At 37.9% G+C, this 68,755-nt stretch overlaps 4 protein-coding genes across 4 annotated transcripts; all 4 read right to left on the reverse strand.

The window, feature by feature from the left end:
- Positions 1–795: 795 nt before the first annotated feature.
- LOC124174077 (SH3 domain-containing protein C23A1.17-like) lies at positions 796–2,198 on the reverse strand. Its single transcript, XM_046553212.1, has one exon. The coding sequence runs from the start codon at positions 2,097–2,099 to the stop codon at positions 927–929; it is 1,173 nt and encodes a 390-aa protein (XP_046409168.1). The 5' UTR covers positions 2,100–2,198; the 3' UTR covers positions 796–926.
- Positions 2,199–5,467: 3,269 nt separating this feature from the next.
- LOC124153815 (calphotin-like) lies at positions 5,468–11,585 on the reverse strand. Its single transcript, XM_046527187.1, has 2 exons — positions 11,415–11,585; positions 5,468–7,599 (listed from the first exon to the last, which is right to left on the reverse strand). Exons 1-2 carry the CDS (start codon positions 11,424–11,426, stop codon positions 6,277–6,279), a joined length of 1,335 nt encoding a protein of 444 aa, XP_046383143.1. The 5' UTR covers positions 11,427–11,585; the 3' UTR covers positions 5,468–6,276.
- A 19,744-nt stretch (positions 11,586–31,329) lies between these two features.
- Positions 31,330–33,884, reverse strand: LOC124153164 (mucin-4-like). The gene is made up of 3 exons (XM_046526265.1): positions 33,873–33,884; positions 32,698–33,238; positions 31,330–32,327 (listed from the first exon to the last, which is right to left on the reverse strand). Exons 1-3 carry the CDS (start codon positions 33,882–33,884, stop codon positions 31,330–31,332), a joined length of 1,551 nt encoding a protein of 516 aa, XP_046382221.1.
- Positions 33,885–55,016: 21,132 nt separating this feature from the next.
- On the reverse strand, positions 55,017–56,823 carry LOC124153816 (glycine-rich cell wall structural protein-like). The gene is made up of 2 exons (XM_046527188.1): positions 56,761–56,823; positions 55,017–56,029 (listed from the first exon to the last, which is right to left on the reverse strand). Exons 1-2 carry the CDS (start codon positions 56,770–56,772, stop codon positions 55,154–55,156), a joined length of 888 nt encoding a protein of 295 aa, XP_046383144.1. The 5' UTR covers positions 56,773–56,823; the 3' UTR covers positions 55,017–55,153.
- Between the last annotated feature and the right edge of the window lie 11,932 nt (positions 56,824–68,755).

A 68,755-nucleotide genomic window follows, 5' to 3' on the forward strand; every position in this document is an offset into this window, starting at 1 on the left:
TTTAACAGGATATTTTCATTGTTGTATTCATTATTATTTATTCGAATATTTTGAAAATATAGAAAAGTAGCCTTTACAATTACTGCTCTTTAATTCTATCAGTATTTTCTGCGTTCATTTTCTGCCTTGGCGGCGGTGGAGTAAAGTTCGCTGTTAACTGCTAGACGATGGGTCCGAATTCGGATTGGGTTTGTTAGATATTAGAGCTAATTGTATTGGAGGACTTCATTGACGCCATTTCGCCTATTGAATAAAGACATAAGCATCAGTATGCTTACTAATTTCATCATCTGGTGGTTGATTTTGGCAGGAAAAAATTTACACACTGTGCACCATTGAGGGAGGGAGACAGTTGGGGTATCTAGTTTATTTTTATGATCTAAAAATTCGGTAGGATCGGAGAGACCCTTATGTTAGGGAAGAAGAACTTAAAACTTTTCGAGAATAATCAGTTGGTATTATAAAAACATTTAATATTCATTAGAATGTTTTACAAAAAGGTTATTAGCATGTGATTTAGTTAAAAAGCCAAAGTAAATATTTATGCATAGTTTCATGGTATTTAGAATCACCCACGATGATTTCTTTCAAAAGCGCGTGCACAAAAATTACAATTTTCTTAACCAAAATTGTATTAAGCAGAATCGGAACGTACCCGAAGGTGAGGGAAGAAGAACGTCATATATTTTATGAGTAATCAGTTGATATTATAAAAAACATTTAATATTCATAAGAATCTTTTACAAAAATATGATTAACAAGTGATTTCCTTAAAAAACAGTCAAAGTAAATATTGAGACATGGTTTCATGATAATTAGAATCAATTACTTGATTTCTTACAAAAGCACAATCATCACAGAACCTGGTGCTTGGAGACAGTCTTTGGACTAGGCAGGCAATATACTACAACCGTGACGTGCAGGCATCACTCGTTACTTGTCGATGGAGGATGGTCATGTGGTTTCGCATTTGCATCCTCCTCATCCAATGCATTGCGGCCAAATCGGTGCCCTTCTATCTGATGGAAGTTCGGGTTTCCTTCGAAATGTCTGTCAGCATTTCTTCCAAAGTTTTGCTCTAAATTTCTGAACTGCCCTGGTGCTTGGAAGTCGTGATGAGAAAATGCGGGGACCTGCCCGTGGTATGGATGAGGTGGATGGAACGCAGGCGGTTGATGGACCGGAAAGGGATGCGGCACTGGCACTGGCACGGGGTGAAGAACTGGCGTTGGTACCGGCTTGGGGACTGGTACCCGCACCTCCACGGGGACCGGAACGTGGACAGGAGTGGGAATTGGCTTTGGCACTGGAACTCGAACTTCAATCGGGTGTGGAATCGGGTATGGCCTCGGTACCTGGACATGTACCGGCTTCTCAACGGGCACAGCGACCGTCTTCTCCACCGGCACGATATACGGTCTCTCTATTGTGGCTAGCTGCACTGGAGTCGGCACTGGGACGGGAAACGGTTTCTCCACCGGTATGGCCACTGGTCTGGGCACTGGGACCAACCTCTCGACCGGAATGAGAATCGGGTGTGGCACGGGGACGGGGACCTTCTGAAGCACTCTGATCGTCTTCGTGATCGGGCGGTGAACCTTCGTGGTGGTAGGCAAGTGTATCGGAGGCAGAGCGTACGCCCCTATTTCCTTCACGCTGGGTAGGGAATAGGACCCCAGTCCTTTGAGTCCGAGTTGGCTTATGCTGCTCAAGGTGTTGAATGCTCCGAGGGCGCTCAGACCGCCCAGGTGGCCGTGACCGCCGAGAGTTCCCAAGCCTCCCAGTGAACCCAGGCCCAGGCCGCCGTAGGTCAAGCCACGATAGGTGCCTTCAGACAAGCCACCCGTCAAACCCCCGTTCAAACCTACGGGAAAACCTCCGTACAATCCGCCAGGCAAACCACCGCTCAAACCCCTGGTAAAGCTCCCCTGAAAGGCTCCATGGAGACCACCTGGTAGACTCCCCTGAAAGGATCCTGCTCCTAGGGTGCCTAGAGAACTTAAGTTGACCACGTCAAGCTTAACTGCGGGAAATGGAGACTTCGTCTCAACAGAGGGTGGTGAGTTAGGTAGCTCTTGAATATCTACTTCTTTTGGCATTTCAACTGGTCCTCGGGACTTCTCCGGCGGTATTTCATCGACTTGTATCTCATCTCCGTCCGTTTTCTGCGCTAAGCTATGAGCGATGCAAAGCAAAACTCCAATCTACGAAAAAATAGGGAACTATTAGCAGGGAAGAATGTTTAGTTAGTATTTTTATGTGCATGCTGTCATTAATACATATATTTAAAGTAGAATATGGTTTTATAGTTTGCTTTTTGTTCAAAATTTAAATTATATTCGTCTTATCTTATAACTATAAATTTTAACTCCTGTACGAGAGTTAAATCTCATATAGCCGGCAAACGAGTTGATATAAATGGAACAAATGCTGTAAGTCTCATTGGTTTCCAATTATTTTAAAAGATATAACCCGGTATAGATATTCCGAGATATATCTTCCTCAATATATAGTAGATTCTCCTCTTGATGTTTGATTCACGAGAGGTTATTGAAGCTTTAGAAAAAATATATTGATTTATTAAATAAGTTATGCTGGTAGTAATGGGAGAAATAATTGCAACTTGGAAATTTGCGATCGAATTTGAGATGTAATCGATCAATTCTTTAGTTTATAGGGCACAACTGCCATTGCAATGAAGAATTGGTCGTGTATCATTTGGCAATTTTTCATAGATTCTCGCATTTTCATTTTTTATTTTAAGTAAACTTATTGGTGTTGGATAACAAATTGTTACCAATTTACTCCTAATAGAACTCCAAAGTTCAATAACAGCGTTAAATAATTCTAATCATCTGATTAATTAGGGTAATGAATCGTAAGTTCTATGAAGAAAGTGATGATTATAATAACCTCGTCTGAGATGAGACTTCGCGCAAAAGAGCGCATGTTATAGGTGGTTATTTAAGTATAATGACTGTTTTATGAGTTGGTAAATTTTAAGTTTAATTTTTGAATTTTATAGGCCTATTTATTTTTTGAATTATTTATGCTTGAATACAGCTTCTTTGAATGGATAGAAGAGATGAAGTGATTGCTTTTAAATTTTCCTGAAACAATGCGTTCATATATATATATGATATTTGTATTACAATTTTCTGGGTAGGACTGGGTGTCGAAGCAAATATGCGAGTGTGGAGTATTTTTGATTGAACTAATTCGACTAAGTCGAAAGTTTTCATGCATAATAATTACTTAACTAAAAATTTATTCTTCAAAGACCTTACCCGAGGTTACTTATATTTACCACAACAAATGCTCAATATGTCTGCGGAAGAACACGCAGCGGAAAGCAAGAAAATTTGGTAACAAAGACATTGATATCTCGAGTTTAGTGCCAATTTTAGTGGCATATACATTTGTGAAAACTCTTTGCAATATCTCTCTTCTTTTTATTTTACCTCTTAATGGCCTCTTTAATATGTACAATCTAAGGATGGAATCGATGCTCATTTATGCTTCGTGAACAATATTTCGACGATTTATGAAACATAGAGAAACTTAAAGACTTACTGTTTGCCACCTCATGGCTGCGGACTGTCCAATTTTTCTCCTGTGCTGGGATAAAGCCTCGTTCGCTCTGAGGAATAGACTGTCACTCTGTGACAATGACCTTCCAACTCATTGGGGATGAGGGTCTGCATCTTAATTTATATCCTTATGAGTTATGGTGTCTGTGTGGGGGAGGAATGACAAACTCCCATCAGAGGATAGGTTCTCTCCTTGTTGCTTTCACCTCATGGTCACGGTTAAGGGATTAAGTGAGCTGAAGGTGGGTGGTAGACGATCGTGTTTATTATTTTTTTGCATACCAATGCTGGGTACGATTATATCAAGTTACATGCCTCAAATGTTTTGGATCGTGACATCGTACGCTGGAGATGATCTGCTTGCGGCCGATGTGATTTCCCACCCACTCCAAAGTGGGAAAGGCGATATGCATTGCGTGTACCTTAATTTTTTCTCTTCCATCTTCTAGTGAGAGACAAGGCATTCCTTGAATGACTTCTGTCTCACGTTGGGTGCTATTAATGTACTATCTTGACCATTTAAAATGCAGGATTACGAAGATAGATTTTTATTTAGATTATTTAAAATTAGAAAAACGACTATGCGTTCAGCTTGTAGTTATCAAAAACTCTTCTGAAAATATTTTTTAATGCCTCAAATATTATTTGAAAATAGGTGGTGAAACGATCAAGGCTGTTAATTAGGGCACACATTGTGTTCAGTTCTTGGAAGGTACTTTCGGGTAGATGGTTTTTGGAATGTTTATTTTTAGTACTAATGATGCAATGTTTAAATCATAATCAAAATATATTTACTGAAAAGGATACTGGAAAAGGTCTTTGCGTCTTATTTACCTTCTTGGTGTGAGATGATACCAAATATCGATATTATTTTCATTTAAATTATCGTGTATTAATATCCAGTGACATAGCTTTTTATTTTCTTCAGATCTTGGTGAGAGAGGCAAAGTATCTAGGCTCTGCCAAATACTGATCTCAATCTTGTGTTCGTGCAAATTTGACCTTTGTGTTTCTGACTTTCAATATTTTTGTGAATGAATTATTGGATTTTGGAAATGATCTATTTAGGTTCGCAATAGCCACTTCAATAAATCGAAAATAATTCTCTCTGGAACGCGAGTTTAGGTGAAAATAGGCTGATATTTAACTAAAAATAGGAGCAAATCTTATTATCTCTCTGGAATTCTACATTTATTCTCCTACATTTTTTACCAGACATATCGCATTTCGTAATCTAAGTCCCTTTAATTCATTCTAGTGTTCGTTATCACGTTGGCGCTGCGTTAGCAACTTTATTTCCGCTAAGATCCAATTATTTTATAACGATATTGTTACTGATTTTACTATGCCACCAAGCTACATTGTTAGTCTGGGCGTTTATTCTAGTTCTTACATCGCTAATAGATAGTTGCTATTTACAATTGATAAAATTTGTTTGACATAAGAAGACTATTCAGAAATCGAGTCGAAAGTCGCTAATTTCTTCGGTTAATCGTGTTAGGTAGCGCTTATAATAACCATGACTCACGGTCTGGTAAAATTCTTCTTTTTGATAAGTTAAAAAAATACAATAATGACTGTTTGAGCACAAGATCAACATGAGGGTAGTTAATATATTTTATCGGCACGTACATCGTACACAAATACTGACGATCCTCTACATACCTATTGTAGTCAAACACTTCTATACCCTGTTTTATATCTTTCATCGCCTACTGACTGGCATTTTTCGTTAATCATGGAAATAAAAACATTATACTTACTTATTTTGTATCTTATCACTGATATGCCGCATTTTCCTTTTTCCAGATTTTCAACGTGCCGTGTGATCGCTCCTTATAATTTAAGGTTGACACTGCGAAATCAATACGAAACAATTTGGATGTGTAGAATTTTTATTTTGTCGTTTTAAATTATGCGTTACATTGCATGGCCACCAGAATTTAGGAAGAGATTGCGTTCAGCTTGGCTCTTCAATAATAATTATAATAAATATAATGTCTATTGAGATTAAAATTATATTACAAATCTCATCAGTTGCCACATGAATAACTGTTATTAATTATGAATTGACAATGAGTAAATATTGCGGCAAAGTGGCATATTTAAATGAAAATTGAAGGTTATTATAATACAATGAGCGGTAATGATTTAACCAAGAGAGCCCAATTTAAGGGGTCTACTCAGTCCCAGTGATGTTTTATGGAAGATGATAAATACGAAATGTGAGTGGTTGAGCACAAATGATTTGTCAAAGGCATCACTCTCCTTTTCCCTGTCGTTAATGTGATAGTGAGAACGGTTTCATTTTTAAAAGAGGATGATTCCGCGAAAATTGAATGACGTTGATGAATTTGTGCGTGCAGCACCTGCATGACTCGGGTGACTAATGACACTGATGAGTTTTCGATCGTCTTTTGGTTCTCTATCCCAATGACCACCAATGCACTTCCAGGCTGAAACCGCAAGTTGAACATGCGATTTATATGCTCCGTGGGTCATAACGCTTAATCTTGATCTCCCTTGTAGTCTGCGTGCATAATGTTTCTTCTTTTGTGAGGACGGCTTCTTTGGCATTCTCTTTTTCGATTAGCCTCCAATGTGTTCGAGGAGGCAAGAGAGCGGATGTCTTTTGTTTCTCGCAGCGAATCCCTCCGGATGCACCCTTTTTAATCTGGTCGAGACTTTAGTGAGCCTTAAGGGCGAGGGAACCATAGGAAAGTTGTGGGTGAGCGGCGAAGGTTGCGGGGAGGGCGAAGGACGTGGTCTTGTAGCTGCCCGCGTAGGACACGGCCGGCGCGTGGCTTATTCCGTAAGAAGCGATTCCGACGGCGGGTGCGGCTGCTACCCTGAAGGCCGGGGCGGCGGCCACTTTGAGGGCAGGTGCTCCCAGGGCGATTCCGCCACCGAGTCCATAACCGTAGGATCCTGCGTAGCCCAGTCCAAGGCCGACGGCTGGTCCGGCTGCGATACCGACCGCTGGTCCAGCAGCAATACCGACCGCTGGAGCGGCAGCAGCGAAGCCGAAGGCAGGAGCGGCAGCTACGCCGACAGCCGTGGCGGGGGCGGCGAAGCTAACGCCAGCTGGTGCCGGTGCCACGACGGGAGTGGCGGACACTGCGAATGGCTGGGGTACCGGGACGGCTACTGGCTGAGCGACTGGGACGGGTCTGGGGACGGCGACGGGGACCGGCTGGGGAACGGATACCGGGACGGGATGAGGGACAGCGACGGGGACGGGCCTGGGGACGGCCACGGGGACAGGTCGTGGGACGGCGACAGGGACTGGTTGGGGTACTGAAACAGGCACGGGTCTTGGGACAGCTACCGGCACGGCTTGGGGAACTGGCACGGGAACGGGCCTGTTGATCCTGACGGCCACCGGCTGGGGAACCCGGATGGGAACTGGCTGGGCGACGGTCTGCACGGTGACGGACGGCAGGGCAGCGGTGGCTACAGCGGGTGCGGCAGCGGCGAAGACAGCTGGTCCGGCAGCCACAGCGGGTGCGGCAGCCACCACTGCAGGAGCGGCGGCAACGGCGGTTCCGGCCAAAACGGCTCCTGCAGGGGCTGCGGCAAGTCCAAGACCACCTCCGCTGCCGTATGCGACACCACCTCCGTAAGACAGTCTTGATCCAAGGGCTAATCCAGATCCATAGGCTAATCCAGATCCATAGGCTAATCCAGATCCATAGGCTAATCCAGATCCAAGAGCCAATCCAGATCCGTAGGAGATTGTCTTACCAACCCCAACGGTGCTGACTACAGGGGCGGCTTGGCTAATCACTGCTCCGCCATACGAGAGTCCATGGCCTAGACCAACGGTGCTGACTAATGGAGCTCCATGTCCGTAGGCGATGCCGTGGCCGTAGCCGATGCCGTGGCCGTAGCCGATGCTGTGGCCGTAGCCGATGCCATGCCCGTAGCCCAGTCCAAGGATTCCTCTCTTATCTTGCTTTTTCTCAGTCTCGGCAGCTAATGTGCCGACAGCGAGGAGAACCAGAACCACCTTGATTTTAGAAATGCGATTAAATAAATTAGAAAAACATTGTTTTTAGGAGAAATACAGTCAGTATACGCGATAGGCGCCTACTGATGAAATAAAAAAATTATTGAGTATTTAGTCAGTTGATAGGATAGGTAGGTTATAAAAACTAACCAAAGTGCTTCATTTTCGATTTTCCTGGTAATTTATGGTAATACAAGATTTCCAGGGTTCTGTGTTTCAGTTGGGGAATATTTATTAAAAGTCAGTTTGAAGTGATTAGAATATTAAGGTTATTAGTGAAATAATTTGCCTAATTTTAATGGAAACCAGCCAGTGAGAATATATTGCCCGTAAAAATAGAAATGCAGCGAAATGTTATATTTTGTATTTATGCAACTCATATGAATATATTGTGTTTGGTAATAAGATACACATGGAAAATGCGTAATCTGTTTGTTAGGAGAGAGGAGGTGATGTAATAACAAAGGTAATTAATAATAAATATTCTCAAATAATTTTAAAGATTGGATTCAAGTGATTTTACATTAGTTAATTGGCACAATCGGAGTTGGGGTGTCGGGGGTAGGAAAAACATGAGATCAATGAATCAAATCATTGAAGTTGGTGGTGAAAACTATAAATAAATTAATGATTTATGGGATTTTTTATACATAGGTATTATGGAGTAGCTTGCTAAGCTTTATGTTACAATTACTAATGAATTTTATTGTTGTACAGAGTGTGAAGTTCCTCCATAAGGAAATCTTTGGGATATTTCATTATGCATTATGTTGGTGATTTACTTTCTAGATATTTTATGTTGACCAAGGCAGTAAGTGTAACTTATACCGCTTTTAATGCGGCTTGATTAAAGTATACTAAATTTGGCGTATCATTTATCTCCACTTGAAATCTATGGAAATCTTATCCTGAGGTCTCATAACTTATTTGTTTATCATAAAAATGTGGTTAGAAATTGATAAGTTACTTAGGAATTACTTGAGGAATCAAACAAATAAACGGCCGAAAAATTTCTTGATGGAAGATGGGACTTTCTAGTACATACAGACGTGTTATTATTATTATTAAATTTCTGATCTCCAATAATCATTTAACTCAAATGGAATAGGGGATCCTGAAAGTGTTAACTTCTTATTAAAATGTATGTGGTAGAAACCCCATCTCAGTGTTTATCTCTAAGTTCTGAGGACAACTTATGTCTGGCAGAAATGATAAGTAAGTGAAAAGAGTACTAATATATGAGACATTAGCGAGTATTCATGTATATTTAAATTATTATAGTAACAGCAGTAACAACGATTGAACAATGATCATTCTAAAGGCATTTTACAAATTTTATTTCATCTAGCTATTATTGGGCATATATTATTACTACCTATATAATGGGCAAAGCATTAGAAATTACGGATGTAAAACGTGGTATTGTAATTTTCATTTTTTTGCCTTTTCATTTACTATGTCTATTATAACTTGTTCAAAAGGCTTTCATAAATTATAACTTGCGTGACTTAGTGCATACGGTGCTTTTAATAAGATAACTACGGTAGATTTTAGGTATATATATCTACTCAAATCTAATGAAATTACTAGGTATTTGTGCAGTCATGCATCGTAATCCTTTTCGTTCTCTGTGCATGAATGGTATAATGTATTGGAACCGTATTATGGTATCAATTTATGATCTCAATAATCAACATGACTTCGTAAATACCTAGTAATATATATAGTGTGGATTCGTATTATTTGAATTATCGCGTGAATAATAGGGGAGAGTGATCGCTTCCTCGAGAATCGACAATTTTCTGGGCGATTTTCCCTGTAGAAGTCATGAGTAACCGAAGGATTAAATATTAGTTGCAGTACTTAAAAAATCATTAATTAAATTGGCTATTTAATCATTTGCTAAAGTTAATCGTCAGTATAGGTGGTAAAAGCACCATGGAAATAGTAATCTATATTCAATTTACATTCAGAATGGAATTAGAAAAACATATTCATTCATTATGGTAATAATGATCACAAAAAATGTGATCATCTGCCCTTGAATGTTTTTAAATGAACATGGTTTTATATTTTTGGGTGGTAAATTAACGAAACTTGATGAGTTATTAAAAATAATTGATATAATCTGTTGTATAGATTATCAATTAAATCAGTTGTTAAATTAGAAGGCTTGTTAAGGAAGGTTAAAGAGGTGAAAAAATTATACTCTCAATTTGTTCTGCGTTGTCAGAGCTTAAAAAAATATTTCATCGCATTTTAGTGACAAAGCATAGAAAAGTTATAGAACTAATTATGAGCTGTTTTGGCGTCCTTTCCTGCTGTAAACGTCTCGCAAATCTAGCTCAATTGTGAAGGTAATGACTGAAAACATTCGGTTTACAGTGGAATTGTGTACAGGTTTACTGCTAATTATGTAGAATATAGGTATTTCACCACAGGTGGTATAATTATCAGAAATCAATCCTTATACTATTTATTTAAAGCATACTAATTTTCTTGAAAACATGGGCTTAAACTTTTAGGTTCAGCATAAGAATTTTTATAAACAAACTACCAATAATTTAGTCATTTATTTGATACGAGATTAGCTGTTTTATCAAATTGCCATCGTTTTATGCCGTGCATTTTACATCTGGTGTGCGATGTTATTTGATTTATACCCTATTGTGATCCAGACTCCACGAGTTCGCTAATGCTACTGTCAACCATTTAGAAATATTTTTGTTGCTCGTATCATTGGGCCTGGAGTTCAAGTTTGGTAACTCTAATCAAAGGCTTTTATTCTAAAAGTTTAATTCCGAAGAGGCAATATTATTATCTGTTCATATCCGGTACGAAAATTTTGTAATAGTTGAAGATTTATTATACTTTGTGGGTAAATTAAATCGAAGTACAGATGTTAAATTTAAGAAATACTTGTTTTACGAATTTAATTCAAAGCATTTTTTCTAAACGCTATGTAACATGCCATTTTGGTGCTTACGATACCGACATTAAACACGTAATTTTTCTTATGCGAGTCCATAACTCTTTTACTGGCCATTCAAATCATTTTTAAAAGGGAATGCTGGTTCAGTGTGTGAATGGAAAGAGTGCCATAAATTTTGTCGAACTGGAATAACCAGGAAATTTCGCTGAGGTGACAAATAATCATCCCTAACTTAATAACAGGATTAGGTTTTGATAATCCTCTGCGACTTCCCCTTCTCGAAGTAATTCCCTTTGAATTCACCGAGTAAGTTGTTTTTTGTCACCTTAAAAACAGCGTCGTGCGATTAGGACTGGTCGCGAGTGAAAAGAAATGTCGAACCCCCAGCTTTCGCGAACTTTTCGCTGCGGGTTCTATGGTGTGGGAGGGGATAAGTTCCGGTGGAAGGATACATGCGGGGTGTGTCAGGGTAAGGAGGGAGGAGGAGGAGGCGAAACGTAAGATCCCCCGCCGAAATGCCGTAAGAAGAAAGTGAAGTTGGAAATTTCAGACAACCCTTTCTCTTTCGCTTCCCCCTGCCTCATCCATTGCCCATCCCAGGCGGCCATTGCCCGCCCTAATCCGCCCAAGACTCTCACCCCGTGCATCTCTCTTCCTTCCTGTCACTTTCCCCTTTTCTCAGCAACACAAATCCCCTCGTACGTACACACACGCGCCGTTTTCACACGCAAAGAAGAAAGGCTCCTCCCCGCGGGCGTGGAAGTAACCCGATCCTCGCATCATCTGTGTTCAAAAGCTCCACCTCTCTCTATAGATAACGCCTGCGCGAGTGTCTCGAAGTTTGTAGGAAAAAAATGGGGTACACATGTGTACTGCGACTCACCAGGGTCTTCATGATCCCAACTGTTGCGGATCGGCGTTGTGTCTTCGAGAGATGTTTGCTGGACGATTCTCTCTCCCTGCTTTGCCCCCTTCTTAATGGTCGTCCTCCCCTTTGACGTGATCTAGTCGGTCTCTTGGCACGACTGTGTATCGATGTGCGAGCCGTATTACGCCTTTTATACGCGCCTGCGTAGCTGGTCGGCTGACTATCCTTCCTACCCGCGGGTCCCATAGTCCACATTGGCCTATTCCATTGCGCACCGCGGCCTAGACCAACCTCTCCACCACCCCAACCCCTGCGCGAATCGTATCAACGAGGTTCCCCCCTCTCCCGGCTGACCCAACCGCCTCCCTCCGTGTCACTCCCTTCGTGCGTGTTGCCTATCCCTCCTGGAAGGCGATGCATTTACTTGGCCGCGTGACTCGAGTCGAGCAAGGATTGTCTCCCTCTCCTCCTTTCTGTGGCGGTCGGTCAGGCTCAGGGGACCCGGACCAAATCCCCCACACCTCCTTCAGGATCTCCCCATCCTCTTCCCGGTGGTGCGGTGACAGGGAGAGCGACAAGGGGTCCCGAAGGGATGTGACTCTCTCTGGAGTAGGCGGTTGAGGGGGGTGGGCTGTGGTCGGGGGTCACCCGACTCCCCATCGCAGTTGATCCCACTTTCACCCGTTGACTCGATTCGGACGCGTTTGAGGGCGATCCCTTGCGGCCCACGGCTGGTTTTGTCGTCCGCGAATATTCCACCTCCCTCACTCTCACCTTCTCTCGACGGCCCATTCTTGCCCCCCCCCCCCCCCCCCCCCCGCCACGTCTTTTTCTTTTTTTTCTCTTCGCTTTTTCTCTCGACCCCACCCCACCCGGATTCTCTCTCGCCTGCATCTTGCCGGGGCTGGGCGGCAGCACTAGTGGAACTGGTCTAAGCGGCAGCCATCGCTGACCTACAGAAGGGTTGGTGGGATGAAAACGGGAACGACACCTACGAAGCAGTTTTCGCTCGCGGAAAGAAGCGGTAGGAGGTGTATGGGAGGTGGAGTTGGGGGTTTTGGCGGGAGGGAGGAGTCGGGATTGGAAGAACCGTTATCGATGGGCAGAGCCGCTCTCGTACGGATCGAGGAGAGGCTGCTCAGCATTGCGCGAATCCTCTCACTCTCGGACGATTCCATGAAGGTCTCACATCCTCTCTCCCGCCTATTTATTCCTTCCCTTTAAAGGCTGCATCAGGATCCGTCCAGACTGTCCCATTGCAGGCACGTGTATGTGTGTGGTAGTATCGTGCCAATAATAACTCATTAGGCAAATGTACGAAGGTCCCGCCCTTGGTCGATATCTGCTCTTATTTTCTTTGGAATAAGAAAGGAACGCCAAGATTTAAATCTATGGGACAATAAATATGATGAAAATACCTCAAGCACGCCCTCTTTACGATATAGTAATTAGAATATATTGCCATTTTTCGGTTCTATAGCAAGATATTTTCGTGGACGACTGATATAAACGAAATAATCATCTTTTAGAATGATATAAAAATCCTTGAATGAGTATAACAAATAATATTTAATTTCATAGGTGTGAAATTATTTGAAACGTACTAGATAAGGGCTGATTTTTAACAGTACAATTCAGTATGATGTAAAACAAGGAAGAAATAGAAAATTTCCAGTCAAATACATCGACTCTTTGAGGGCCGATGGGACCATGTGAAATATTTGAAGAATTGAGTTAGAAGTTTAACGCAGCAGGTTTGAATTACAAAAAGATACCCGATGATAGGTTTAAGGAAAACATCAAATTGGCGTCATTTTGTTAGAATCATGATTTGATCGTGAAACTATGATAAGTAAAGTTGAAAAAAATGACTTATAAATGGAAAACTTGTGGAAAATTAATCTAAACTTATGGAGAGTTGAATGAATAATTGGGAATGATAAAATATTCAGAACAAGAGTTCCAAAGATGGTAATTAATCTGAGGAACACATGCGACCTAACAAAAGGTATGATTCTATCAATTATATATTTTGAACCCCCAAGATCATGAGAATTAATCATTTGAGATGGAACTTGTACGTAGGTTATCCTTAATATATACGTTATGATCTTATGTTTGGTGTTTATAGAGTGCATATTTTTTACATTTTCTTTATTATACCGAGATTGAAATATCCAATTCAAGATTCTAGCAAATGCTGGAAAAGTCCTGCTTATTATACCTAGATACTTCGAGATGATAGCGTTACTTATAAAATGGTAGTACGCAATGAAATTATACCGAACCTACGGTAGTATGGTGTAATAATAGTATGTGTCCCCTTAACTCAAAGGTATCCTAGTTTGGTGGATTTTTTGATGAGTAAGGAAGGATAAGAGTTCAATAGTATCCATCAAAGTTCGTGAGCATTACTCACCACGATGAGCTGCCCGTTAAGATACCTAATTAGTCGCCCGAAGTGGCAAGGAAGGAATGAAAGATGGATCGGAAAGCCATGCGGAGAAGCGCTCGGAAAAATTTCCTACGACACTGAATCGCTCACATAGGTACACTTGCTGTCTATTGAACCGATGCGGTAGGAAGTCAAATACGAGACGTTGTTTACATTGGCTGCTACAGGTGAGATTGTAAGCAATGTTGGGCGGGGAATGGAATTTAACTCTGCATTAACTTGACCTCGGTATGATTTGCGACAGTTTAGCTTCATTGCCTCAAGGATAGTCTGGGGAATTCGCTTAAGTTTATAGATCAACTGAGCGGAGGTGGGGTGAAAGGCGACCTCAATTCTAAGAAATGACTTCCAAGTTGGTAATGGAATGAATTACGGCGAGCAAATTTAGCTCGGTGTTCGTTCTTTGCAAACAGTGAAAATGCGATAGTTATCTAGAATGGGTCTGAAGAATGTTACATTTCATTCACTGCTGATGTATCCCTCAATATAAACATTTGTTGAGTGACCATAATCGAATAGGCACTCGAGAGGCCTTCTGCAACAATTAATAATAGTAATTATAAGCACGCGCGAAAAAAATATCCCTCAGCTTACTACCTATATTGTATGAAATATATGATTCATGTAAATTCACGATTTTTATGGGGTATAGATTTTTTTCTTTCTCAGTTATATGTCTTCAGGTGTATAAAATAATATTTTCTATATTATTTTCTATATGGTAACGCAAAATTCATATATTTTATCTTTTCCAGTTCAGGTAGTTTTTGTATTTAGTGTTGCTTTTTTGGTTTTTGATCCAATATCTCAGTAGCCGTAATGTCCCTTTTCTTTTAGAGACTGTGACCAGACGTAGTTTTCTATAATTTGTTGTCTTCTAAAGTGTTTAAAAGCGATAAATATTATAGATTTTTATTTTTTTCTTGAAATTTCTTCATTGTTTTTTTTGCGAAACTCCTTCGTCCAAATTTGTTGAGATTAGTATCGCGAACATGTCAAAATTTGATGACTTGCTTTTTATAAAAATATAGTTTTTAAAGGAAACGAAGTAGGTTTACTCGTATTTCTCGGTAGTAAATTTTATCGTGCATATAATTTCAGGCTTATCTGAGTGAATGATTATCTTATTCAGAATGCATAATCATTTGGTTTAAATGCACGCTTTAATTTATTTAAAACCGACCTGTATTTCAACACAGCAGCAGTACCATGCCATGGCTATGATCTGTCCTCCGTAATTTTAAATGTTTATGTTGAGAAATCATCCATGAAAATTAAGAGCAAGCGTAAGGAGTGTAAATCGTGGGATAGCATAACAGTAAAGGTATAGTTATTAGCTGAAAATCAGTGTAGATAAAACCAAATTTCAGATTTTCGGTGAAAAAGAAGTGGGTAAGATCAACCTTAAACCAGGAAACCGTAAGCATGAGGAATTCAAGAAGTTCTGCCTCCTGGGTGGCTGAGTGACTTGCAATGAACGAAGCATGCAGGAAATAGTTAGCTGAAAATCCCAAGCGAAGATGGAAGACCTCAAAATGAGGACTCTACGAACAGCTGGGGATATAAGTGTTGAATTAAGGAACCAGTTTATTAGGATTGCACTTTGGAGCATTGTTTACTGCAGCGGAGCATGTTCGGCAAGAGAAGCAAAGAAAACAAGTTTGGAAGCGTTATATGGTGTTACAGATTGGCGATGAAAATCAAATAGATCGTGTGAGTGATTTTTTTAGTTTTAAGAAGAGTAGCCGTGAAAGTAAGGTACACAGAGAGAACTTTGTGTTTTACTCCTCATGTCCCACATTCTCAAATTGAAGTTCTCTCTTCAATTTCCAGGAATGCTTATTATTTTCTTTCGTTCTATCGATGAATACTACTCTCTCCCTCCCACTCCTATGGTCACTTGGCATTTTTCAAACACAGTTTTTAACAGCCCCTTCCCGCTTAGAACTTAGTACTATGAATTACTTGAAAAACTGTCAATGCTCTTGCTATTGGTAATTTGTTTTCAGAAAATACGTGAAAATATTTGTGCCATTCAGGCTAATTGAGGAAAAATGTAAGGGATTGTATTTATTCTCGGTGTTCAAAAAGGAAAACTTGTCTTATAAAAAAAATTATAAGGATATTTTAACTTCACTTATCATGAAAATGAGATTAATTCATAGTTACGTTTTTGACCGATGAATAACCAGTTTGCCGAAAAAAGTAATACCTAAAGGTCACTCCTTTTTAAATCTTCGTCAGTACTTCTCCCTAAAATTTCTCCGTGGTCCATTAGAGTGACGCAATGGTTTCCTGTGAATCTGGAACGAAGTCTCCAAGAAAGACGCCCAAGATTTAAGTTGACAGGTTAGCGGAATGCCGCCTAAAAGCAAGCGTATATCCATTTAACCGTTCACGCCGTCCCATATGTCTTCCTTCCGCTGTCGCGATAACTTTGGGCAGACCTGCACTTTCACCTGCTCAAGTTATTTCCTCCGCTGGAAATAAAATAAATGTCTGGCGCATGCGTACGTGTACGAGTGGGGGGAGGTTCACAATAATCCTAAATATAGCGTCTCTCTTCGGGGATCGTGTAATTTCCTGCCGAGGTAATGAATTGAGAATATCTTGGAAAATATCTTTGCTAGTTATTCACTTATAATCTAATACCTTTGCCTATTTCACTGCTGAAGTAGTAGTAAATATTTGAGGCCACCAGCTTAAAGAATATATGGCGATATTTTTTTGAACTGTGTATCAGATAATATCACGAATTGAGGATTCTCAAGTCTAAATGTGTTATCATCCACCGCGCATATAAATGGGTTTACATGCGTCGCCACTGGCGTCGCTGACGGGCAAAGCGATCCGGATTTCACGGGGAAGTACGCTTCAATCACGGCTGTTAAACAAAGTATATATTCCTAATGATACGGCTATTTTTCGAAATTGCAAGTTCTTATCTGCAGAATTTTGGGAAAAGTGGATATCTCTTCCTTTATCATAGCGTTGCAGACACTTTTGAAAACCGAATAGAAAGCGATCAATGATGCAACAGAAATAAACCTCCTATGGATTGAAATGGATCCTCCTCTATGCACTCCCCTTGGGTAATATAATCACAGGCAAACATTTTAATGCTCCACAGATTTTTATTTACTGACCCAGTTTAACCTTGGAAATGGCATAGCTTTGTCAAACCTGGTTCGGTAAATAAAAATAATTGTTACCTTGCTGATCTAACACTGGGCTAAGACACGGGTATTTGAAATACACGCGCTCAAATTGTGGGGAGCAGTTCCTTTCATTGTGCCTCCTAGCCCTTGCAAGGATTTTTGTTTTGGGATATCTGAAGACCTCTTTCATCTAATATTGGAATTGGAAACTCTTCGAACAGCAGCCAGGCGCGATTAGAGTAAATTATTTTTATTTAATCAAGATGATTTGGCCTAATTTCGTGGCGATAATTGGGCTGAAAATTAACTTCGCTTCCTTGCATTTATCCGCTTTTGATTATTTATTAGCCATTGATGTTAGATGCAGGTAATTACCTTTTCATGTTGAGCCATGGAGATCTTGAATTCATGTTTAAAAGAAGATAAACCACTGTGAACTCTTCACTATAGCTAAAATTTCAGAATTGGTTGACAATATTCAACCAATGCCACTATGTTTATTATTTTATTCCTTAAAAGTTTTCAACGTAATTATATTTTTATGGTATATTGGTAGATACATTAAAATTAACTACAGTATCTACAATTAGTTTTAAATGCAAAGCATGCACAGCGATGGAAATCTAATGCATATGAGCCATGTGAGAAAAGGTATAGATTGTGGCGGAACGTAACATTACTTTCTCGGGAAAGCGTTCATGCTCCTGCATACTGATGCCCAAATTCTGAGTCTGGAAGGAGTGAGTGAATGTCTATTTCATCTTGCCAACTCATGCTCAGGGAGCGTGAACATTTTTATTTTGAAATGGAAACATATTTCGCAATATTCTCCTTGAATTAAAAAAAGAAAGGTACTTTCGTATTGTTCATTGTTTGTTTACCCTAACGCAGAAAACTGAGGAAGAGCTTATCTATCGGTAGTAAACAAACTGAAGAGTTTTATTCAACAACGGTTATGCTATTGTTATTCATTTGAAGTCATATTGATCTAATATGACCATTTAGATGTCTTTAATGTATGAGGTAATTGAATTTTGATGTAGTTAACGTAAAATAATAAAAAAATGTTAGTTACCTTAGCCCTTTACTATGAGTACCTTTGCTTTTGTTATTCATTTAAAGGAAACCCAATCTAAAATTCCCATTTTGGGGTCTTAAATGTGTGAGGTGATCGAGTTTTTATGTAGGTCATGTAAAATTAAAAAAAACATTGGCAGTTCTCATGGCCCTTAAACGATGATACCCTATTTTGACTTTCCTGGTTCGCTGACCTCCAACACGCATGTGTATGCTATCAATTTGCTTTTCATTTTTGGAAGATAGACCAAGAACTTGACCATTGCTTTAATGTATTTCGTTATCTGAATGCAAATGCTTATGTAATGTGGCAGTTATCATGGCAATAATTTGTTCTTTATTCTTAATATTGAAATCGGTTAATCTCAAGTCCATTTTAGGTGTTATATATTCGTAACATACCCTTTTGATTCGCCGAATATTAATCCCATTCCATCTGATCTATATTTGATATACTTTGTAATTTCACGCATCTGGTTCTGTGGGACTTGAAAGTTTTTATTCCCGTATTGAGTGAATTACGTGTGTGTGTTTGTCGCCTTTGATATCATCGTGGCGCACGTCCGTCACGGCTACTGGCTCCTTGCGGAACGGTCGCTCCAAAACTACTACCCACGGATGAAATCCCGAACCAGTACTAGCTATATTCCAAAAATGTAAAAGCAAAGTAATAGCATACACAGCATGTTGGAGGTCAGTGAACCAGGAAAGCGAAAATAATCGTGGAGAATGAGACCTCTATCGCTCAGTTTAGTTTTCGCTTGGGAACTCAATCCCTTCTAATAGCCTTCAAACAATGAGAATTCATTCTCACCTCACCTCTGAATTTCAAAATCGATATCTCGGGAATGAATGGAAACGTTTTTGGAAATATATGTTTAGCCTTAAAACCTTTTCGCCGCTTAATCAACCCTACCATTCATGCATATATGTCGCTGTTATCAGGGGAAAACTTTACACATCCTCTTACATATCTTGCCTGATCCTTCTGGAGAAAACCGTGGTAAGGAAGATTATTATCTCGGTGACATCGAAAATCATGTATCATTCTCTGGTTGGCCTACTCATTTCTATCGGATTATACTGCTTGCTGATTGGTGTGATAGCGAATGGAGATATGTGTTCTAAACGCTGCTATCAAGCTAATAAAAATATTATAGTCGTCATATTACGCTTACATGTCCATGATTAACTATGACTTAACTAATTACTAAATTTATTTTAAAGAATTTTAAAATTGTCGGGGTGCATGAAAAAAAACACATCGTATCATAAAATTGGCTTTTAAGTGATCCATTAGAAGCCCATCAATTTAGGATACATTTGGTTCCTGTAGCGTAACACAACTAGTGGACCGCCAATATTAATGACGTTTGATTGGGCCCGTATTATCATCCTCTGGTCCATCTTTTTCACAACTTCCTGCTGAATGAAACAATGCACAATGAGTGAAATTCCCGGTGAATTTTATTTTGGCACCAAAGTTCGTAATTTTCTTCAATTAGGGGCAATATCTTGGAAAGACTGCTTGCACAGTTGCTATTATCACGTCCTCCATAGCGGAAAAATATGGTACTAGACTGCACAGAGAGCATATGAGGTTTCCTTTTACTATCTACTGGAGTAAAAATTGAATAGCTTGGAAGTCTTGAATGTAGGTGAGATAGTTAAATGTAAGTGGCTCGATCCACCTATGATTTGGTGTCCGTTTAAGCAGCTTATTCTATTCTTCATAGGAGTTATGAAAGCCTTAAATTCAATTCCATTCCATACATTCAAGACTTCCAAGCTATTCAATTTTGACTCCAGCAGCTAGTAAAAGGAAACCTCATATGTTCTCTGTCTACTCTAATACCATATTTTTCCGCTATGGAGGACGTGATAATAGCAACTGTGCACGCAGTCTTACCAAGATATTGCCCCTAATTGAAGAAAATTACGAACTTTAGTGCCAAAATAAAATTCACCGGGAATTTCACTCATTGTGCATTGTTTCATTCAGCAGGAAGTTGTGAAAAAGATGGACCAGAGGATGATAATACGGGCCCAATCAAACGTCATTAATATTGGCGGTCCACTAGTTGTGTTACGCTACAGGAACCAAATGTAACCTAAATTGATGGGCTTCTAATGGATCACTTAAAAGCCAATTTTATGATATGGAAGAATTCACGCTCCTGATTTAGGAACGACAACTGGAGAGATTTAGATGTTTTCCCATGATTTGAAATGACGGTTTCGGTTTTTCAATAGTAAATGACGAGGAATTTTATAAAGTATTTCGTTTAACCCATTTCATTGCTGATATATCTGTCAATACTTACTAAAGAGGTAGAGAAACCTGATCGTTGAATTAATTGTACATCTTATGAAATGGGTCATCAAAGGTCAATTTGACGGTAAACCAGAAATGAGAAAAGTAATTGAGGGATCCCTTTCGGTGGCAGTATTCGCTATATTTCCGGGATTGTCGACATAGTGCCGGATCAGGCTATTGGCGATGGCGGTGATTCGTACGCAACTCTGGGGATCGAAAAATTGTTTTTTTTTTAGCGCTTTTAACTATCGTCCAATATTTCTTTTATACGAGAATTTGTATGAAGTTAGAAGCTAAGTTTCAATGCCCAACTTTCATATAATGTAATGACAGAATTTAATTAAACACTTTTCTTAGCAATTTGACTCGACTTTGGCGTCGATTTTATGGTTAACTAACTATCATCGATAGAAATAATTTGTTATTTATACGGAAAGAAATACGGTGATGTGCCTATATTCTATTTTTTAACCTTAGCTTTAATGTTATGGCACGTATTTTGTCTGCTTGTTTTGCTCAAAAACACTTTTAGTGGTCATTAATTTTTTTCTATGATTTAACAGTCCGCGGAACGTATTTGATATATAACTATTATTTTATGATTTAAAAATTGAATTGAATGAAATAAGAATTGAATTAAATTTTCTGAATTTAAAAGAGAAGATAAGTACTGAGAGTTTGAAATATTATAAAAGATTATATTAACGTCTTGAAAAAACTGGTATGACCTCCATGGCTATAGGCACTCATACAATGAGTGAATCTACTCATTTGCCAAACAGTTTTTATCACAGTATTTTGTATCACTCCTTTCAGAATCATTAGGTACCTGCTGAGTTTTTCATATCAGGGTAACGATAGCTACTTATATAGAGATGGATTAGTAGGCATTAGGTTAATGAAACCGTGAAATACCTTTGTTGGACTAGTACTTGTGGTGATGCATTAAGTAATGTAGCTAAATTCTTCCTCTCAAAGTTTGAATATGTTTCAATGACTGAAAATGATCACCCGTTGGATAGTGATTTAAAATAGGATTTACTATATGCCTGCCGTATTGAAGATTTTTGGTTTTGCATTCCTCTTGAAAAAATCAATTTAGTTTAGCAGTTTGGCTAATTTGATGATTACTCTTGTTCGCGATTTATCTGATTTCGTTAGAGCTGATTATTGCTTCCATGTAATTTTCGGAGGGAAATATTTTAAAGAAGGGAATTGTGAAAGTTTATACACTGGCCGAATATATTTTCAATTATCCGTCGCTCTCTGTTTCCAATCAGACAATATACAATTTCTATAGGTTTATTTTAGTTTTACAATGTAGACTATTTTACATAAATCATACAAAAACGTAATATTTTAAATGCCTTAAACATACATTGTTTGGTAGTAAAAATACTCAGTAAATGACATTATAACATTGCTCGAGAACAAGTCTATCATGGGAATTGAAATATTGGGTTTAGGATTTGAGTTTCTACCGGGAAAGCCTCGTGGAGGGAATGGGAGAATAATATATATAGAGAATCCTGCTGTACAACAATAAATATTTCTCACTGCCTTGCATATGAATATTACCATGTTGCATTTATGATGAAGCGAAATTACTATATTAAGCTTGTGTTTCATTGCTTTTATGATTTTTATGCTTGCTTATGTTACGGCGTTGGGTAAACTCATTTGGATTGTTTTAAGTTATATACGTATAATTAAAAATACTGGCAAATTTTAACCATCTTATCAAGACAACGCTTGTGTGACGAGGACTGCCAATGATCATTTCGCAAAGTTGGCAGCGTACTTGCAGCAACTTTAGATTTCCCCTTATAAAGAGCATGATGGGTGGGATTCCATTTCCGACCATCAAGGTGGTGTGGCAAAGCCACTTATTTAGCTTGAGACCATTTATGCGTTCAGTGGCATGAAAGTTGCATCACGCGTCTTTGCTAACTTGGAGCTGCCTAAAGCAGTGAGATGGTGAAGAATTTGATCATTCAGCCCCTTGGCAGCTTATTAAGGCTGGATTAAAAACAATATTTTTGTTTTAAGGTCTTAAATTTATGAAAAATATAGGTTTTATAGATACGATATATAATTTTTATTACGCGATGTGGTGTGATGCTATATTTTGCTATTTGTCGGTATCAACTTTATTGTATTATGTGTCTATTTTTGTGCAATTAGCTATAAGCACCACTTTATTGTGTAGTGTTGGTTCGTCTGCCATGGGATGGAATAGTGACCTTCACCCACTTCAATCATATACCTATTTAATTCAAATAATCTTTCATTATCCAAATAATATCCTGCTCCTGCAGAAAGATATGACCACAGAGCCGTCATATAGTAAACGAGTATTTTGGCGCTTGAATACTTAAGCGGGTTATAAATGGGAAGAGACATGTATGTGTCACGTGTAATGGCTCCATAAGTGGTTTAAATAGACGTATAATAATAAACGTAGAGAACGCTAATTCACCATTAACAAAGCTTTTCGTCACCTTCGTTACCACTTCAAAGACGATGATGAAAGCGTCAAGATATATTTTTAATTGAAGGATACACTTAATGGAGAGCAATATAATAGAATAGATCGATGAACACGTAGAATATAACTATGTGCTAGTATTTTAGTCCTAGTCCGAGGATTAGTTGATCCTTCACTTCTTAAAATGAGCATCTGAATTCAGCCCAGCACATACTTTTATTCATTTGAGGGAGCACTTTTATCTTGTTGTTCAGTGAATTGAAAGCGGTCTGGATCGATGTCAACCACATATTTATTTTGTTAAGTGGCAACAGAAAAGCCAAAGTGATAACCTGAAACTTATATGTTACGGCAAATAGAGTTAACATAAGGTTGGACTCGACAGTATTGTATCATTTGGTAGTTGATTTTCACCAAAAAGTAAACACAATGTGTGAAATATTAGATTTACGTAAAAAATTCTTCGTCCCAGCTTTATCAAAACCCGTATTTTGGGAAGAACTATGTGACAGAGATTAATTAACTCAATGTTCAGAATGAATAGGTATGTCTCGAATACTGAAGCTTCCGCATTTAAATGAGGTCTATGGTCTCGAAATGTTGTGACGTAGAAAGGTTAGACCCATACAAAATAAATTGATGAAAATAAATGCAGAAATACGGTTAAAAACATGGATTGGGGTAAAACTCGCGTACATTATTTAATATATACACGAAAAATCGGTGTTTAAAAATAATTAGCGAAATAAATTTTGTAAGTGTTTTAAAAATTAGCTGACCGGCCGTTTACATTTATTCCGCATCATGGTAGCAACAAACTGGAAGCGAATGAAATCGTATGCAGTAGGATTAGATCGTCATCCCCGTTTACTTTATAATTTTGAGTGACAAAAATTGTGTTCGTTATAAAATTAATATAATGGTGGATACGGAGGCATGCGTGGAATTATTAATGCTACATTATCGACCGTATAATATTAAAAACGTTTTGGACCCGTAACGTTGATCCCGTAACAGTAATTGCATACTATCGATATGATTTTAAATCGATATATCGGCAAAACAGTGTAGATCATAATAAATAATGGTCAAAAATTATATTTTGCATGCAAACTATGCACTTAAACTATTAGATACATAAAACAATTTTCAGTGTCATTCGTCATAATTCAACAATTGCGCATAAAATTAGTTACCAAGGCCATGGATTTATGGGGGAAAATTCGTCATTCAAACCTTACTATTTTCCAGTAATTACGTTGGAAATCAACATCAGTCATTAAAACCCATCATAGTGGAAGTTAGAGCGACTTCGAAGCATCAATATAACTTTTCGATACTGGTAAGACTGTGTGTGGACCCAGTGTGGAAGATGTCGAATCGTAAGATGCAGGTTAAATATAAAAATGGAATTCAATATAATAATTACAACAGTGTGGCTAAGAAAAATCATTACTGGTAACACACACCCGTCGTTGGATATATAAATGAAAAAAAATCGTACCTTTACGTTTAATAGCATAGGAAAAAATGAAATTAGTCGATCTACCTTTCTATTGATATACCTATATTCATTGCGTTAAGCATTAGCATGAATATGCCTCGAATATTGAATTGAACTTTTTGTCTTTTTATGACGCATAGTGTAGAGGAGTTTTGAAACGGCTATATCGAAGGAATTTTAAAACTGTTAAAAAAATCGATTATAATAAGTATAGAAATTCAGTGAAGTAACGCGAATTGGTGTAACGCGGGCGAACGTAATTGAAAGTAAAAATGGACGCCGATATTTACACGGAAATAATGAATTAGTTTCGTTTAAGTGATTTGAGTTGGCTTACCAGCCTTTAACGATCAATTCCATCGCGTTAGCAACCACTGAAAATTTGAATGAAATCGTACGTAAAAGGATTACAGCAACTTTACATTGAAAGTAGATATCGTTATTATATGAACACAAAAAGAGGCACACAACATTAGGGTCGACTATTTATGAAACATTGATAGTCTTATAATATATTGTTAGCGTGCCTTTAATACTAAAAGAGAAATTTGATGGGATCGTTAAAATTGTAAATCGATATATTTTCACATTGAAGCAATATAGATAATTGAAAGTAATATTATGTAGCATGAATCCATTGTTGTCCAAGTACACAAGTTAAATTTAATTTCCGTCGCAGCAATAATAACGCCAGCGACTGCTTATTTCGAATGAATAATTGAATTGATCATAGCTTCATTTATATTAACTGGATTATTTATATTTAAAATTTATATAATTAAGTACCCTTATATTAATTCTCCATGTGAGTTTCTTTTTCATAACTATTCAAATGAGAAAATAATAGCGAAAAGTCGAATTCAAGGTAAGTCGATTTGAAAATACTCCCAGAAAAATCGATCAAGTGGACTTTCGATCGTGATCACGTGTGACATTCTTGATAGAATTATAGCCTTGTAATTTTATTGATTTCCTTGAAACAGTATCGTATGAAAGGGATTAGAGTTCAATTTCACATTAATATACATTGAAAGTAGATATGGATATAAAATGAAAACCAAGGTTGGCGCGGAAGCATAGTATTACCAAATACTTATATTTCCAACCAGGTGATACTGTAAAAATATCAGGCAGCTACGTTCAATAGCGTAGGATAAAACTGAAATTATTGTTATGAATTCGTAAAAATATACCTTTTTAAGTGAGGATTACTTTCAATTATAATTTATGCGTGCATAAGGTATGCTACTGTCCTAATATTTCATATAGCTTTTATTTTCCCAAGTATAGTACTTTCGTTTCTAAAAGCATCTATCGAGCGCATAGTCATATCGATTTTAACTTAGAGTGCATTAGATTCGTTTGAGTTTGAGAGTTATCATTAGATTCGTTTGCTTTTACCTGATTTAATACCTTATTTCTAATTTCAAGCATGAGTTTCAGTTTCTCACATTACTAAATAGAAAAGTTATTTGCGAACAATCGAATCAAAGGAAAGTCGATTTGATTTTCCAGTAGGAAAATAAGTGACATGGAATGCCTATCATTGCCAAATATGACCTTCGTGATAAGGATTATATCCTTAAAATTTCGTTAATCTCGCTCAAACAGAATCATGTGGAGAAAGATTTGAGGTTTTCCCCCTTTTCTTTGCATTGATATTAAATATCGATATAAAATGAAATCAATGATTTGCATGGAGACTAAACGATAACCAAGATCTTATATTGCCATTTAGGTACTACGTAGAATATTTGGGACGTATATGGTCAATAACACAGGTGAAATATATACTTATCGATATAACTTCGTATCGATATATCTTCATTTAAGAATTATGACTAAATAATTTGTTTTCTTGTATAATGCATTTCTGTGTTAGCATCACGTTAAAATTCTAATCCCCGTATCTATAATAGTTAGCCAACAAAATGTATCTATCGAATGAACATTTGCATTCATCATAACGCCGAATCTTATTATTCGATTCGTTCGATTTAATTTTTATCGTATTAGAAAAAACAACTGTAATTTTGTCTATGACATTCAATATCGTACCTTATTCAACAAAATAGTTAATTGCGAATAAAGCGTATCCTAAGAGATTGGTATCGATATAACTCGCACATGAATCGATGAAGTGGAATGGCCATCATTGCAAATGTTTTAAAAATGGTTTTACCCCGAAAAATTTCATTCATATAGCTTGATCGGTTGATAAGTAATTGAAGATCGTATGCTCCACAAAAAATGGCGTCAATGTTTTTTTCGTGCGGGATATTTTTCGGAATTTAATTATAAATTAACCAATAGGGTTACGGGAAATGCAGGGGATAGCATGAGGGTACCATCAACGGTTTTTCTTGAAGATTCCAAATATTTATATGCCAAAGACTGCAGCCCGAAATCCGAAATTGAAAATTCGCCTATCTCGACAATGGAAAGTCGAGTTTCAAGGAATTTGTCCTCCGATTATTGCAAGTCGGTAAAAAAATTCCGAAACTAGGAGAATGGGAAAATAGGTAAGGATAACATTGAAAACTTTCAGATAATCATAAAAAGTACTAGCTATTAATATATCGCAATGTCAACCACATTAAAAAATCAACCAAAAACCTAGTTTTTGTCAAGGAAATTTCATGTTCCTGAGACATTACTTTATACCCGTTAATACGAAAACATTTTATTCCCAGAAGGCTCCCATGTTAATTCAAGTCGAAAACTAATCGAATTTTTCGAGTTTTCAGATTTTCCCCCCCGTTGATTTTTTTTTACTTTTACGTCCCATAATCCATATACCCACACCTATTACAGTTTGAGCTGCGAATTTGTATCAATCAATCAATGGTAAATGGTTAATCAATTCGTCGTTACATATAGCACCACGGAAAAAAATTGAATGTAAATTTTAGTTTGCTAGGTCTCCGTATTCACTGCAAACTAATTTCAACGGAGAAGTAGTTGAAAGTATGACAAAGAAATTAGTTCACCTCGGAAGATTAGAACTAGATTTTTCGTGATTTTTTTCTTGCCCAAGAAGTCGTGGGTCAAGAAAGTCAACATATAAAATTTTAAGCCCCGAGCAAGGTCCTTTTTAGTATGGATAGCCAGTTTGGCTCATGTAAAAATGAATGAGCAATTGGTCAGAGTTGTAGAGTTGCTTTGATGATCCGTTTTCTTTTACGTTTAACATGCTTTCGTTAAAATAATTATGTCATATGTTATATTTTTGGAGAATGCAAACCTAAGTAATTCATTCCTTTCGTGGTCGCACAAGTGATGCACATCTCCTCAGCTCCACGGCGTTCTTTTACGATCATGTTATCCGAATTATTGATTTTTTTGCCAGTTTATTCACATTTAACTGTTAACTGTAAGCAGTTAAACTGAATTTAGCTTTTAAAAAATAGCAGGAAGTAAATGAAATTCCGAATTTCCGAAAATGTCAGTCAACGGGTTATCATCATTTGAAATCGGCGCATTGACTGATTTTCAGGGAGGCATTGCATATAAAACATAAGTGTAGAATCATAAAATTTCAACATTGCCCTACATGACGCTGACAACGGCGCGGCGCGGTATATGCGTGTGACGCTAAGGTCTTGGAACGATTCCCGCCTGGGGAGGTTTTCCCTTCATCGAGTATGGTTTTGAGTTTTTGTTCTATACCTCAATGTGAAGGACTCACAAGAGTATGTTTATTATGGTATTTTTCTTTAAAAAGTTTCACATGGCCATAATAATTTATATGATTTTTTTTGGAATTCATGGGAAGATGTAGTATACGAAAACTGAGCTTAATAAATGCCATTTAATGACACCTAAGTGTGATAACAAAAGTAAAAGATAAAAATTGGGACACTTTGTCGTGGAATGAATTTAATCAGACCTTAAATATCCACACATTTTATAACATAGTTTGGTGCATTTTACCTTAGCACTGCTAATTTCTATGTATCATGTTACAATGTTATTTTATTTTAGTACATTTTTATTGGGGCATTTTAAGGTTTCCATGCAATGCTCCGCGGCGAAGGTGAACTTCCATATTTTATTTTTGAGAAACCTTTGAGTGGAAGGCTAACCTTTCCACTACCTACTTGCTTTATTTTGGAAGATATGCAGTTGAATTTACTGTAGAAATATGTATTCTTAAGACGTATATATAACCTCTTTTTGACATAATTTATTCAAAATTTAAAAATCGGCATGGGCTTCAGAATTCAGGGCTTGTTTCATGGAAATTATACATAACGTCAGACTGAATGCATTTTCTTCCGCTTATTGCAAACTCAAGTAGATCTTCGTCCGTTCAACAGCGATGTTTAGTCACAATAGGCTTAATGATACCAAAACTTAAGGATTTTAATTATTTTAAACTTATTGTATGTTCGGATGTGAATACATGCATGCAAGAAATAGATACTTCTCCAAGTGAGAGAGGGCTGGTGGTCATAGTTAGGCGGTTCTAGTTACATAAAGCGTTTGTAATCAGGCGGTTTTGTTTACACATCAACTCCTTTGGACACACGAATCCTATAACCAAGGCTCTCCAATGGCTCTAATAGAAGTGAAAGCAACTATATGTGCGCCAAAACATCTAATGTAAACTTTTTCTAAGCAATGAAATCAATAGGTGTACTTAATTAAGGTTACCATAGCATCTCCTGGGAAACAAATGTTGCAGTCATCTGAGGATTATGATCCAATTTTCCTCTTTTATGGTTTAAAACTTGTAGACTAACGCAGTAATGACATGCTATTATTAATAATGGTTACAGTGGCTCTAAAATGTAATTAAAATACCATTAATTAGGATCAATCCCGAACGAACTTTTAAAAGTACTTAGCTATTGGCCCTATTCAATCCTAGATATGAATTGTATCCATATCTGAGCGGAACTCATATGCGCCATGGTTAGAAATGCGTGAAAATCGCAAATGCGATAAATGCGATATATATGCGATGTGCGCAAATAAATGCGACATATATGCGATGACTGGACTTTTATGATATTTTTACGCAAATTTGCCTTTTCGACGGCAAAATTCGTACATTTTGTGTCGAGCGCAGTTTAAATGCTCCGCCGACACTCACCGCTTAATACATGTGAGCGACTGGCCAGGTGCTAGCTGGCTGGGACTCTACGAGGCCGCGAACTACAAGTGGGCGCGGGCAAGCTACACCTCCGCCACCAGGAGCACTTTCGCACGCTGTTGTCGCAGAACTTCGTAAAATGCGCGAAAATATTATTTACTATATGCCTTATTCCTTAACTTATTATTGTTCTACAACATAATTATTTAAAATATTCTGTATTTTTGCCATGTTATTGTATTTCACGACATTTTATCGTCATCTACCTCATTATGGAAATAAAAAAATAGACGCTACAAAATGCGATAAACTGTTATTGAAAGTGCGATAAAATGAAAATGAAAGTGCGATTTTCACGTATCTCTAGCCAAGGTTGATTAAAGGTAGTGGTTAACCTCTGTTTTCGAATGCATGTATGAGTAAAGAGATTACCGTAGCTATATTCTCAAGTTTTACGAGCCGCAGTGATGATTCCATTTTTATCCAAAATGATAATGTTATTATTGTAATGGTTACTATATACGAAATGTAAGAGAATATTCTCAAAATTTCAGTATGACCTTGGTTCCCGTTGTGAAAATAAATATTGTTGAATAGAACTATGCGTTATCGCGATTCACGAGAATACGGTTCCTCTAACGATAGCCTGATTTTAAACGTGAGAATAAAATAAACGGGCAACGAAAGCTTATGCTGGGTCGTCCTAGGTACCTAATAGTTTCAGGTTCGGCTCCACGTGACTGATCGGTAGCTCCGATTCTTGTTTATATACTACGGTTTCCACGGCCTACTAATGGGAGCTTGCATTTCCTTACTGGTCGATCCATGTGTAGCTTGCGGTAGGAGGGGCAGATGGCGGGAAAGCCGCTTGGGAAAGTTTGACAGGAGTGGGCGCGGCTCCTTGGATAGGATGACTGTGAGAAAAGAAAAAAAAAGAGTCCGGATGTTCCACGAGTTCCGTGGATGAGGGGAGATCATTGCCCGAACTAGGCCTTGAAGGTACGTTATTAGGTTTCTAGTCCTGAGGCATAGCCCTTTTTGGAAAATATTTTACTGGCAAAAATATAGGAAGAAAATGATGTGGCAAGATACTTAATTACAGATGAATTCTTTCGTCTTCCTCTTGACGACGTATCTTTATTTACGGATAATATATGGACCTAGAAAAAATTTGGGACTCATTTATTTGCATAATCGGGAAGGAAGAGGGAATTAAGGGCTTAGTACTTCAAATTTATAATAGAATACGATTTGACTCGGGAAAATATAATTACGAGTGGTTCGAGGAGTGATTCAGAACTACTAAAGGAATTTAGGAACTCAAAACGTGATTATTCGAGAGAATTAAAATAATAATATGCATTAAATAATTGATTATAAAGAAATTTACTTGAATTTAATTATTTTTTTAGGGTCACGGGATTTGGCGAATCAATCAACTGTATTCCTCTCGTCAAATGAAACTAGTTGCCCCAATGAAATTGCTTCGAGATACATAAAATTTAAATTTCTTATAATTTAGCATGGAAAGGTTTATGAATGGAGCGCATACGTAAAAAGTGAATAAATGCAATGTACCCAGGAGTACCTTATGCACTATGCACGTAGCCTTTAGGGAATGTGGTTACTATCAATATTTTAGACTAATCCATTAGAAATAATTGAAGTGCGTCCAATTTTCATATTTATATTTTTTACAAAAATACATGATGTATAACATTTTGTATCACAAGAAGCTTCTGTATTCAACAGTAAACATTGTAATAATTATATTTATAAAATATAAATGACTATTTGAGATGCCGTGCAACAATAAACTACACTTAAATCTCTTCATGGGTATGGGAAATAATCATCCCCCCCTTCAGCCTTGAAAGAATTGCTTTTGAATGTAGCGCCACCCGCGCCGGAGAAGCTTCCTGCCGTAATTAAAGAGCTGCCAACCAATTTGCTGGGCCGAAATCCCCCCGGTCGACTGCCTCCGAACCCTTGAAAGCGATTTGCCGTGCCCTTGTAGTCGTTCGTTAACAGTCCCGTCCACTTCTCCCCTGAGGGGCCCCCCCTTAGTTCTTTCAGAGGGGGCCCCTGCAAGTTTCCCGAAAATTTACCGGAGGAAAAATCAAATGAGGAGTCTCCAATGACGGAATGAGAGGAAGATGCGATTTCCACAGAGGGACTGATGTCGAGCGAGTAGCTTGCGGCACTCGGTGCAGAGTAGGAAGAACCGACGAGGTTGAGGCTGGATAATAAGGAGGCGTAATCTCCCAGTCCAGCCGAGTTCCAGGGACCACTACTATGCGATACTCCTTCAGTCGGCTTTGCAACCTCAAATGCTGGCTTTGAAATTTCAAATGCTGGCTTTGCGGCTACAAATGCTGGCTTCTGCACCACAGCTGCAGGGGCCGGCGAAACCACCGGCGTCGCGATGGGGACCTCGACTGGGTACGGAAGCCTGTAGGGTACCGGGTAAGAGAAGTGAACTGGGTAGGGCCTTGGTACCTCGACTGGGACCGGTTGAACAACTGGTACTGGGACCAACTTGGGTACTGTGACGGGGTACGGCTTGTTCACTGTCACCGGGTATGGCCTGGGGACGTTGACTGGGACGGGGTGTGGGACGGAAACGTGGACTGGGCTCGGCACCTCGACGGGATATGGCTGCAGCACGCGGTAAGGTGCTGGCCTCGGAATCGTTATCCCCACTGGTTGGTATACGGGCACAGGAACCGGCTGCTGAACAGTTATTTGGGAGGTAGTGGTGTGAGCGAGCTGCGCGGGAGCACCGTATTGGAATCCAGCGGCGTATTCCAGTCCGAGTCCACTTCCAAAGCCTAAGGAGAATTAGTCAGCATAAAAATTAGAAAAGATCTCACTATCTTGAAATTCCTAAAACATATGAAATCGTTTCAGGATTGACGTGGTGCAAGTGCGATATATCCATGATAAAATATAAACTAAAAATGATATTTTGCACACATAAATGTATTACTCCAATGCCGAACATGATTTAAACACTGTATGTCAATTTTTAGAGTGTCGAAACTATGGTTGATAGTGCATTAATATATTAAATTGTGGAAATGATCATTTGTAGTTTATATTTTATCATAGATATTCCGAATTTTAACTTTAACCGATAATTATGGCCATTGATATGGCTGTAATAAATGCTAAACTCAAGAGACTTAATACACTGCCTACCTGTAGATGGTGATGAGGCGGCGACACTGGATTGTATTCCGGAAGATACTATTCTATGCTCCTGTATTGATGAGCCTTTATTTGCTTGTGCTGCTGAAGTAGGAGTGTAGACAATAGAATATAGAGGGCCTTTATTTTCCTGTGATGCAGCTTGGGCTGGGAGCACTTCCTTTGGGGCCTCCGCAGGCAAATACCCTGAGGAAATGCCTGGAGAACTATGCTCTGCAGTGGAAATGGCTTCTTGGTAATGTCCACCTGCAACATGCCCAACTGATGCATCTCCAATGCTAACACTGGGAAGCGCATAGGCTACGTTTGAGTGAACGGGGGTTACTGCAGTAACGGTTGGTGTAGGTGTTACTGTCAGGAGAACATTGGCAGCTGGTCCATGGGTGTGCACTGATGAAGTCGCAACTCCTGTATTGCCACTCGAGATATGCGTTAAATGTATTGGGTCATATCCGAGGAAACGCTTTTGCTTGCTGTCAACCTTTGTTTCGGCCAAACAGGAAACGGCTGTTGCCAGAATCAAGAGGAAAATCTGCATAAAAAAACGAATACAGTAAAAATCAATTTCAGCATTTTGCTCACAATTGTACGAAAAGTATTATGGAAGAATATTTTAGATTTGGGATTAATTTCTGTCATTCATCGTTCAATTTTCATTTAAATAATCTAGAAAAAATGAAAAATCGTTTCAAAATGAAACTATGATATGTAAGAAAGTAATTCTTTCATTTTGCATTTGAATTCTAAATTTTTATTTTATTTATTTATATTTTTAAAAGAAGACTTAAAAGAGTGCCGCATAATTAGTTCTACGTAATTGGTCCTATAAAGTGTACGAATATAAATAATGTCAAATATTATAATCGGAAGAAAGGTATTGGAATTTGAAAATTATTTTGTAATTTCATCGGAATTAAGGATTCATTAGCTAAAAATGCAATGAAAATTTTTGGGATACGAGCCTTCTTCACGTAATGAGGTTATAGCATGGGCTTTGGCTTGTTAAAAATATGTGATAAGCACTCTTTGATTTGACGGAAATTACGAAATTTTGGATCTTTTTACCCACGATTTGGTACTGCGACATTTTCATGGTGAAGTCATGCTAGAAAATGATACAAAGAAGCACGAAATTGGAAACATTGAGGAGAAACTGTGGTGCTTACCTTGGCTTTCATGGTGTTCCCAGCTGCTGCGCCTCTTGTGAGGCGTTAAAACGATTTCAGAATGAGATAGGTGGAGTCCATTTCTTCTTTTATATACTCGAAATCCGGGCCGGAAACTGGGGACCTTGCCCGTCAACCAATAGTGAACTTTCACTGATGATACCTCAAACATGCCCGACTCTTCAATTCTGATCCGGTTATGCTTTCGGGCGAGGACGTTTTTGATGCGCTAAGAATCTCCCTACCCATCGGTCCGGGTGAAACCGTTAAATCTTGTATTCAGTGCCTTGAGGGAAGATCCTCTGCGTCGGCACAAAAAGAAATCGAGAGTGGACGGCTGCTTGTTAATTTAACCGCAAGGCTTGTTTCTCCGTTGAGAGTCTCCCTTAGAAGGGATGGTCAATCTTCGTCCTTCGCCAGCGAAAGGGCTCCGAAAAATCGTGTGGCAGAAAAAAATCGGTGTTAGAACTAGTTCGAGAGATATTAATCACTTATTTACTTTCTCTCTTGATCGCTTATGGTGAAATAGAAAGAGCCAAACGAATTTCAATGGCATCCTGAAATTAAAGATGTAGTAGCTGTTCTTGGTGAAAATGATGCTTAAGGATATTCGAATGGGATTGTGGTAGTGTGCCGGTAGCCCGTGCCATGGGCCGATTTTCATATCCTGGCGATGGCGGCGATTTTCGGAAGTCTTATCTCTTCTTATGTGTTATGCGAAGGGCACAGAAAAATATCGCTAGTAGAGTACTTTGTCCGTTGGATGAGCTGCTAAGCGACGAATAATTTGGCGCCATTCGCTAGGATCAGACTGATAACGACGCCGTTAATCTTCTTTCTTTCGTCCCCACCTTTAATCCTCCTTTACAAAAATGACATTGGCTATTGGTGTACACCTCCAAATAATTGTAAAATTATAATTCTTTATTATTTTTTCCTCTAACGATCGTTTGCTTCATAAAATGGAGACAATGAAATCATGTTATTTTCTATTAAAAATTCTCAGAGCGTGATGGGCAATACTATCTGCTCTGGGTAGCAAGTGTAAATTAACAATGTCCTTTTAAATAGTAGTTGATTTTTTAAATGATTTGTCATGTCATTATGTAAAAGGTAATGAATCTATCAGTGATATCATCCTGAAGCATTAATGATTAAATTATGTGTTGGAATATTTATTCCGTCAACATGTTAGAGTTCATTTTTTACCACTTGTTAAACATCGTGATTGTCACCCATTGATATGCTTTTTCCACGATTGAAGTCACTGTGTCACTCTTATTGGTTCTATGCTCTATAGTTTAGGATAAAAACGTCCTCGTACGTCGCGTCGTGTCTTTGTCCCCCTCTAATTCTCCTCGGCCATGTAAATTGCTTTTACCTATTTTCCTAGTAGTTCTCTCGCTTACAAGTTCGCAATATTAACAATTAAAAAATAACCAGATTTTACTTCTGCATTAATACCGTATTTCACTCATCTTACCGGCGATAGGGAAAGAAATGAAGTCTACTGATAGAAATGAAAAAATCTGGCTAAGGTAGTAAAATTAGACTAGTTATTAAAGGGGCCTATTTATTTTGTACCGGCATATACTAAGGAAAGCTTTAAATAAGAAAATATAGCGCTCCGTGGAAGCATCATGCACTTTTGCATAATCATTCTTGAAAATTCGAGTAAGTTAAAGATGTTATGTATCTGATATGAAAATACTAACTTAGTTTGGGAGCAAAGCCGATTTTCGTAAAATAACTTATGAGTAAAATGAAAGCTGGTGGGCATATACCTTAATGAAGGGAGGATACTTAATGCAAAATGATTAAAACTTTTGCCCATCGCCCATTGATGTATTATTGTCAATCGCAATGGAATCGTTGATAATCACTAGATTCGAGAATGTATTTTGGCTTGTGTGTCTGTTTCACCTCATTTTTAATGCATTTCAAGTATATGTTTTTTACATCGCACCAAAGCAAGGATCAGGGTTTATCAACTGAAAACCGTGCTAAAACTGTACATTCCTCCATCCCTCGGGATTGGAAATTAACCCACGATCCCTTAAGCGCTTTCCTTGAAGAAGAAATGGACGCCAACTCCTTGGAAACTTACCCTCTATCACTTCTCTTATTTCCATGGCGATAAATGGTATGAAATAGCTGTTTCTGTAGGTCTATTACCTTTAAATACTTGATAGTACCAGTGGTAATCATCTTATAAATTATAAGTGGTGACAATATTTTATTTGTGTCTCCGTAAAGATAGGGTTATATTGGCTTTCCTTTGTGTATTTTTTTGTCTGATGGTTGTATTTTTCTCAGATAATAACAATGCAAGTAAGCATTTGTATACCTATAAAAACGACAACTAACTTTATAGCGTATTTAAAATGGCATTTTGTGAATTTAGTGGAGGTTCATACACTTATAAGCTTCGCGAAACCGAGGATGTAGTCTATGATTCTATTAAACCTAAACTATGGTTACATATCTTGCATGAAATTAATTATTAATTATGAGCTTTTATTACGAGCATATTTATGCCTCTATTATTCGATGAATAGCATTGAAATCATATTCGTAGTTTTATTAAAAGGTGGAGAAAGAGATGATGCCATTGAGTAAATTTATTGAAGAATGAGTTCAGTTACATACGAGAACCAAAAATTTTTATCATGTCCGCGTTAAGTGAAACAGTTTTAATTTATATGTGCGTTCTCCAGATTTGTATAAATCTTGTACCTCCAACAATTTTTAGGGGAACGTCCATTGTTTAATTTATTTAACTGTAAATTCTTAATCGTGGATATATTATTAGAAGAAGAGAGCAAAAAAGAGACTCTTTTTAACAGCCTGATTAAAAGAATAGCTTAATTTTTACTCGTGAAAAAATATTTAGGTGAATATACTAAAGTTTGGTGCATTTGAGGTGAAATCTGTCAGTAATGATTCCAATTCTTCGTCGAAACTTTGCATGTCTGGTTATTTTTTAATGTTTTGCATGGAATTTTATCTTGGGAAATACATTTAATAGTGATAGGTATATGACAGTATTTGTTTATCAATAAAAGTGAATTTACTTGTATTTAATAAATATTTCTACGCTTGGCAGCATTCACTTCCTCTAAACGCAGTAAGAGGTGCAATACCGCTAGTTTTAATTAACGATACACGTTTTAAAAATATGTTTTCACTGTGTTAAAGTGTATTTCTTTACGATTGAGGGATAGCCTTTTGAACTTTAAATCAGCATGTATATGTTAATGATATTTTTTTCATCAAAGCCTCAATGCCGTAGCTGCTAATAAACCTGTGCTACCTCCATGTGGAATGTAATAAGCGTTGTTGATTGATAAATGAATGGTATTGTTAATATAGATTATTAGACTCTAGAATAAATCAATATCTTCAAGAGCAGTAGGAAGAGGTCTTCATGAAAATGTATACATATTTTTCATTTCTCGCAGAGAAACTAAAATATACATACTAGTCGTTTAATTCTTTCAATGAACGGTGAAATTTTTTTGAAGTATTACGTTGGTTTTAATTTACACGACATGTCTTCATTAGTTACTTTTATTTCGTCGACTCATTTTTTACCCATATTATAAGCGTTTTTGAAGGGATTAAAGTAAAAACATGGAGATTTTTATGTTAGAAAAGAAGATATATTTATTACGTATCATCATGAGCTTTGGCGTTATTACACATTTGATATATATACACACACATTCATTGTGCCGTATTATAACGGCTTTGTAAAAGGAGAGTTTACGCCATCTTCGCTCCGGAGAAGATTTGGTAAGTGTCGATTGAGGGTGAACATGCACTATGTTAGCTCCAAGGTGAATGGGAGCCCCAAAATTGCAAGAAGGGAATGATGGCTGAACGCTTGATTGTCGGAGGTAGTCGTGTCCCCGATTGACCAATCATATCGTTATCGATTCAGTCCATCAGCCGGAATATGGAAATTACTCTGGTATCCATAATGTATCCGTCAACCGTGGTACTTCCCGTAGCCGCCATAATGGTAGGGATATCCTCCGTAATGGCCATATCCACCGTATCCTCCGTAGTGACCGAAGCCGCCGTATCCCTTATATCCAGCCGCGTACCCGCCTCCGTAACCACCGTATCCTCCGTAGTGTCCTCCGTACCCTCCTCCGTACCCTCCTCCGTACCCTCCTCCGTACCCTCCAGCATATCCTCCGCCGTAGCCTCCAGCATATCCTCCGCCGTAGGCTCCTCCGAACCCTCCGTATAATCCACCGGATCCTACCACAACAGGCTGGGGTACAACCACTGGCTGTGGCACTGGAACAGGCCTAGGCACAGGGACAGCCACGGGTACTGGTTGTGGAACGGGTACAGGTCTCGGCACGGGGTATGGAACAGGAACGGGGCTAGGCACTGGCACGGGAACTGGCCTGTTGACCGGAACTGGAACGGGTCTTGGCACGCTGACCGGGACTGGTTGTGGCACTGGCACCGGTACTGGTTTCGGGACCGCGACAGGTACGGGTACCGGCTGTGGAATGGGCACAGGTCGGGTCACAGTGACAGGGACGGGTTGTGGCACTGGCACGGGGCGTGGAATTGCTATAGTGCGGACAGCCGTTGCGCCACCGCCGTAGAATGGGTATCCGTAGCCACCAGCGTATCCTCCGCCGTATCCAAAGCCTCCCAAGCCATAGCCCCCATATCCATAGCCATGACCATATCCGTATCCATGGCCATGACCATATCCGTATCCATGGCCGTATGGGAATCCAAAACCACCGTGTCCGTATATTCCTCTCTTCTCTTTCTTAGCGTCTGCATCTTCGGCGGCGAAGGTGCATGCGGCCAACCCCACAAGGAGGACTATGAGCGTCTGTTAAGGGAGAAAATGGGAATAATTAATTGATACCACGTTAGTAAAAAAATAACATGAAATCGGTGTGACAAAGGGTATAATTGAGGAACTATTTAAAAAATTAATATGCATTGATTTATGATAAAATATTGTCAAATTCATAGCCACCAATGGAGTTGGAAATAAATTGTGTAAATTTATAGCACTACAATGTAATGCAATGAAGATGCGGGAAATTCACCCCGTGTTCAACAGCATAATTTTTTGACGTGTAAGCTAGCTTGAATTTGGAATGTTTCGGACAGTGTCCATGCTTCTAGAAATAATTTATGTGGGATCCATCACACAAAAACAATCTCTATAGAAGTAATCGAATCTTTGTCATTAGATTTTAAGGCTCTTAAATTAAGAAAAGTTATCTAGGAGTGTCCCGTCGTCGGTGCAGGTGTTAAGCTCTTCGGTTAGAATATCTACCTAATTTACGGGATTATTTACGAATTCAACCATGGATTTTGTATCGCTAGTCATCACGTGATTAATTTAAGCTTTGCTTGTATTATTCTGTCATTATTTAGCGATGATCAGCTTCTCTTGTAACAGAAAAAAAATCATATTTGGTATCTAACTCGACTATAATTTCAGAAGGAAATATTTTTATCATGCAAATTCGTTTCGATTCGTTAATGAGGTAACATGTATTTGTCATGAATTGACTCTAGCTTCCACTTAAAAAGAGGATCGATCATGTATGAGAATAAATATCTTTCAGAGTAATAAGGAGAACATATGTATAGAAACCCACTATATTTTCTGGCCCGAATGAAACGATAAATTAAGAGAATTATTTTTCCGAACTAATTAGTATCGGCATTCGTTCTTCTGCCGAACATTTAAGCGCAGTAATAAGTGCTAGTCTAAGTGTTTAGATCTCTTGGATGAATTTAGTTGTTTTGGAGAGGGATTATCTCTGATGAAGCTTGTTTGGCGGAGGGTTCCGTGTCTAGGAAAACAGGGCACAGGCGGTGAATTTTACGATGGATATTAATGCAAATAAAAAGGGATAAGTACGCAAAGCTTTAAAATATACATGTACCTAAATATGACGGAGTACAATTCGTGTGTAGAATAAATTGTGCAGTCTGTAGTTCTCGATATTTGGTGAAGTGAAGATATCTTTACTTTTCGAATCTCCAAAAAATGTGGAAATAATGTTTGCAGACATTAATTACGATAAATTTAGGTCCACGATCTTAATCTGACCTTCGATATTTTATTTTCCAGCAATCTCTAAATTAAAATTATTTTATATGCAACAAAAATTAAGAGATGAAAGATTTCATACACAAATAAGTGAGGTTTTGGAGGTTATTGCCCAGGGTACAATATTAAAAATGGCACTGTCGGAGACTTTTTGTCTGATATTTTCTACAGGTGGGAAATTATTGTTGACCAATAGCAGCATTAGGTATTTAAAGGTGGGAATTCAACGCTTACATTAATAAGTTTATCTCAATTCTGGCCTAACGATAGACACAAGAAATATTCTAATAGTTATTCCGGACACTAAAATTAAGTAAGTAACTATATTCCAACTATTTGACGCGAATAATACGTAGTACAGTGAATTCTAAGCCGTCACATTGTAAAAGCAATTTATATTTGCTGTTCAGTGCCTGTGCATTAAATTGATTCTTGAAACGTCCGATTGAAGCCTATCATAAATATGCAATTACACCCATATTTTACGTTAATAATACGAAGTACAGTGAAGTCGAAGTCATCACAATGCAAAAGCAATTTATATTTGATATTCAGTTTCCGTGCCTAAAATTGATACTTTGTAACATAGACCGTGCGATTGAACCCTAGCATTAACGGATTCATTCCATGTATCGTTTGATTTTTCGAAAATGATTCACTTGGTGAAGGATATTCCGGGATACGCTTCCGAATACTTTCGTGGCAATCACTGTACGCATCTCCCGTTCACAGGTGAACTCGTGGGAGTGGCGCACCGGCTAATTGTCGCACTTGGGCGGACGCTGGGCTGGAGAAGGGTTTGAGGATACTCACCGTAACCCTCATGGTGGAGATCGATGCGCGGCTGTCTAGGCTCGGACGATGTCGAGGTGAGTGTGGCTGCAAGGCCATTGCATGGCTTTACTTTTATACTTACAAGCACACCAAAATGCTGGTCGCCGATTCCCCCCTTGACTAGATCACTTTCTCTGGATTAGCTTCGTTTACCGATGGGAGGGGCTTTGATGCATGATAGGACGGCCTCATTACGCTTTGCCTCTGCAACTAACTCCCCCTGTTCCGATGACAACTTCCTTATCCGTCCTTCCGGCTGTTATCCTTACGCGGGGGACTCCAGGCGCGTTCCGACCGTTTCCTCATTCCTGGCGCATACGCACATGCGTGGTCGCGAGATGAAAACGAATCTCTGTAACCCAGGATGGAGTTCTCTCCGCGGGATGGAGGAATCGCATGTTTATTCCTTGGAGGATGGTGTGTGTGGAGGAAATGAGGTTTATCTACGGGAGAGAGTGAGAAGCGTATATCTATTTGTTTTAATGGTAATAATTCATTGTTTCAGTACAACATATCACAAAGTTAATGTATAAACGGTATAAAATATTGCATATTACAAAGTGTGTATACAATAATAATGAAATTTATTGACACTTAGCATTTAGCGGAAAACAATGCATGATCAATGCAGTATAATATATTCCAAAGTGAGTGTGTAAACAGAAAAATTTCTTATATACATTTATTGCATATCTTTTATAAATTATCGATACAATTTTGGTCCTGCTTCGGTCTGTCAGGATTTTTTTAATCGGAAGTTTGTATGCCAGTTTTTAGAAAGCTTATCTGCTGACTTGAATCATCATTTTGATGTCTTTAATAATTTTTTTTACATTTATTATCGTATAATATCATTTTCTTTTGATTTCATCGTACAGTTTGCAGTTGATTTATTTGATGATTTATTTCAATTGCTATTCAATTACATTTTCACTTCATCAAACCCTTTAAAGCCCTCTTTGATATGTATAATGCATTTTCTCATAAACCTCGCTCATGTATTTTTTTATTGTCGTCAAATACTGGATTCGCGGCATACAGAAGTCTCTAGAGTATTTCCAATTTTAATGGTATCCATATGAAGGGAGAATTATGACGATGTTTTAAGAGAACTCCGGTCTTGCCATTATTTTGCTTCCTTAAAATTTTCCCTTCCGGTTGTGGCGCCCTGAAGTGGGCAGACCCTCAACAGTCGTAGTCAACGCCATTTTAGTCCAGGAAATGAAGCATTTTGGCTAGCAATTTTTTCAAACAGAATCGATTTTCTTGAAATTTTCACAATAAGTAGGGAATATACCAAGAATCAAAATCTATATCATGCCGACGGGCGCTTTTACCCTGGGGGTGGTTTCCACCCCATCTCGGGGGTGGAATATTTTAATTATATTTTGACCACAGAAATCGATATAAAAATAAATTCTAAGAATAAAATATTCTATCAATTTTTTGTGTAAAATTAATATTTTTCGAGTTATTTGCGATTGAAAGTAACAGTTTTTTGACGATAAAATCAACGATTTTAATCGATTATAGGCAAATAACTTGAAAAGTATTAATTTTATTAGGAAATAGTTTATTACAAAACTGTAGCTTGTAAAAAATTAAATAAAAATATTATTTTATATTTCCTTTATGACCAATTCGGATCGAGCTACAACTTGTTGATGGTTATTTATTTTTTGTCATACGATAAATTTGAAAGATTCAATACCAAATAGCGGGAAAAATGTATTTTTCGAGGAAAACTTATGCAATCTGTTAAAAAGTGTTTTTAAAAAACTTTCCTAAAATGAGAAAATAAAAATTTTTATCATGAAATTTGAGCGAGTTATGATTAAAAATAAGATCAGTCCCTACTTTTTTCTACGAAAAAATCAGTGAAAACAACTCCTTATTACCACACTAGTCGAAATTGATCAATGCCCTTCAGAATTTCTCTTTATTTAAGTATTGTTAATTGATCCTAGAAGTTTGTTTAATTTACAATTCTAAGTTTTGAAAAAATTGGAGGAAAAAGTGAAAAGCCATTTTCTACAATTTCGTTAAAAATGCTCTTTTTTTTCAAAATAACTCCAAAAAAACTGGAGATATGAAAAAAATGCTGGAGTTATAAAATAACAAAAATTCCTTATTTGCAAATACATTGTGTGTTCTTTAATTTTATATGCAATAAATATTTGGTGAGATATTGATAATTAAAACCTCTATTTCCAAGGGAGCTCCACCTTATTTTAACCCTTAAATCTCTCCCCTTTCAAAATTAAAGACTCGAAAAAAATTTAATTCACATGACCTCGTAGTCAGTAAAAACCCTAAAAAATACAATTTAAATGAGCAGTCTATCATAAAAAATAAAGCAGCAATGTTTGAATTACCAATCAAATTTATTTTCGAAAAATTCGAAATCCACAATTAAGAGCATAACATTCCTCATAATCAGCATATACTTTGTGTACTTTACGCTCGAAGCTAACGACACACTCAAATTTGCTACATAATAAACACACATACCCGTAAGATGTATGCATACATACATACATATGTGAGTATGTGTGCTCTCGCTCACAGTGACCTGTGTGCATGCATGTGATGGGAAGACTGGAAGCCATACAGTCTCCGTTTGATAGTGTTTCATGTAATGTCTACATAAATGTACATTTATTTGTTTATGTTACCATGACGAAGTTTGTTCTGTTTATCATATTGTTATATCTTTTCTGTGCTGTGATTAAAATCATGAGAGAAAAAAAGTGAATACATAATAAAAGGAGTAAGAAAGTGAATAAGAAGATACAATGTGATAAATAATTTATATCTTTAGGGTATATAATTTTTTACAGTTACCCCCAATACGGGTTGATTATTATGGGTTGAAACGCCTTAAAATTATTTTCCAAACAAAAAAATAATTGTACAAGTAGTTTAAACTAAAATTTTACCCGTATTTAGCTTTAAAATATATTTTTTTAAGTTTTAGCTTTTAGGGGTAGATTTCACCCCTAAAAAATAAAAGGCGCCCTTCGGCATAATATAGATTTTGAAGAAGGGGGTATGATTAGTCTAATCCCAAATATTTATGCAAATCGATTCAGTTTGAAAAAATTGCAAGGTTTTTCACTTTTATGAGCTTCATTTACTGGAGTATTTATCTCACATGGTACGCAGGCAAGTGGTTGAAATTGGTGGCCGCCAGTAGTAAAAGCAATTTTTTAAATATATTTGGATAGATTAGAATACTGTTCCCTCATAATAACGTAAATTTAGTCTTTTTTCCATTTTAAAACACGCTTTATCTGGTGCCCATGTTTTCCCATTTGTTAATTTGCTGAATTCATTTCCCGAAAAACAAGTTACGCGTATTGCACAAAGACGCGTGGTTCATGAGGATGTATGTTAAATGTGCCCATGTGCTGTTAAGTTATTTTTCTCCATAATTGTGTCTGTAGGAAAGCGCTTAAGATTACCGTGCGCAATAATTATTTTTGATGATGAAGATTTATTCGCCTTTTTACTAATAATGTATCTTCGGTGTTGTTTTGGTTATCCTCTGTCCGATGTTTCTCAACAGCTTTTCAAAAGTTTCTTCATCTTTATTGCTTCATAGTTATTAATTATATACACAAATGAGAATTTATTGTGAGCTTGGTAGAAGCTACTGGAAATGTAGATTTGGATGTTGACGAGGAAATAAAAACGATTGTATGTTTCTGTCCAAAAACCACGTTGAAAGTGGAGGAGACAAATAAAATGTCAGCGTTCCCACTCAACCGTGAAAACCTTAAAACCGTGAATAAGCCGTGAAGTTCGTCTACCGAGAAAAAACCTGGAAATAGCCGTGAATTTCTTAAAACCTTAAAAACCTTAAAAATCTCTCAAACTTATAGAAAAAGAACTGCAATTGACAGATCAAAAGCAAAAAAGATGTTTCAATCATGTTTCAAGGCCGAGCCACATACAGACACATTTATCTCCACACGTATATTCGCAGTGCAATTATTGGCCCTTGTGCCATCAGGACACATTTATCTTGAGCCTTTGATTGGAAGACCGGCAAATAAAGTGTTCATTAACCCTGGCGAATAATCAGACGCTTCTTTACTTCCCTACCTCACTGCTCCCTCCATTTTGCCACTCACAACCTTATACTTCACCTAAATTTTGATATCGATCGGTAACGTCATGGGAAATAGCACTTCCATTGCTGCGTTTGAATTCAAGGCGCCTGTCGCGGTTGATAAATTTTTAATTAACCTGCGGGCGGTGATTGTTACGTCATCAATATTTCTGCCTAAAATGGTTATCAACAGACCGTGAATTTGACGATATTTAGACCGTGAAAACCTGGAAAAAACCGTGAATTTGATAAGTTAGTTAGAGTGGGAACCCTGAATATTCATCCAATTAGTTGTATTAGGGCCTCCGCGCACTGGCAACTTTTACGAAGCAACTATTTAGTTGCTCTGAGGAAGTCCCTATGGAACACACGGCAGTTGCGGCAACTAAAAAGTTGCCCGTGCGCGGGGCCACAGTCAATTCCGTGTGTTTCATTTGAACATCCACAAAGCAACTAAATAGTTGCTTTGTAAAAGTTGCCAGTGTGCGGGGGCCCTTAGAGCTTTTTCATCATTTGGGGCTCTTGGTCACAATTGATATCTCTACTGCAAAAGAATTTGGAGCAACAATTGCGGCAGGGAATATAGTATAGTATTCTTTGCAAATAGCATTCAAAGAAAATTCGTTGGTGGAAATAAAATAAGAAGAACAACCAGTGACTTATTTTATGGAGGATATACGGATACGGCAAGAAGTTGTTGAAGAGGTGGGAAAGATTTTTTCTTCGGAAGATATCGGAATCCTTCTTGGACGAAGGATGATAGAGGATTAGAAGGAATGAGGAATTATAACAGCTGAATTGGGAAGATAGTATGTTAACGGCTTGCCCTCAATCGATTGTAATAATTGAAATTATTAATAAATGTTTCTCTTCCGTATGGATGTATTTCGGAAAGCGTTTAACGTTGAAAAGCTGATGAATCTAAATGAATTACGTTCGAATTGCATGGCTATATGGCGAAAAATATTTTTATTTTCATTGAGTTCTTTTTTAACTATTATAATTTTTATGACTGTATTACACAGGGAATAAATTTTAAACCAATTATGTGCGAGCCATCCTGTTATGTAAAAATTTAAGTTCCATTAAATTACATTGGAAAAAAATTGGCACCAGATAACGCGTCTTTTAAAATGAAAACCGTCAAAATGTACATTATTATAATAGAGCAACATTCTACTCTTTACAGTTTTCTTTACGAATTATTAGTATCAGCAGATTGTCATTTGTCAAACTCATTTTTACAACGGTATTTTCCATATAGAATATAGGTATATGTGTTATTTGCCGTGCTGTAATTTGACAGCTTCCAAAACACATAGCTGCTCATTACATCCCTAGTTTCTTTATGTATTTATTTTAACCGTTTGCTGTAATATTATATATCATCTGAACATTCAGTGCAGCCGTAAAGACTATCCTGTACATTTATTTTACTATCAGCCTATTTTAGCCTTCTACTGAAAAATCAAAGTTATTGAATTACCACCCTTTACTTTACTTTATTGCATTCTTCAGTAGTGCATTTTTCATTAGCATACTCCTCTTATTCAATAATGGAATAGCAACGGCAATATTTCAAGCATACTGCAATTTTTAAAAAAAATTACAAATTGGTGCGTAATGCAAATTGTGGTTAAGCATCATACAAATATAAAACAAAGTTGAAAATCGTGTTAGTTACACCATTTATATCTCGAGAACGGTTGTACCGAATTTAATGATATTTAATTTTTTGGATTCGTCCCAGCCCCGGATAAAAGAATAAACATTAAAAATAGTAAAAGTTTACAAAGCAATCAATCTTGATATTAGGGGTATTTTTTTAGGAGTTGGTGACGCTGCATAAGTTGTAAAATCGGTCGAAACTAGATGATCTGTTCTGTTTTTACCAATTTCATGACTGAACTTCGTAAAAATGTTAAATACACTTTGATATTTAAAAATTATGAAAATAATATTAAAATCATTCAATTCCAGCTAAAGCCAGCTCGATTGGAATCGCCAACAATCACGTCACTACTGGTCACTATCGTGTGCGTAAACAAATCTCTAAGCAAACATGTTGGGACCTGGGCACGTCATACTATTCAAAGAATCAAAAATCAGCGCCAAGGAAAATAAATATTTCCCTCGGCTGATAAGATAGAAATAGCGAGTCATCGAAAGAACTTTCATAGGGAGGACGGCTATCCTTTAGCCTCATCATTCAAACGGCTTTTCCAACAATGGAATTCAAATCAACGGCCGCCTGACTACCCTTTTGTATAAAGGATTGCAGCTCTGCAGATCGTTTGGACCACGGTCTTAGAATATGAGAAGGTCTGGACACTCTCCGTTCAGGCATGGTCTTTTAATGAAGCCGTTTCCCGTTGAGGCCGGTAGGGGCGCCACCTATCCTGAAGGGCAAGTTTCCTACGTATCTGTATACGATACCTCAGTAATTATGAACTAATTTATGGCAAAAATGAATATAAACACATCGAAAGTGGTTACTAGTTAACAAATTCATATGCACTTAACATCTTATAGCGAAAAATACCTAGAAATCGTTCTCATACGTGAGTATTAATCAAATGGAAGGCGTTGGATTTCAGCTTCGTCTGCTTCCATACCTTTGTAAAATCAGTTACAGCCATAACGAAAGATTGTCAGCAGTTAAAACCTTATGTAGTGAGGAAAGGTATTTTTAAGGAAATAATTATTTATAGCTATCTTGTGGTAAACGTTAATATAAGTTGTCATAGAAGCTACGTACGCACCATTGCCTCTGAGCCCATCGGCATGTTTCCACGGCCTTATAAGAATATAGATGTTATTCCTTGTTTTCAAACACTATTAACAAATATAATATCAGAAACGCAAACGGCTTCTTACCAAGGCCGAAGTGAAATACTTCTTATGAAGTGACGTATGTGAATGTTTTTAATCTCCTGAGTCTCGATCAAGTGATAATAATAATGGCAGGGCACAGCAAACCTAAAAAAATGATTCTATCCTAGGGACGTTTTGCGGGTATAGAATAGGCATATTTAATCGTTGAACTGGGTGAATAATTTCCGGAAGTACCATTATTACCGTTAAAGGCTATTTTATAACGATGCTTGCCTACTCACCAAAGGAATAATTTGAGATTTAAGGAAGTAAAGTACCTTATGAAAGATAAGAACGAAAGAGATTTTGCAAATAATTTCCGAATAAACTTCCACGAAAACAGTACAATGGATATAGTCCGAGGGATTTGCGGATGTCTGATCACTTTCAGGTGCTGGCAAATCTGAAATATTATCCCTCGCCCAAAAATAAGATGAGTAGTACGACAGAAACCACAGGCTAATACTGCTAATACGCGGTAAATGTACTTTTCATGAGAGTTGCACGCACCATCGATAACAGCTACAGCTGTGCGATGCATGCATTAAAAGAAATCATCGAAAGAGGTATTAAGAATGAAAACGATTCACATTTTTCCAACTTATATAATGTAGACACACATCAAATCTACATTTCCAGAATGATTACACAATGCTATTGAAACTGAGATTATTTATACAATCAATGCAAGGTAATGTCATGAAAAATAAATTTTAAGTACTCACAATTTAACATTTCTATTAATTCTTTCTATTACTAATTTCTAATTACTAATCATTCTAAGAGATTCAATTTAGTAGGAGAGAATGATGAATAGTTGATGAAAGCCGTCGCACATCTTGCATTTTCTCAGTGTTACTTCATTCCTCCACTGTGAATGACATTGACCACTGGAACAGCAGAACCTGTAATTTAAAATATGTATAAATTTTGGAGCTTTAGCACACCAAAAAAAGGAATCGTACAGCTATTTCATCGCTTCTCAGGGTCCTTGGGGACTTTAAAAAGCGAAATCCCCGAAGTCTTGTGGCCATATCCAGTGGTGCAACGCGGTACCACACACGTCCACGGAATTTTCCTTTTTTCAGTAAATCCGCGATATATATCCACGAAATATTAATGTAGAACAATAAGGAAATAATGCAGAGGACTAACATTCGAAAATAAATGAAAACTAAATCTTAATTAATTACAAAAATGACTATTTCCACTCACCTGTAGTATGCGCTCAACAATACGGAAATTAACTTACCCGCTAATTCTTGCCCTCCAGAATACGTGGCGCCGCCCCGGCAAACGTGCGGCAGGTTGAGGAAACGACTTCAATAAAAGACCATGGGTTCCCAATGGAGTGGGATAGGAAGTGTCATGGGGCTGGTTTGGACCCGAAGACGGGAGCTGGAACGCGCTCGAAACTGTCGTCCGCAAAATATGAGTAAACGCGGAATGAACCCGAAAAACAATCACCAATCAACTCACCGCGGAAGCCTCCGTAATAAATCTCTAAGCAATTGATGACTATCTGTAATGGCCGCGTTACCGTCGGAAAATAGAAAGGATTGATTTCATCTCCTCGGAATTCGTTTAATATTTTCTTATAATAAGTAAAAAGTAACTAAAATCATTACAGCCAGTCTTGATGGTGTGATTTATAAGGTGGTAAGAAGTTCGCCGGGTCAGCTAGTCAGTTATAAATTGGAAGGAGCTTCTAGACTGAATCGAATGATGAAATGCGATTGAATTAAGCTGGCTGTTACTTAAATACTGCGACCTAAGTATCCACACACCTGTTGTTCGCTAAACTTCCTTTCGTAGTTGCCGCCGAGTGGTGTATTTTGTTTTTCTTTTGTTTATTGCTGTGTGTTCACCGTAAGAGGGCAAAAGGTTCTCAATTGTTGAATTGAAGTCAATTATTGGGAAGAAGACGGAACGTGTGTGCTTCGGACATCAAGAAGAACCGGCCTCAGAGACCACGCGCTAGCTCGCCAAGGCATTGAAGCCTCCGAATTTCTGTGAGTACCATTCGGCGGCAATACATTTCTAATGCAGTCCACTTTTCACCTTTTTGAATATTAAACACCTGTCTTATTTTATTCTACATGCACCCGTATTTAATTAATTATGTCAAAGAATTTCTATGCGGTTTTGCAATGGATGGATAAGTTTAAGTCACTGTTTATTACTTTAGTTGCTGGTCATGGCTTAAGATATTTGGTAACACATTTTATACTTTTGATTTTGCTATTATAATGGATTTATTAGCTGTAATCAGGACCTCCAATTACCAGCCGGCATTTATAGTGATGTATCACTTCACCATTGTATCGGTTAAATGTAAACATTTTCATGGGATCCTTTTGGCCATTCATTTTCTTATTGGTATTGGTTTGAAAAATCTGCTCATGTATTTTTTGCGGAGCATTTGACTCTTACATGTGCATCATCAGGTTTTCCATCTGCATGTCATGTCGCGTGTCATGTCACTCATTGACAAGACTGCTATTTGAAAACATGCAAGCAAACCGCACCATCTTCTCATCTTCTATCTTTCAAACCGCATTCTACAACGACCGTTCTCTGGTTACTTGATCTTCATCCAAATTATTTCCTGTATGAAGGTAAGCCCAAGAAAAAGTCTTGAGATGATTCAATTACATTAAGGCTTATAATTCATAATGTCATAAATTATTATAATGCATTTAATTCATAAGGTGTAACTTCAATCCATCGTTGTTAGACAGATGTTTCTTTGAATTATAGATGAAGAATTTCTAGATGATTTTTTATGAAGTATGCCACGTGAAAAAAATCTTAACAAAATTAATTTTGGTTAAGTTCATTTATTAATCAACGGAATCAGTCTCGATGAATATTGTAAACACATATGAAGTAAATCGTGTTCTTTTCACTTGAGGGTGATCTTGGCACTACCTTGGGTTGCGGCCAATTCAGTGAGAAACATCACCATGTGAAATTAGCTACCGATTCATACAGGACTTAATAGCTGGCGGCCTATCAGTGGCTTCGCTATATTCCCACCATTATTTGATTTGATTCACCAAATGATACCCAAATTCGTTTCAATGATGTGCACTTAGTCTTAATTTAGTAGTTATCTAAGTCTAAGAGGTAAGTTTCCAACACAGCTTTCTATAGATCGTGAAATTTCTTAAACCTGTATGGTGTACAAATTATGTACATTTTTTATTATTTATAATTCTGAATATAGAGTGTTGCTCTCAATCATCGCTTCCATTTAGGAATCATAGGATCCAGTGAAGTATTGGCAACTTGTAGACATTCCATGCTTGAAACTATGTAGTGTCCACAACTTTAATTCAAGACATTAAAGTGCAATTGGTTTTAAAAGTCTAGCATCTTTACTTGTTGGCTAGCAGGTTGCGAAGGATGGGCACGCCTGCATAATTTTTCACAGCTACTGCAGTGTACAGCCGATTTTTAACGAAGGTGAGCTTCGATATGGAATATTTACATCCAAGTATCATTATCGCTGCTTTATTGGGCGCGAATTTAATGCATTTATCCTGTGATGGAATATAATCTTCAAAAGAATATGTAACATGTTTTACAGTGGATATATTAATAAATTATATTGGAGGTAGTGAGGATAAGAAAGAGTGTAAAAGCACTCTTTTCAAAGTCTTGTCTTGAAATCGAGAACGCTGATAGATTGCATCTCAGAGAAAGATTACCTTCTTAACTCTCGATGTGATATCTCGGCAGGCGCTTTATCATCGGAAATGTCGGTACAATACTGGAGGTTGAAGTCCTATTGATATATATTCCACCTCTAAACCAATTCTTTGGAATTACTTTCAGATACTTTGTATGGTATACTGTAACATAATGTAAACAAGCCACCATGTTGTTTGTAAATAATTTAAAACTAACAATGGAAGTGAGGGACGCGGAGAGAAGGAGCAGGGGAGTCGGATTGTGATAGTTATGGCGGACGGGTGTTTCCTTGCTCCCGAGTTTGTATTATTTAAAGTGCAATAAAATATTTGTAAGTGAAGTGAAGCAAAGCGAAATTAATTAAAACGTTACAATACACAGTATCAATAGTTTATACACATGGTAAGCTTCATATGGTATTAGGTTTATTACATATTAAGGGAAACAATTTAGCCCACGAGGATGTGGATCAAGTGATTTATAATCACATATTAGCCTGCTAAGTTTTTGCTATAATGTATTTACCTGTTCTTAGTATACGTGAAATGCTACATGATGCCACACCAATAAACGCTGAGGTGCTAATATTAATATATTATGGAGTGATGCCTGGCATTATATAACCATTTATCATACATGGGAAGGGCGTGAATTGGGATACCTATGCAAAGCCTGGATTGGAAATATTAATTTTTCGCGCCAAAATTCTCCTTCAGATGCCAGTATTTCTTCTAGATTTTATAGTTGGAAGTCTTCATTTTTTATGTTGAAGACAAAAAGTGTTTTCTCGTAAAACGCCTTTACTAGTCTTTTTAAAACATTTGCGATCTAATAATTGCGTGAAACTGAGGAGTTGTTTTATGCATTAAATTTAACATGGTGGTCGTAATATTTTTGTATCAACCAGGGTATTGTTAGTTCACCGAAACCCTCGTGGTATATTTGACTGTTCAAATACTAGGAAACCATCGAAAATTAGACACGCGTTTTCATTACATTTTTTTCTTATTTTATTTTTTCTATCAAATGCAGTGTTTTTGTGTTCACACCCCGCCGAAAAAAGTTTTAATTAGTTATTCTTAACTACTCTTGTAAGTTACTTTCCAATGTATGCGTATTAATAAAATAAGTTATTATTAATTTTTAGAGATAGAATATTATTACACAGTTTATAAATTCATCGATATTTTGCCAATAAGTGACAGATATCATTATATACAAACCTTATTGCAAATTCATTGAAACGAACCATGTTGTGCATTATGAAAATCCTATGCTGGGGTTAGAGACTTGAGCTAACGACTGAGACCATTTGTGGTCCGTTGTCGAAGGAATGTTGAGTGTACAGCAGTATCTTTAGCTACGATAGATTTTTATAAGTCGCACCTGTTGCTAAACATATGGATAAAGCGTAAACGGCTTATATAAGCGTATTTTCACTCGCGAATAGTTAATCTGACACCAGGAAATAAGTAAGGGGTACGTTTCTTCGTTTCATAGTAAATATTAAAGCTATGTTTCCTTTCCTCCAAAGACCTCGCATTGCTGAGGCGATAGTGGAAGTGAAAGTGGGTCCGATATATCGAGATAAACTCCATTGGGTGAGATAGTAGGAGTAGAGTTGAGGTGACCGATTTAGTAGCCCCTTAGGGCGTTTCTTCTTTTGTACTACCTTTAACCTACCTTTCTATTGAAAGCAGTAATGGCAATTACCTAATAACTCTTCATTGTTACAAAAGTCACCATGCCGGTCGTGAAACGTACGAGCAGATACCCTGATTTATTTAATCACCCTCCGATTTAAATTAGCTTTGTGTTTGGAGTTACTGACCTTCGGCGAGGAATTATTACTGAGCTTCTGAAAGCGAATTATATCAATATTTAAAAAAATCTATTCCTCCAAAAGGTTATCGATCAATCATTTTTTAAATGTGTGAAAAATGGAGGTGTAATTTCTGATGGCTGCATTTTTATTTTTCTGTTGCATTAAGTACTCTACCACATCAATTGTGGATTGGACAAGGGCTCATTGTTTGCTTAATATTAGAAATTGCGAAATTTGAATTCTGTTTATTATTTTAACCGTATTTTTAATGAATATCAGTACTTCGTGGAAACTTAGAGCATTTAAATTATCTATTGAAAGATGGTGTATGCTTACATCAAGATAGGGAGAAATAATAATAAAGAGAGGTTTTAATCTTCATTATTAATCGAACGATGACTGTATGAATTGCAAATGTTGTACTAAAACTTTTAGCTATCGAAAATTAGTATAACATAAATTTTTCCATCTCACGGAAGACACCAAGTGACCTGATAGAATCAGGGTATCTTGAGAGGACAAAATGTAAGAAGTGACAAGTAAATTCACCATAAACATTCAAAATATACAATTATGTGACTCTTTCTCTTTGGATTTCCGTCTTTCTAGCTTGAATATTGTGGATATATAATATGGTATCCACTCTTACCCTTTTCCTTTGCTTTGTTTTAATAGAATAATTGGCATGTTATGACTGAGATTTATCAGCATGTATGGGTTGAACTACCTTGGCTAAATTTATAATGAGCATCGGTTGCACTTAAATATTTTCTGAAAGGCTGTGTGTGATCCAAATATAGTTTTTTAATGCAAATATCTCACTAGCTACCGTCCCATTGCTGTTCTCATTAAAAACTCTTTCCTGTATCCATTCTATGCCGTAGCTGTTAATTATTTTAAATCGGTTAACTACGATAGTACGTCGCCGTTTATAAATATAAGCCAGAAAGCATTCGGTAATAAATCATATAATTTTCTAAGCTTAAAATTTTATCTTACAATACCAAATTTTATTGTTACTTATCAATGCAGTATTTTGGTCGATGTATTTAGTTATGACTCGTATTTTTTTAAATATGATTAACTTTTCAGATATTTGCCTGTAAAGCCATGTGATAATAATTTTGTTTTACAGTTCATGAATTAATTGTTGTACTCTCTCTTTCTCGAATCGCTGATTATGATTTTTAATTGCAAAGAGTTCAAAATTGTTTCGTTGTGCTCTTGAAATTCCACGTGGCGTTTCCTACATTATTGTGCTTTAAATTCATAAATAAGCATTTTAAAATACTTCAAAAACACATTCAGTTACTTTTTTTACCACGGTCATTGGAAGAATTTTTCGCTTACTAGAGTGGAAATTCAATCAATTACTAGCAATCGCAAAACACGATGGTTGTTAGCGGTATTGTCTGAACGTTGCGGACATTAAGCAAAACCGAAATGATCTTAATTTCAACGCTTAGCAGGGTACGAGTCAGTAAAATTCGTGGATGATAACATTGCAGCAAACATTCATAGCTTATTCATTATTTTAATTACTTCAGTTCAAAGCCAAACCTTGGCAGCTCTTTTGCATGCTCTTACTGAAAAAAAGAATCTTGATGCTATGGCATATTTTTCAATTTGGTACGCACCAGTGCTTGAAATGTTTTTTGTATTGGGGTTTTAGGTTAAAAAATGTAATTCAGATTTATTTTGTTGAGAGATGTTTAATAGTGATAGTTATAGGAGGATACATCTAATGTTGATAAAGTTTCTCGGAAAAAACAGTTATATTTAATATAAGCATCAATATTAGTTAGCTAAGAAATTGGAATATTGAAAATTTAGAAATTCCCCTTTCCAAAGGTACCGTGCAGACCTCCTCCTATGCCACCCCTGAGACCATGACCGTCAGCGTGACCACCTCCGATTCCTCCTCCAAGGCCGTAACCACTCGCCCCAATTCCACCCCTGAGACTGTGTCCGCCGATTCCGGCTTGCAAGTCTCCGAGCCGATGTCCTCCTCCAGCGCCTTGCGCTGCTACTGCTGCGAACCCGCCTCCGTAAGCTCCGCTAAACCCTCCTCCAACACCATACCCGGTACTTCCAGCAACGCCAGCTCCCCCAACGTTGATGAGCACAGGCCGAGGCACCACTACGGGTTGTGCCACTGGAACGGGTACTGGTCTAGGGACACTCACTGGAAATGGCTGTGGGACTACAACTGGGCTCGGTACGGCGACTGGGACAGCCACTGGTCTGGGCACAGCTACAGGGTACGGACGATTGACAGTTACGGGAACAGGGCGCGGGATTGCAACGGGAACGGGTTGGGGAACTTGGACGGGAACGGGACGCGGGACGTTGACGGGAACGGGTACCGCTTGTGGCACGGGTACAGGACGGTTGACAGTGACTGGGTACGGCTGCGGGACTGGGACCGGTCTCGCGACTGTTACTGTTCTCACTTGGACTCCTCCTCCACTCCCGATGGCGCCTCCTTCAAAGCCTCCACCAAATCCTCCCCCAAGGCCTGCGCCCAAACCTAAACTGACGCCATATCCAATGCCGTCACCGTAGCCTCCGACGGTATTCCCCAGCCCAAACCCAGACTGGAACCCATCGTGGCCATAGCCGATCCCCAGTAGACCTCGTTTTTCTTGTTTCTTCTCTTCCGCGGCGAATGCTGTGGAAGCAAGTGCCAAGACAGCGAGGCAAACCTGAAAGAATGGAGACGCATTTTGAATTAGTTTGGATTCAAAATATTCTAATGTGCAATTCTTCTGTTGAGAACGCATACGAGTTAATAATTTAGCATTGGGTTTTCTCCACATATTTTCTTCTTTCATCGAGGCGTACTGTATCTTCGTTATGGTTATATTGAAGTCGTTAAGATTTCAAGTTTTGCTGCAAAAATTTACAGGTTTCTATTGTCGTAGATGTTGATCTTAAATTGCCGCGACATTTGTTAAAAGTCCTAGGTAAAATTACTCTGTGGGACGATGGAATGACAGTGGTGCCTATTCCTGTGTCGTGATATAGATGACAGAGTTGATATTACGATAGTTGTCCTCCAATTTTAATTTTTCATGAGTAATACGATGTCCTATTTTCATATCTATATTTCTGCCTATTATAAACTAATATTTTTTATGTGGCATTACACGCCCAATTATGACAAAGAGGTTTAACTGTGTTAGAGGAGGTGACAGTTAATGCCTTATAACCTAATTTTATTAGCCTTTAAGGCATTACGTTTAAATATCGCTAAAAAAATTATTTAGAATAGTTTTTCTCGAGTCCCTGAGCGTTTATTTTTAGCTACCCTATGTAATAGCATTAAATTCATAATGAAATCGTCATAACGATTCGGAGGGAAAAACTGTGAATTTGTCTGATTTTGCAAGCGTTTTAGCGAAGCAAGCAATTTTACTGTCTGATTTCCACTTACCAGGGATTTCATGTTGGCTTTCCGCGTGTTCGTCTGAGAAATGGGTGCTATCCGGCTGGTTGGTCTGGGATGGCACTGGCAGGATGAATTTTGATTCGCTCTTTTATATGATGGGCGGTCACTTTAGTTTCATTAATTGGGCTGAGGAATTTTGAGGGGACGAGGAAATTAACTCTGGACTATGTGTGGAATGAGTAACACCCCCAACCCCCCCACTCACGCTTCTCGAGCCGCATGTGGTTCGAGGGGCGTAATGGAAGTGTTATTATCACGCTCAGGTGGCCAATTCGTCGATATCGACGTGAAATCGCCGTTCTCTCATTAAAATTGCTTAGTCAGGGTCAAATTATGAATGTGCGATATTTGATTCGGATTCGCTATTCTCAGCTGCCTATCACGAGAATCTGTTAGGTTTTCACGAAAATATCATGGGCCTTGAAATAAATATGTGCCGAAAATAGTTAACGGATGGAGAAGGGCAACCGCGATTAGGACCACTCACAGACGAGAGTGGTCCTAATATCGTATACGATTTATATTTACTCGGAGAGGTAAAGCTAACTGAAAATATTTGTATGAAGATTATTTCGAACGGATTATTTTATTGTGGTTCAGATAATGATATTGTTTCTATCGGTTTTCATGAAATTGATTACACGTGTAAGTTAAAATTTCTTATTGTATAACTATTTTGATAGATTCAACTTTTAATGTAGGTACATGGAAAGAGTACTAAGTGAGGATGACACAATGTGAAGCTTGCTTTCCTTAAGCTAAATTTGGCAATTTTATCCCCGATCCGGATTTTGAGGAAATTTGGGCATTTTCCTCAAATATAAATTAGGATATTCTCGTGTCTTTGGTTTCAAGCCGTATTTTACTTTCAAAACCAAAATTATTTTCGATAAGACCATGTTTTTTGTTTGAAAAGATATACCTGACATCTTTAGTCAAAGCGTATTTCTAATCATCATTTTCATCAGTTATCACTCCAAAAAATCGCTGTTTAATATCATGAATGACTTTACAGCAACTTTTATTAAATCAGATTTCAAATTTAGTAAGATTGTATAAGTTCGGAGCTCGATCACAGTATTTTTAATTGTGACTTTATAATTTTTTAACTAAATAAATCTTTTGGGGTGCATTTGGAGGAATTAACTCATCTATATTTCTTATCTATATATATAAAAGAAAGTCGAAAATCGTGTTAGTAAGAACACTTATAACTCGAGAACGGCTTTACCGATTTAAATGATATTTAGTTTTTTGGATTCGTCTCATCCCCAGACAACAGAATAAACATTAAAAAATAGAAAAAGTTCACGACAAAAATTGATCTTGATCTCAGGGTATTTTTTGGAGTTACTAATACTGCAAAAGCTACCAAATTGGTCAAAACATGATGATTTTTTACCAATTTAATGACTGACCTTCTTACCAACATTTAAAACAATTCAATAGTTAAAACACATTTAAAATATTAAAATAATATTAATATTATTTAAGTCCAGCTGGATCTAAGTTGTCAACAAACACGTCTCTATCGTAAAAAAATATCTAAGCAATTGTTGACAAACAGCAATGGCCGTGTACCTGTCGACGAATCGAGCGGATTGATTTCATTTCTTCGGAATTTTTGCAACTTCGAACCATCGAAAGATGAGCTCAATCAGCAAAGCGTTCCCGAACATTGTTTATTACCACAAAATTCACAAATGGTTGTGTGAGCAAACAATATTGGCGGCTAAGAATGAAGACGTGTGATGGCTTTAACTTTGTAATTCAGAATCAAATCATTGGTACTCCGCATTCACTCAAATCTACTGACTGTGAAACAAAGGGAGGGTGCAGAGGTGAAAAGCTCGCGCTTATAGACCCTGCCCCCGGAGTGTAACCTTGCGAGCCCGCCCTGGAGTCTCGTTTCCACTGTGAAACAAAGGGAATCTAACGATTTGATCGTTGGATTATTCTTCCTCGTAGGATAATCCTCCAAAGTTGTTAGAATAGCAGTGGCTGATGCCTGGTTTCGCTGATGGTAGGACCCGCCCGCCTTTGTGGCGGTGCGGGATTCCTCGTCCCTTCCCTTCCTTCCCTATCCTATCCCAGGAGGCGTCGTCGGGCTCCTATCGCGGCGGCGCCTCCTTCCTGTCCTCCCCCTTCTGGGTGCAGAGGTAAAAAGCTCGCGCTTATAGACCCTGCCTCCGGGAGTGTATCCTCGCGAGCCCGCCCTAGGTGTCTCGTTCCAGCTGTGAAACAAAGGGAATCTCATAGAAAAATTTATCAATTTCGTTGGTAAATCAAGTCATGGTTTCGCTAATTGTGGGCCCTGTCGTCTTCATGGGTATATCCCTATCCCTCCCTTCCATTCCTATGCCTTCCTTGGAGGTGTCGTCGGGCTCTCATCGCCGCGGTGCCTCCCATCCTTTTGCCTTCCTCAGTCTTTCCCCTCTTGATACGCACGGGTGTATAAGTCTCGGATTTGGTTCCCGGCCCTAGGAGAGTAGCCTACGCGGGCCCGTCCTAGGTACCCTTTTCCCCGGTGAAACAAATGAAGACGAAGTCACCAGCCATCAATCTGAATTTTTAAACGTCTTGGATGTGCCTGGCTAACCACCGTACAATTTACAGCTGAAGGTTGGCTCGGTGGTCATGATGCTTCGAAACCTAAGCCAACCAAAACTTTGCAATCGAACGCGTTTGGTGATTAAATAACTAATAATCAATGTGAAGAATGATCGCAGGCTTTCCCGGCTTATAGAATTGTGGAAAGTTATTCGGGATGTCCACCGTGTCAGGTTCTCCAACTCCATCTCGGCCGACGTTTCGTTGAACGAGTTATCCATCGTCATGAGGGCATGCATCAATGTGGTTCACGCGACTATTCTCAAAGAAAAATTCAAAGATGCGGAAGTTCTCATTCCGAGGGCTCCCGTGATCCCAACAGATATGCCCTTTGAGTTAAAACGTTTACAATTCGTGCTGCATTTGCGATGACGATTATCAAATCACAAGGTGAGTGTTTGTTGCCTGAATATAGAAAACCCATGTTTTCCCAATGGTAAAACATATGTTGCATGTTCACGTGTTGGTAAATCATTCGCTTTATTTTTTCCTGCGCCTGATAATAAAACAAAAACTGTTGTATATCAGAAGGTACTTGGCTCAAGCGAACAATGCCGAATGTGTAGGGTAGACCGGGGTGCGTTTACGCATCGGTCACTAGGGCAGGTTATAGCGTTGCGTATACTAGGCCCTTTCGTGGTGCAAGTTTACGCAACAGACCTGGATCTTAAAAAATTTATTTTACCGCTAAAACTACAAACAGTTTCACAACTCAATGCATAAAATTTTTTAAAACTGATTTATAAGACCACTAAGTCTAAATTTCCAAAATTAAAACATGAATCTTAGAAATTTCATCGTATAGTATCCTCATATACCTGCCGCGGTCAACCCTATGTAGATTTAATAATTAAAATGTCTTTATGATGCTTACTTTTGTAGTTTTTGATTTTCTCTCTCATTTTATTACAATAAGTCAAAAATTATTAAAATCAGTTAAGCCGCTCTTCATTTATAAATGGTGTAGCTAAACTTTTCATTGATTATTTTGCGGTATGAAGTTCACCGGGTCAGCTAGTTTATTATTATTACGTTATAAATGATTAATCAGTGCAGCCACTCTTGATTTATAAAGAGTGTAACTAAACTGTTCTTTGATTATTGGGCGGGACGAAGTTCGCCGGGTCAATTAGTGTTGTATGAAAACAAGTTGATCAGCGGCGCAAGTGTGGAATATAAATTCGGAGATTATACTCTGAGGTTTTTATGGGTCCTCTGTAACTTTTTAAGCTGCAAAAGGTATAAGTTTATGTGGTGGGTAGCTGAAGAATCGGGATAAGTAATTAGGTCTACGTTATGACTTCTCGCTTTCATGCCTCCTTGAGACTATTGAAATTACAGTATAGAAGAACAGAGGGAGAAGAAGATGTTTAGGATGAATAATTCAGGTATGGAAGGCAAAATTCCTTGGCAAATAATCATAGCTTTGTTGAATGCGCTAAAAAGCCCTAATGTCTATGAAAATAACTTAAATAACTTGATAAGCACTCTGTTAATATATGCTGCTGAATGATCAGAACTTGGGCTTTGCTAGGAAGTCACCAGGAGTTGAAAAATAAGGATTGATTGAATTTCCTCATTTAATTAGAATATTTGAATATTTAAAACTGATTTTTAAACTTAGAGTTAATGGCGCAGAGCGAGCCGCAAAACCTTGGATAATGATTCTTGCGGAGCTACATATCATTCAGGATAAAGTGTCGCAGTGGTCGCATAAGTAGTTGAGAGGGTAAGAATCTTGGTTTTCAACCCGTGGATAATCGGAGTAAATTTTAATGCTGGAGGGAAGGGTCTTAAATGCTCTGAAACCTGTCGTAGATGAATCCATGTAGAAAAATATGCTCCATGATGGAGATAAAATTCATAGACCACCAGGTAGCCATTAAATAAAGGATTGACCTTCATGGCAATAAGTATGCTCGTGTTATGAAAAACTTAAGTACCAGGCGTTTTATTATCCATAACCTGCAATTATCAGAGAAAGCGTTTCTTCTGAAATTTATTTCTTTCTCAATCCTATGCGTAGTAGAATGTGGTATTGTAAAGATTCAATTAGAAATGGAGAACAACTTTGATGACTAGTAAGATTCATTCATCGATTTTCACAGCATATTTTCGTATTATTGGAGTTATTTTCATCGTCAAGCTTCACCCTTCTTCTATGGAAAATTGCTCATTAAAATCATCAATTACTAAGAGACTTAATGAAATCCAAGTAATTACTTAATGGAATGTGAAATTTAAGGGCTGAATTAAATCAGTAAGAGTCCTTTATGCCTTCTAAAAACATATTAGAAGTGATAAATTTACAAGGTGTTTTGGGTAACTAACATTTCTTCCGAAGAAGTCAGGAAAACAGGAGAAAGAAGGTAGACAGATTTTCCCACGTACGGAAAATTTTAATGACATTTGGTGGAGCATCTAATAGAAGAATTACACGTGGTGTGTTTATAGATGAAATGGAAAATAGATGTGAATCCGGGCTTATAAAATGTTTTTTGAGCCATGATACCCCGTAGGTTTATTTTTGCATTGTTGAATTCAGAACCACCCCTTTAGGGTGAGCCAATTTCCATGATTGCCCTTGAGAAATCTATTTATTTCATGTTAAAAAATTTGAGAAAGTAGATTAGAATTGATTCATTTAAGCATTTAAGTGTTTTATATGCTAAATGAATGCGTGAAGTGAAATCTTTGGTTTGGATCCTCGAGTCTACAAATCTGTTATTTTTATCTTCACTAATATCCGTTAGTATTGCTATTTTTTATCGATTAATTATTTAAAAAAATTATTCTCTAAATTTATTGTATTGCCCTATATGTGAAACGTTATAATCTATCAAATTGATTTGAGGCATAAATTGAGCAAAGCCTGTTGATAAGTGCAATGGATCCAATTTTATACATCGAAGATAGCCAATAGGTAGTAAAACGTATTAGGGGTGAATGATGGAGTTTTATTTGGCCTTGTATAATAAAATGAATGATACACGAATAACAGATCGAATAACAAACAGGAAAAAAATCAGCATGCTGAAATCGGAAGAAATTTCAATTTTTTTTCCGGGAGAGACAATTAAAATTTGTTGCCTCCAACTCCACCAGAAGGGATATGGCCTTCTTGTCCTCCGCTTATGCCCCATCTGAAGCCATTAAATCCTCCTCCACCGATGTTACCGCCGAATCCAGCTCCAAACCCATGTCCATCGAAACCAGTGTTGACACCATGGTTACCTCCAATTCCACTGACCAGCCCAAGGCCTGACCCACCGAGACTTTGACCCAATCCAAGGCCGTAGCCACCTCTATATGCGCGCCCGAACCCTCCACCAAATCCGTCCCCGAAGTCACCGCCTCCGATTCCATTGCCATTAGAGCCCCCGACATTCACAATCACAGGACGTGGGACCACCACCGGTTGTGCTACTGGAACTGGCACTGGCCTAGGGACGGCTACCGGAACTGGCTGTGGTACTGTAATCGGTCTGGGAACAGGTACAGGGACAGCCTCTGGTCTTGGCACGGCGACGGGGTATGGACGGGTGACTGTGACGGGAACAGGGCGCGGGACTGCAACGGGAACGGGTTGGGGAACTTGGACGGGAACGGGACGCGGGACGTTGACGGGAACGGGTACGGCCTGAGGTACGGGTACAGGCCGATTGACAGTGACAGGGTATGGTTGTGGGACTGGGACCGGTCTCGGGACTGTTATCGTTCTCACTTCGACTCCTCCACCATTCCCGATGCCACCTCCTCCAAGATTGCCCCTGAATCCACTATCAAAGTCACCGTTATATCCTTCATCTATAATTTTAACTCCCAACCCTTGTCCTCCTCCACCATTGCTTCCTTCTAATCCATATGAGTCTCCAAAACTGCCGCTGCTGGATTGGCCTTCTCCAAGAACCGCAGTGCCGTGGCCAAGACTGAAACCTGAGTCGAATCCATCCTGTTCGTAGCCAGCACCCAGAAGACCTCGTTTTCCATGTTTCTTCTCCTCTTTGGCTGCTGCCGCAGAAGCAAGTGCTAAGGCAGCGAGGTAAATCTGGAAAAAAGATATATTTCGTTGTTATATCAGAGCTTTGCATCTAATTTAGAAAGAAGTTATGATTTGAGTAGGCACCTGAGTAATCCCTCGATTATAGTTGTACATAATCTTGGGAAATTCATTAGAGTTGAAGTTAAATGTTCCCTATCTCGGGGATGTGTTTGATTCAGTCAGTGTTATACGCCAGAATGAGGTTGTAACGCAACTTATTGCCTCCTTAGGTATCGTTAATGTTTTTTCTTCGGCAGCTATTATTAATATTGGACACGTTTCGACCGAGTATGGAAGACGGCAGGTATGAAATTGTACCAAAAAAATGGGGGACATCATAATGTAGCGAACGGCGAGTTATAATTGGTATCCCTGAACTCAAAACAAAATAATAATTATTTCGCTTTACACCTCGCGCAGGGTCTGCGGTTTAATTCGAATGTAACGATAGTGTCTTTTGAAGCGCTTACACTGTTGCACAGGACCACGGTATTTTAAGAATTATCGTTCAATTGCAATATACATTTGCGTTACATTTTAAAAGTGAAAATCCCCATTAGTCGATGGGGGAGACACTCACCAGGGTTCTCATGACGCTACGTGGCGGCTCGAACTCGGATATTCAAGCGGTGCGTCTTGGTTGGGACTGTTGAAATGATTTTTGAGTCTCCCTTTTATAACTGGAAACTGCTTGTTTCTGTAATTAGGAGGGTGAACTGGGTGATGAGGGATGGTTCCGTGTTCGGGTAATTGCAATGATTAAGAAAACTGCAGTGAAGTCGGTATGCTTTTGAGACCAGTGATTGGTAGGAAGAAAGTCGTGAACAATAAGTGCATTGGAACATTGGGGAAACCTACGGAGTCATTAATTTTAGCACGTGCCCGTGACTCCGTTTTGTTCAGTGCTTTTTAATTGAATAAATCAGGATTTTATTCTTAACGTTACTCTATTTCCTACCAGCGTTCAAATAGAGTTGAATTTATTTAACCGGAATTAATAAAAAATATGGCCATTATAATGGAAATAGAAATTAAAATATATGTTTCAGGAAATTCAATTCTATTTCATGGCTTGGAGAGAGGAATAACGTATAGTCTACCATATTGCATGTGCGGTGCTTTGTTTACGATCAATATTGATTATTTTGATAAAAATCTTGATACACAATGTAGAATGTAATGAATGGACGTTAATATTTAATATATAAGTTCATTATTCCCCTTAGATTTCCTTTTTTAGAGCGTTAGTTACTACTATTTAACGTGTTTACGAGATAATTGGAATTTTTACTGAATTAAGGCCGTTATTCTACTTTTGGTGTACTGCATGATATTTCGTAAGATTTAATAATATTTAAAGTATACCCGAAAATAGAATTCAATTTTTTATGACAAAAGAGATATTTTAAATGCTTCGTTAACAAGATTTGAAGATTTTCTAATTTTTAGATATTTTTAATTGCTTATGTATTATTTGAAGCGCAGGAATTTTTATCTACGACATAATCTATTGCTTTAACAATTTGTTGACAATACCTTGTTGACGAGCGTTGCATCTTACTGAAAATGTTGCCGACTGATCGATTATATGATGCTCATCAATCTTATTTTTAATCTTTCAAGAACGTTCGCTTTCGGTCTGTGAACTGTTTTTTAAAAATTACCCATGATTTATAATTACAGTGAATTATATGCAAATCGAATGAAGTTTTTAACCTGAAATATGAGATTTTTCAAATTTTGGCACGCAGAATGTTTTACGGATGTTCAATTCCGTCGCTTGGTGCTATAAGGGCCAATTCAAAAATTTTCTCTTTTGTAATTATATCTCCTTAGTTCTTTAAATCTTAGGAACTATGTAAAGTAAAAAGGGCAAATGTCTGAAACAAATAGGAAAAAAAGGTTATTGAAGTAATTGGGCCATTCAGAAAATAAGGTTAAATTTTCGGTTATAACTTCAGACTGCTTTCCTGGTATGTAAGCGATTTTGACATTGGTCCTCTTAGCACCAAGCCACAGAATTATATGTATTATGCATATTTGATACCATCCATTATTGCTTACAATGCGGTTGACCATTACGAGAATTTATCAATCAAGATCATATACAGATATTATTCACAAGCGAATAATTCGTAAATTTGTCAGTTTATTAATTTGTGTCTATTGGTTCAGGCTCATTAATGAAGAATTGTGTTTGAGGAAAAGAACGCATAGTTTGCTAGAGATCTGCAATATCTGTGTCTTTTGCAATAATGATCCATTTACCGGGGTACACCAATAATTTTATGATCATCGAGATTATCTTAGGATAACAGGAATACATTTAAATATCTAAATGTAAATATTTCACTGTAATCACTAAGCGTAGTGTTACTCACATTTTAAGATTGAATGGCACCTTATATAAGGATATCATAGCCCCTTTTCCGAGCTATTTACGACGTAGGTAGTTTCCAAACACTCATTCCAGCTACTGTGATGAGTATGGCATAGAAAAGTGTGTTTTTATCGATCAAGATAGGGAAAATTTTACGTGTACTTCTTTTTTGCGTTTCCTTGAATTTCTCGCTCAACTAAAATTAAGTATTTCTATTCAAAAGTCCATTGGTCACGAAGTTGGGCATGGGATATTTTTCGCAAATTATAAAACATCGAAATTCATCAAAATCGACTTTGTGTCTTTAAATGCGACATATTGCCATTGAGGGCGCTTTCATGCATTGGTAAGTATTTGTAAGAGACCACTTTTCTAATGCGTGGTTTTATTCTTATCTAACTTTGAGTTTTAAGAACGCAATATCCTACCCCAAGTTTGCCTCCCATATGAGATATGTATTCTGGAGGGTTTTCATTTGTTGAGGAGGTAAATTTTCGAGGTAGTTTCATTTGGAAGAGTCTCTTAAACATTTCGGGTGTGTAAAGTGTTTTTGAACACCTTGCTCTTCTTCGCTGCGGTAGGTATTGTGACAGTAGATAGTCTTAGTGATGATGTCTTAATCAGGGTGTCAGAAGTCGCAGAAAGCAGTTCATCTAGTGTTGGTATTGAGATAATGAAGTGAGTTTAACTAAAAAGATATGCCAGTTTATTTAAACGTAACAATACTAAATATTTAGGAAAAATGCATGAATAAATCAACAAAATTAACATATCAGTGTAATAAAGACGTCTTTGCATTAGAATGGAAGTTTTTCACTTTCAGAATCGGTGGCATCTATAGATTCTACCATTTCAATTCATTTCCAAGGCTTTGATTTCTATGATTGATTTCGGCGTCTCTTTTGTGGTCCTTAACGCCTTTGTTGCTCCCCCTGATGAGGGAAAAGCTCCTTCAATGCCTTTGGAGCCATTCAAATCCCCGAGACGGCTTCCTCCTAAGCTCCCTTCTGCGACAATCTGTCCTCCAAAACCTTGCCCTCTCAAATTTATTCCACGGATGGTTTCCGAATCGCCATCCTTGCGTGGACGCTGCTGTGGTACAGTAAATGGCTGCGACGTCGCCACATGGTTATCCACTGGATGTGGAATGAGCACAGGATACGGACGCAGAAGAGGAACAGGAACGGGTCTAGGAACCTCGACGGGGACAGCGTGAAGTACAGCGACGGGGACAGGTCTTGGAATTTCCACGGGATAGAATACGGCATGCGGCACGGGTACAGGGTGATCGATTGTGACTGGGTAGGGCTGAAGGAGAGGCACTGGTCGTGGGATGATCACTGTTCTCACGTTGAAGCGGTGTCGTACTCCGGTAGCACCACTACCGACACCGATTTCAGAGGCGATACCGCTGCCGAGAACACCACCGATATATTCTCCGTGTTCATTGAGCCCCACGTTGCCACCGATGTGAATTAAGGTTTCAGTTGATCCAGGGTTACGACCTTGATGTTCCTGGTCTCTTCTGGAATTCAATTCTTCATACCCATTGTCGAGGTTCTGAATTTGACTTCCATTATTTCTTTTTTCCTGCTCACACAGTGCTGTAGCCGCCAAGGCAATGGTCAAAATCTGAAAAATAAAGGAATTGTAAATACGATTAATGAGAACAAGCTTACTTAGTATGAATTAACAATTCTACGATTTTTTATGGTTTTTATTAAAAAAATAACCAGTTGAATATTACTTTCGACATGCATTTACGTCTTCTTCTCGGTATTCCAGTAATAGTACATATTCTCGTCATTAAGAGCAAAAGTATGAAATATACTATCTTTGAATGATTGCTATATCCGCAAATCCAATCACATAAATTTGGTTTTAAATCTGGATTCAATATATGAAGATGTGATTATGACTTTACCGCGGAATACCCATTCGTACTTCTTACTGAATGCTCGGGGAGGAAAGAGGCTCCAAAATTACTTCTGCCAAGATCAAGTACTAGCCTTATTATCTTGTAACCGTTTACAGAATTCTACTTTAAAATTCACCCTAGTTTTGCCGTTTGAAATAATTTTTTCTTACCAAGAAATACCACTCACCGAGTGTTTTTCAGCAGAGAAATTAGTATAGGTAGAGTAAATAATTCTTAAAGTCCACTCACAAGAACCTTCATCCTGAAGGTATGTGCTTTCTCCAAATCGGGTGAGGAAAGAGAGATGATTTCTTGAAGAATATCTCCTTCACAATGGTGCTTGAGAGTGGAAGTCCTTTTAAATAAAAGGAGTTGCTCTTCTTTTCCTTAATTACTTTGGATATTTTGGGGGTGGGATTTTTCAATAGAGGAGTGGGGTAAGAAAGTGTGCATTAATGTTGTTTCAGGTCACTGCCATAATGGATTCAGGGGCTCTAAATTGGCATGGTTAAATGAAATCACCACCGAATCTCATTTTAATTCCACTCTTCCGGGCAATCACTAAGTTAGATATCAGAGTTTTAAATACGATTTTTGAAGGGTGCTTAAAAATCCATCACGTCCCTTTAGCCTGGAGTAATTTTCGCCTAGGCCATAAAGGAAGATGCATTGAAATTTAACCAACGAAAATCTGATTTCTGAGGAAACTATTTTACTGAATTTGAATTTCTTGATTATATGATAGCCATTTTGAGATAATCGCGGTGTTATTTATCCCATTGTTTTTTAATTAAAAAAAATATCTTTGATCACTTAATTCAGAGTTTGTTAATTGGTACCTTCTTGAGACCCTTTTGTATCGATCCTTTGGAAAGTTAACAAAATAACTGTTTCACCGGTAAGATCTCTGCTCATGTTATTATTGTTATTGTAGTGTGAAAGTTGTTCATAAAATGGTTAATCTCCCTGTCATGACCTCGAACCAAGGTACAATAAATGTATTCCGAGTGCTTCAAATGATTCGGTAACG

This window comes from Ischnura elegans, chromosome 2 (genome assembly GCF_921293095.1).
Source record: "Ischnura elegans chromosome 2, ioIscEleg1.1, whole genome shotgun sequence".
Taxonomy (NCBI): Eukaryota; Metazoa; Arthropoda; class Insecta; order Odonata; family Coenagrionidae; genus Ischnura; species Ischnura elegans.

What these genes read in the sequence shown, in the direction of transcription:
- LOC124153164 (XM_046526265.1), bottom strand. An exon ending in CGCCTCATCACCATCTACAG is followed by an intron (nt 32,328 to 32,697) that starts GTAGGCAGTGTA and finishes AATTCTCCTTAG; the next exon opens with GCTTTGGAAGTGGACTCGGA.
- LOC124174077 (XM_046553212.1), bottom strand. Translation starts at nt 2,099, where the DNA reads ATGCCAAAAGAAGTAGATATTCAAGAGCTACCTAACTCACCACCCTCT.